At 44.5% G+C, this 72,089-nt stretch overlaps 1 protein-coding gene across 1 annotated transcript; it reads left to right on the top strand.

The window, feature by feature from the left end:
• Positions 1-27,248: 27,248 nt before the first annotated feature.
• npffr2a (neuropeptide FF receptor 2a) lies at positions 27,249-69,764 on the top strand. The gene is made up of 4 exons (XM_015960277.3): positions 27,249-27,458; positions 43,816-44,150; positions 59,444-59,543; positions 63,470-69,764. The coding sequence occupies exons 2-4, from the start codon at positions 43,823-43,825 to the stop codon at positions 64,320-64,322; spliced, it is 1,281 nt and encodes a 426-aa protein (XP_015815763.1). The 5' UTR covers positions 27,249-27,458; positions 43,816-43,822; the 3' UTR covers positions 64,323-69,764.
• Positions 69,765-72,089: the final 2,325 nt, after the last annotated feature.

Raw genomic sequence — 72,089 nt, 5'->3', positions numbered from 1 at the left:
CATTTGTACTAAATATTTAAATGAAATCAGTAAATAAAGATCTAGTGCTGTTTGTGTTCACCCCTCCTATAATATGGATCATCGTCCCAGAGGTAAAGCCTGTTCTTCCTCTCACCTGTAACCGAGGCTAAAGCTAACGTGGATGAAGTTATGTGGAGATTAAATATTTACAGCTTTTCTTTGCTTTCTAGCAAGATAAAAAGACAAAGACTAAGCTGAAGTTTGATTAAAATGATATTAATATGTCACTGAATTTATATTCTGTTAATTAAAAGACACAAGGTAATTATTTGTCTAAGCTATTTGGTGTTTGCAACTTAACCCATTTGTGCCCAAATTTTTTTCAGAGTCGTAATGTATATCATTTTATCAGTTAAGTCCCTCTGAATCATGTTATATCATTTTTTTTCTATTATATACCGCTTTTGGGAAGAAAATGGCATATTTATGACTGGCAACTATTGTTAGAGAAGTAATAATAATATCGTTATAACCAGGGCTGACCCTGGGGCATTATTTTCACTGGGCAAAATTTTTCCTCGCACCCCTGCAAACACTAGCCCCCACCCCCCCCACCCCCACCCCCCACCCCACCCCCACACACACACCTGTAACCTCACCCATGCATCCCACAAACAGGACACTGCTCTGTTATTTTGGCGCACCTCACTGCAGCAATACCTCCCCCAATGGCTGTTCAAGGCCCAGCCCTGATCATAACAAAGTGATAGCCTAATAGTATTGTCACAAAAATAAGAAAGGACTCAGGTTCCCCTGTATGAAATTCAAAACAAGACACAATTTGAACCGTTTCCTTTATTCACTTTTTTAAACCTCAAAATCACAACAAACATGTTTTTTTAGAGCATCTAACACATATTTATGTATATGACATAGTTCCCACACAATCCATCATTTGGTATGGATGTACTACTCAGTGTGGTACTTTTTGAAGCACTCCACATGTAGTGGCACATCACATTTTTTGCATGCAAATGGTGTGCGTGACAGTGCGTCCACCACAGCTCTTGCACCACTTGTACCTGCTACCAATGTTGCTGGACCAGCGATTCAAGCTGTCAAACCTGGTGACATCAGTTATCGCCACCGCCATTGCAGATTTTCTGCCTTGCCTACTTGGCTTTGCTCCATGGCACTGGAGGAGGGTCTGGGCTGTCAGCCTCTGGAATGAGAGGAGATCCATCTGCCCGTTTTTCCAGGACCTAAATCAATGTCAAAACATTCATATTATGCTATTACCCAATCTTCAATATCATCCCTTGTACATTGTCATGCTCGATTTGTAGAACTTTCTGTAAAAGCAATATCACAAGTGAGTTTGTGATGATGGATTTCACCACGGGGGGGGGGGGGGGGGGGGGATGCATAGGTGTGTGTACTGGTTATGTAAGCTCTTGTGTGCAAAGGAAAGTGCACCCCCAGCTGCACATCAACATCTTCATTAGCTTTTCAACTAGCTAGCTATCATTAGACTGTGAGATACAAGCTAATGTTTGCTAGCAAGAAAATGATGTATGGTAACGTAAAAAAATCCTATACACGCAGGCCTTGAATACCTGTGAAGTTATTTAGTTTGGAAAAGTATTCTAAGAGAACTAAAATGAGCCATTGTACATCATTCTAATATTTTAAATAAGTAAATTAGGAGCGATCCTGCAGAGAGTTTTCCTTTAGTTAGCGACATGCTTTGTGCCCACTGGCAACTATTGTTGCCACTCACAGAAATAAGCTCGTTAGGAAAAAATATTTATCTTTGGTGTAACTTTTGGATGGAGGGTTACTCTAGAGACTTGAATGAGTAAATTATTACAAATATATTTTGGGGCAGTTCATCTGAAATGTCTAAAAATGACCTGTTTCCAGGATGATTTGCAGTCGCCATGTCTTCAGCGGGAAGGAGCAGGAAGCAGATGATGTCATATGATAGGAAGCACTTGGAAACAAAATTTTTTTAAACAAAACTTTCGTCTAAGTTGTTTACTAGCAAGTAAGTGGAAAATGTTGGATTAGTAATACTGTAATTTTTTATTGTGAGTCAAAAATGGCAGTGATACACTTTGGCAACAATTGCCAGTGGGGCTAAACGGGTTAAAAATAATTAGTCTTCACACTAAAAAGGTCTGTTAAACTGGGGCTAAATGTACAGGACATGCCTGATAGATGACATCATTTTATTCCATTTTGTAAAAGTTGTATGGAAAAACAAAGTATTTGCATATTGAATGGAAAATCTTCTTGCAGAGAATCATATTTTCTGTGAGCGTGTCCCGATATGAATGATAAGGTTTACATTTCCCATGATGCATTGCACAGCCAAAATGTGTGTGTGTCTGAGGAGCTCTGAAAGCTCCCCTCTGCAGCTTTGCTAACAAGTCCGGAGCGAGAAGCGTGAGTAATGAACAATGATGTCGCCTTTGCTGAGAGCGGAGATCAGATCTGCTCTGACACCTGTGGGAAAGATGCTTAAAATACAGCTGAGTCACCCTCAGCGGTGAACAGTGTGTGCACTCGAGCTGTTTTCTGAGGCCAACCAGGATGATGTCAGTGTTATAAATCAGCCTGTGGAAAATGAGAGTTTCATGTTGGTCCAACTAACAGCTGAGACAAATCAGCATCGGTTGGAGCTGTGAAGACCAGCCTAACTAGCACAATTCATTCCTCAGAAATCTCCATTACACAACAGCACAACAATACCCAGTAACCCTGGAGGCTACTGCAGCTCCATTCATCATCCATTTGCATCCACCTATCCAAGCCCAGACATCCCCCTTCACACGTGAAGCCCAGCCACCAGGCGCTTGCCAACATGCCCCAACTGCAGGCCTGGTTCCAGAGGGGGGCCCTAGTGAACCGCGTCCAGGAGAGGGAACACCGTTTCCATTTGTTTTGTTCATCATAAGGTGTCTATGGGCTTTACCTTGACTGATCCCTCAACTAGGATCTGTTTGCCATGGGTGACCCTACCAGAGGCACAAAGCCTCAGACATCTTAGCTCCTAGGATCATTGGGACACTCAAACACCTCCACCATGGTGAGGTGGCAGCCCAGGGAGGGTTCAACCACTAAAAACAACAAATAAAAATGAAAAACTTAGGTTTCCAGAACTATGCAGCATAAGGGACACAGACATCCAACGTAAATCCAGTATTGCACAAGTACTGAACACACACTGAATACTGAATTGGTGTTATTGTGTACCAGGATAATGCCAGTACCAGTTACACTGAGGAGGTCTACACACTTACAGCAGAGGGGATGAATGACCTTAGTCTGCCTCTGAAGGAGCTGTCCACGGTCTCCTTAGTGGAATAGAGTGGATGGGAGGGGTTTTCCAAGATGGAGCTCATCTTCCCCAGCATCCTCCTTTCACACATCTCAACTGAATCCAGTGGGCAGCCCAGAACCAAGCTAGTTATGTTAGCTAGCTTGTTCAGTCTTGGTCAGAGCTGCCTGCACCCTAACAAACTACAGCAGAGTGGATAACCGAGCCAACAAGGATGATAAAAGGATTTTAACAGATGGGAATTAACTCCAAAGGACCCCAGCCTCCTCAGGAGGTGGAGGCGGCTTTTGCTTTTCCTACACAGTGCATCTGTATAAGATGACTGAAACGTCCTCAAACTTAGAAAAAGATCAGCGCTACACTTTCAAGACCCCACCACCTTTGGTCTGACTCATCTGAAATCTTTAGATTTTGGTTTAATCCTGCAGGTTTCATAAGAAATTGCTTTTTTGATTCCAGTTGAGCTCCAGATGAATGTAGAGCATCATGTGCCTGTAGAAGTGATTTCCATTTAAAGTCGGAGGAGTACATTTTGGGTGGATTAAATAAAAGGGTGAATTCAAGTGAGGAACTTTGCTAAATATAAAACCATCCTCTGATGGGACTTGCTTGGTACAGTGAATAGAGCAGAGCCCCGAGCTCTGTTGTCACTCCTCCTGAAGGCGCGCTGTCTGAAGAATAACCGTTTTGTTTCGGCGAGGACTTGTCATCACAGGATTGTAAGAAACTCAGAAAAAAATAAAGCTGTGATTCAGACTTTCTGTGGGTCTGCTGGAAGAAAAAATAACTTGGATGAGATTGTCCTCAGGAAAGAAAGAGAGGACAAATACTCAAAGCTTTAAAAATACAGAGTCGTTTTTTAGAGTCTCAGCATGCAGCGATTTTTAAAATCTGTTCAAAAATGATTCTGCTTTTGAAAATGTTTAAAATGTAAAAAGTGTAATTTTATATGGCCCTCGTGTTCAAGCATAGCCTGGCAAGCCAGACTAAATAAATGTATTATTTAGTCTGGCCATGCTCCATTGACGGCTCTCGGTTGTGGGGCGGGTTCTACCGTTGTCTTTCAAATGATCTCCGCATTCCACTGGACAATGAATGTGACATTCTCTTGTTTCACTCTGTTGCATCATCCCACCCACCAGGCATATAGAGGGCCCTGATTGGCCCACAAAGCGGATAAAGCTCTGTGATTTGTTCACTAAGCAGATAGAGCACTATTATTGGCCCACCATTATGGACCAATCACAGCTCTTTATGTGTTTGAAACCCCTCTAGAGAGTTGTGATTGGCCAGCCAGAGTCCTGGTAGGAGCTGCTGAGGTTCCAATGGAGCATGCCTAGACCATTCTTTGCAAAGCAAGAATTTGGTCTAGTTCACTAGGCTAGTTCAAGCAAACACCTGTGAAGGACTTCAACACTAATTTATAGTTTTCCGTCAGCTCTGTGAGGGACACACACGTCGTTTTGCTCTCAGACTTCTGCGCCAGCTGGGGAGTGTTGCAAAGCAATTCCCCGCCAGGACAACAGAGGGCGTAGCGCTATTCTGAGGTATCCTGTCACCACTACAGTTACATATCTGTTCCACAATGATGTGTCTACTAATGTGTTTACGTTTTTAATGCATTTCAGACTTTTGAACACAAACTACTTTGTCCCCCGTCCACTTCTTCATGCAATCGGCGCCTCTAACCCAAGTTTCTTTTTCCGTCCACACAGGGCCGTTGCTAGCTATTTTGGTGCCCTAAGCACAAAGTCTTCGTGCCCCCCCCCTCCCCCCCCCCCACACAGAAAAAAACAACACAATCACTGGCATGTGACATGACTAAATTCAAAACTATTTAACCTTTATTAAGAACTAGAGAGGCACAATATACACATTTTATACACAACTAGAAAACTCTGAATATGAAGGGAGGAGGTTAGCATGATGGACTTTTTTTCTTTAAATTATACCATCAGCAGCTGATGTTCCCCTTGGCCTGTAAATGTTTATGAAATATATATCAACATAGAGCAAATACCTAATTTGAAAATAGGTTTGTCTAATTTTTCATATTAAATCTCTGTTACATAGCCTATAGGCCACAAAGGCTATTTAATAATGATATAAATCATGTCCATAGTTAACTCATGATTAATCACAAATAGCCGCTTATTTAAAAATAAAACTTCTTACTTGACCTTGACGGTGTTTTTGTCCTTCCTGTTTTTGTGATATTTATCAAGTATTTGGGTGGACGAATATGATTCATTTGTTTATTTCTGTTTCAAAACAGCACAGATGGGCCTGTCTGACCTCACAGAGGAAACTTCATTTTACTTGAGAAAGATGTTTTAAGATGAACTTATTAAAACTAAAAAATCTTCAAACTCTTCACGGTTTATTTTTAGATGAACAACCTTTAACACTGTTCAGACTTATTTTTTGATACAAGTCACATGAACAGGCTGAATAAAATGATATTTCCCTTTGTTGCATTTAACTATTTCTTCTTTAAAGAAGTGCAGATTCAGAAGAGAATAACTGCATATAGGAAGATGATGACTTGCTACGTTTTTTCTCCAGCAGTGAAAAAGCTCTAAAGCTTCTCTGAGTTTCTCTCCCTCTCAGCCTCTCTCACTCAGCTACTAATGAACGCCCGGTAGGCAGGGCCAGAGTAACACTTTGTTGTGCCCTGGGCAACAATATTCAAGGGCCCCATCATCACGACCCAAGGATCACCATAATATGGTCACATACAGAATATTTTACTGTAATATGCAGTAAATATACTCAATACTTGAATGCCTGACATCACGTAACCCGCTCAGGGTAACCTTCAACCCACCTCGTGTGGACTGACCAATGAGGAGAGGGTCGGGTCTTAACTTGAGGCCCTCTCTTCATTGGTCAGCCTGCATGAGACTGACTCTCAACTGACGTTCAAAGTCGTAGGCAGCGAAGCGTCTTTGTGCAGCGCAAAAGCCCGGGTGGACAGTTTGTTTAATATAGGGTGATCATATTTCCATTTCCAAAAAAGAGGACAGGGGATCTGTGTCTATGGCAACGCCACACAAACCACGTTGGGACCCATTTTTTTGTAAAAACTAAATTAATATCAGATTCTGCCAATAAAAGGGCTCCAAAACAATTCATATGTAAATATTTAGCATATTTATTGCAAAATCAAAATTTTCTGCTTCAGTGCTGCAACAAGGTTTTATTAATAATAAATTATACCTTTTGTTTTACTACAGCATCGGTACACTTCCTGTGCACAGATTATTAAGGATGCTTGTTTCAGCTGTGAGATTAGACGATAGGATCAATGATAAAATAAGTTGTCACACACTCCATGGAAACTTTCAGAGAATCCACAAATACTGGCTTTCAAATAGTTTTGTTACTTTTTACAAGTTTAGAAAAGAAGCAGATGAGACAGCATGTCTGATAATTTAGTTCTTCATCTGATAATATTAGAACATGTCAGTAATGTCTGAGGGGCTTTTACAAACACTGTATAACTAATACTCCTGGAGAGGATATGAAGTACACAGAGGCTTCTGAGGAGTCCAGTTTTGGGGTGGTGGGGGGTGGGGTGCGTGTGTGTGTGTGTGTGTGGGGGGGGGGGGGGTCATTTTGCCTTGGCCCCCAAAATGTCTTGAAACGGCCCTGGGTGTGTGACTGAGTGTTGAAGGTGATCTGAATTGTATCAAATGTATAAATATTACATGTGTATAACTTATTGTTTTATACAGGTAAAAACGTGTCGTGGAGATAAATCTACCTACATTTTACTTTTCAACACTTTGTTTTGTTTTCTTGTTTTTATTTAACTATTTCTTGTCCTGTCTGTCTCTCATCTTCCTGCATCTCCTCTAAACTCTCCAGAAAAACTGCTGCCTGGATTCTTACTTTTTCACCTCATCAGTTACTTTTGAGCAGATCAAAGGGATCTCCTGACCGCAAAGCGGAGAGCGCGTTTCGATGCTGCGTCAGTGAGGTGAAATCACCGCAGCACAGGTGATGAGCTCCACAGTAGCAAAGCGCTTCAGGCACAAATAAGACAGAAAGTAGAGAACATGTGCGGACACGAACGATCGTGTGTTAATTATAGTTTTTTGGTTGCGCCACTTTGAGAATGGACCGTGCGCTGGAAGCAGCAGCCTGGAGCGCTGCGCCACAACAATCAGCGCTGTGCCGCTCTCTGTGCTCTCTGCTCAGAAGAGTCCATAAATGATGTAATATAGGTAGAAAACTTTTTTCCGGCTCCCCTGGATGTGTAGGATATACAGCTTCCCCATAATTCGATCCCTGCTCCTGGATGAAGAGCCGGACATTTTCATCAATACAAGAACCTCCAGTCCGGACAGAGAGTGAAAAGTGGACACGGTCCATCTCCTTTCCTTTTTGTCTTGTTTTCTCTCTGTAAACATGCTGTTAACTTGCTTTGCACATCTAATTGAAATCTGTATTTATCATATATATATATATTATTTTTTCATCAGCTTGCGTTTGGTGCCCCTCCCCCGGCGTGGTGCCCTACGGGCTATGCGTGGTGTGCATGTGCAGAGCGCCGGCGCTGCGTCCACTTGCTGCATATTTTCACTCTCCTTCAGTCGTGGATGCATTCTTCAGTCCGTTCCGTGTCTGCCGCTAGATCTCTCTTATTTTTTGAGGGGGTAAAGGCGGTGCTGTTGACACATTTACAGGAAGCAGCGTCCTGACCAATCCCAAGCTTGCAGTCTTCGTCTCTTTTGACGGATGGTTAAAATTGGGGCGTGTCCTTCGTCCTCTGCGAGCCCGTCATAAAGCTCTTGCGCTGACGCATAATTATGTTGCGTGCCTCCACACCGACGCAGACGGAGAAGTATAAACTAGGCTTCAGTTATGAACACATGAATTCTTAGCTCAATACTTGAAAACTAGCAGTCGTCACAACTTTTGTTTGCTAAGTTAATTTCTGATGGATAAAATTAAATTAAAAATTCTTCAGAGCCTGATGAACAAACCTCAGGACCCTGGTCAGAGACGCATTATTGCAGATGTGCACCACTGCAGCAGCTCAACCAATTATACATCAAATAAGACCCTCAGAGCTCTTCGGGAAACTTCACTGACATTTAGAGGACTTTGGAGCACAACTGGGCCTCCTCTGTGTGCGCTGCTCCCAGATCAGATGAACAATATTCCTCACAAGCTAAAAAGTGTCTAAGGTGCTAAATGGGACGTTGGACACAGCAGCTTTGGACAATTTGTGACATTTTATTTTTCTAATGCAACATGACCTAAACTGTCGTTGCTTTCAATTTGACAGAAATGAAGCTTTATCTGTGTTTATGGTTTACAAGCAGAAAATCAATGACAATGTCTTATGAAATCCTCTTTTTGTCTGATAAATTCTGATGGATTTTGCTACTTTTACAAATTTCCGCCAAATCAGAATTGAAGTTTCAATAAAGGCGAACATCAACCAATATGTGTGGAAGCTGTGTTACAGGGGAAATATCAACACCCTGCCTGCTTAGACACGTCTCACCCTTCAGTCAAAAAGGTAATAAACACGTTCGGCCTCAAGTCAAAGGTCAGACTGTGATTTTTCAAGGTTTGCTTTTTCTTCTGACTCAACTAAATATTGTGACTCATCATAAAGGCCCAACCTGCCTTTTAGGAGCCTCGCTGACGCTTCATCAGTTAAGAGCTGTGTTTGTTTTTGAAAACGTAAATCTAAGCTGCTGTTTCCAGTCAGTGATGCTCTTTCTGAACGATCAAGATTTTGGACAGAGAGGACATCTTGACTCCAAATCTCTGCTGTTTCCTTTCAGCAGACGTTAGTGTAACGTGAGGAAGTGTGGGTTTTCTGTCACAAAGGTGGTGTTGGACTCAGCTGTGTCAAAGCTGGGTCATTGAGAACTTTCACCCACAGATTAAGACCTGAACGCCAGAGAGTCTGGGAGGAAACCATAACATCAGCCACCTGCAGCTTCGTGCCAGAAGATGTTGTTCCCACAGAAGATGTTGTTCCCATAAAAGTAGTCATAACATAACAAGTCTTAAAACTTTGTTTCTTGATTTTAATGTTAAAGTAACCATTATCATTTTGCTCATTATAAATGTTTTAATCAAATGAATGACTATTATGCTTTGGGGTAATTATAAGAGATTTAATGAATCCATAATTAGATAGTGTTGAGAGTGTTTGTTGCTGACCTTCACACACACTCAAGCACACACACCCACACACAGATTCTCACAGTTAAACTCCAAAACACATTTGCTGACGCACACGTTTGCTTTGAGAAGAGAAAGGCTTTTGGTAAGTTTCAGTCTTATGATTTCAGTTCGTGTTGGACAACGAAAGAGAGTGGACCTGAAAACCAAAGGGGGGGCAGAGCCGGTTGGCTCGTTCTTCCCCCCTTTCACGCTGTTTCTGTCAGCCAGACAGAATAGCTGAATCGCAACTTCTAACGCAGACTCATTACAGAGTCTTTTGATTTCTGAGTGAATTAACTTAAGAAAGCGCGTCGACAAAACGTTTTACCATCAACGTGTACCGAGGGCAACTCTGGACCGGTTCGCGGCGCATCTTTGTCTTCTTTGCCAGCCAAGGTGCCCTGGATGAAACATCCTAAGGTGACGTCCCGGGTCCAACAGAGGGTCCGATTTTCGGTGAGGCAAAACACGACAGATAGCGTTTTGATGCATCTTTTCCAACTAAACCTAAGTTTATTCAAACCATCACTTTTCACTCAGACACCTGTTTCTTCCTGAAGCAAAATCAGATGCACACACGCATTCATCTCACCTCATATCACTCTCAATCTTCATTCACCGACAGAAGGTCTATTTGAGCAAGAACAGCATATCAACTGTTAAAGATTGTCCCACAAAGTTGCCAATGTTGATTGTTATTTCCTGTTTGTCAATTTTCAAAATCATTAGTTTAATTTGAAGAATTAAAACTTTTAATTGTCAAACTGGTTTCCTCATTGAACTGAAACACAGACACACAGATATTATCGTCAGTTTATCGATGAAAACAACCTTTGAGTCTTCTTAACAATATAACTGAGTAAAGACAGTTTCTCCTTACAATATAACTGAGCCAGTCAATATTTTCTTTACAAATATGGCTGAGCCAGCCAAATTTCTTTACATTAGTCAGGCAAATATGTCAGAACAGATGTGCATTAGTAGGGCCAGAGACCCTGTTTGTTCACTTGTGTGAGCTTAATTTGCAGCATGAAGCAAAAATAAAATGTAACAAAAAGAGAAAATCTAAAATATGTAAAAAAAAAAAAAGTTAGTCAGGAGAACAAACAAGTAGAGAATAAAACGATTAAAGAGCAAGTAACACCTAAATTCACTTGTTTTTGCTGATAACATGTACAGATGAGTGTCTAATGGTGCTGTACACATGTGTAGTCATTAGTGTGGCAGTTTAGTGCATCTTACATTAAATTTAATATTTCAGCTCAAAACCATAATTCTGTCTCCATCTTCAGGTTAAAACTCTGCTCCACATTCATGTAGAACCAGCTGTGGCTGATGGCTAAAGCCTGAGTCATGCTTCTGCGTCTGCGTCAGTGCGGAGACACGCAACGCCACTATCCGTCCTTGCGGGCCTGCTGGAGAGCTCCACAAGGACGGACGGAGTCGAGCTCTCTTTTCTAAACATCCGTCCGTCAAGACGGAGAACACAAGCTTGTGATTGGTCAGGACGCCGCTGTCGTCTACACCGCCGCCAATTGCGCCCTCAAAAACATGAAGAGAGCCGAGGATAACTAGCGGCAGACACGAAGCAGCATGAAGAATAGCTCGCGAAAAAACTCTAAAAACATGAATGTTTCATTCCCCCGTGACTGGAGGAGTGAAAAGATACGCAGCATTTGTGGACGGAAATGACAGGAAACGTGGGTTTAGAGGTGGCGAGCGCATGAAGAGGTGGAGGACGAGAGACAAATTTGTCTGTGTTAAAAAGTCTCTTATATACAAAAAACACAATATAAACACTAGGGCTGTCGCGGTTGAGGAATTGCCCCTGCGGTGATTCAGGGTGGCTTAATATTGTGGTGTGCGATATTATTGCAGCCCTTTTTTTAATTGCAGTACTATCTAAACATAATGTTTACACATTTAAAAAAGGTTAAAAATTGCCGTGCCTTCTTTTACAACACTTTACTGAATGCAGATCAAAGGGGTAACGTTTGTTTCTCCGACAGTCCGACTGAACTTAAAAACAACAAAATTCAGGAGAAGGTTAAACTTTTAAATGCAAATTTGGCTGCAGCATCTAACAAATGAGAAACAAGTCCCCATTTTGTTTAGTTGTTTAAAATCAAGCATAAAAAATTACATGTACCGGGCGCGCGCGCGCCGGGGGGCGGGCGCACTATCATTTCACTTTCACTTTCACACACACGAATGACGGTGATTTATAGCTCGGTCACGTCCTTGTTACCCACAAGGAAAACCAGCATGTTAACCATATACGGTTTGAGAGAGGATCTGAGAGGGGTGGCAACATTTCCAGCAACACTGAAAACCCTCTCAGATGGTGCGCTCGTTGCACTAACACACACGTACCTGCGTGCGACTCTGGCGAGCAAAGGGAATCTCTCCCGGTTGTTGCTCCACCATGTCAGGGGGGTTCTTTAGGGTGGATGCATTCCTCCTGCAGGTAGCGAGTGAGCTCCAGCTCGGCTCAAACTCTCTTCAGGACGGTTGCAGAAGCAGTGCTTGTCCGGGACTTCAGCAGGTCTCTGAGCGTTTATTATTATTTTTTGCCGCTGGGGGCAGCTCTGTCTCGGCTAAGGACCCTGGCTGCACAGCAGCTGACGTACTGAAAACCAAAGTGCTCCCAAAGGAGCGAAGTAACGTTTCGTTTTGATACCAGTGCAGCCATCCTTCTCAACATGCATCATTGAGTTGAACCAAGTTCAGTAATCGCGGTGGGTTTCTTCATACTGCGATATTTCATTTTTGCGGTTACCGCGACAGCCCTAATAAACACACTATCTTGGACCGATACATGACAGGATACCACAGAACAGCGCTACGCCCTCTGCTGTCCTGGTGGAGAATTGCTTTGCAACACTCCCCAGGAGACGGAGAAGTATGAGGGCAAAACATCTCTGTCCGTGCGTGCGTGTTTCTCCCTGTTGGAGCTGACGGAGAAGCATGAATCAGACTTAAGCTGAAAAAAGTGACGTTGTCAGCAAATGACAACGTGGCTGCACTGCACTGGTCTCCGGGTGAGGCAGCCGGACCTCCACCTGGCTCAGCCGATCACCTGCCGATGTGACACATTAGCGCTCTGAGCCGCTCGCCTCCTTGAAAAAAAAGCCCTCCTCCCCTTTTCATCTCATGATCGCGTTTAACAGTAAATCCTCCAGAACGCTGCAGAATCTGTGTCTGCTCTTCTCCCGAGCGGTAAGTCTACTGTGAGTGTGTGCTTGTGTGCACGCGCTCTTTATCAACCCTCTTATTAGACCAAGAAACTCCGAGGGTTGAGGGGGGTGCTGTCCATCACTGCCTCAGTGTTGCTGTCTCGCTCCGCCAGGCGACGCCTCTTCCAGAAGCGTTTTCCCAACAGGAAGTGTGGATGAAACAGCGTCCCCTAAGAAGAGGGCAAGAATCAGAATCAACGCCAGTGCCCCAGCGTCCTGAAGCATAGAAAATTATCTCCGCAGTACAGCCTGGCCAAGGTTACACACACGAATCACGTACAACAAAAACTGACACAGGCAGACCACGAGAGCTGCCGTTCAAGGCGCTCATAGCCACACGTAACTGTTACGTTTCCACATTACTGAGGACTTCTGGCTTCATCACACAGCCAAGAAACACTGGAGTGTCTGAGATTGTAAAGTATAACTCACACCAGCTTTTATCAGGAAGCCGGTGAGAGCCTCCTGGCCAGCTGCACCGTAACAGCAGCGATAATGCCAGGAAGACCATGTGGTGATAATGGCCAAGAATCACAGAGGTCTCACTTCGCTTCTTTGAGTCAGTTTTTAAGGAGATGACAACAAGGCTTTTAGAAGCTGTTCATTCACCAGGTGCTGAATTTCCATCAACACGGTCCGGACGTGCTTTCATTGTGCATTTACTCCACATCGAAGGAGAAACACGTTTTCTCACTACGCTGCATTTTAAAGTGTTATTTTAAATTTAAAGAGTTAAGCTTGTTTCTTCTGTGATTCTGGCGGCCAGTAGAAAATATGCAGCAACTTTGCTTTAAGTAAACTGAAATAACTCAGTAGTGAGTTTGCAGCTGGATTCTTGGAAACTGCAGCAGGAGCATTTCAGACTGCCGCTTCTTCATTTTCATTTTAATCAATTTCAAGTGGCGTTCAGCAGACTGAAACAGCATTTATTGTGAGCTGAGGGGCAGAAAAAAACAACATATACTCAAAGGAACAAAGCAGAAGGAAGTGAATGATAAGTTTTTGACCTTCCACTCCGCCTCCTCTTGCAGTGTCCTTTCAGCTGATTTAAAGTGGTGATTCAGACTTAGAAGTTCAATGAAAGCTTCTGCAGATGCTTAATGGAGGCTCATGCAAAAGCCCCGGGCAAAGGATTTCATGTGAGAAGTTCAGCATTTTTCTAACCACAGAAAGTAGATCTAAAGATTCTTTGGAAGCTGTTCAAACTGAAATTGTGTCCTTGAACAGAAACGGAGTGAAAGCACAAAGAGACGCTGTGACGCGAACTTCAGCAGAAGCAGGAAAAATTCGATTTTATAAAATCCATCAGTAATGATAGTAAAAGACAAAGAAACCTGAAGGTATTTAAACAATAAATAAATATATTTTGCTTCGTTTTCCCTCAAAATTACAAGTGGGGGTGCGCGATGTGGAAAAAAAAGTATATCACGAGTTTGTTTTTGCATAATCACGATTTTATCACCATTTTTTCTGTGTCGACAATTCAGCCGTTTTGGATGTTATTTACTAGTAAAACACATAAATTAAAAGTTATACCAATACACAGAAAATATGATAAAAGATTACAGAATCCTATAAAAATCTTGAAATTCTAATATCCATCCATTCATCCATCCATCTACAGTTGAGAGCTGGAGATACACGTCTCAAATGTCCCACAGACGCTTTCATTTAATAATGCATGGTGGCGCAGTGGTTAGCACTGTTGCCTCACAGCACGAAGGTCGCAGGTTCGAAACTCGGCTGCAGCCTTTCTGCGTGGAGTTGCGTGTTCTCCCCGTGCATGCGTGGGTTTCCTCCGGGTACTCCGGCTTCTCCCACAGATCACAAAATGCCCTATAGGTTATACATTGTAAGTCGCTTTGGATAAAATTATCTGCTGAATAAATAAACATAATTTATGTAAAATTAAGGTTGCTCATATCCCATCATCCACAATATTACCAGTAATTATTTCTTGTCCAGAGAAAAAAAACCTGTCATGTTAAGGTAAATACATGGTGCATCCTTGTCTCATGCACCCTCCTCTCAGGATTACACCCCTATTACACTCTCTAGCTCTATTTGTGCCTCACGGCTCTCCGTAGAGGTTTCCAGAGGATCCTGGCTCAGTATAAGCAGCCATCCGTCATGACTCACTGGGGTAAAACTTCATGTTGTAAATTTAACAGGGATGCACAGTGGTGCAGTTGGTAGCACCGTGGCCTAAAAAGGTCACAGGTTAGAATCCCAGCTGCAGACTATGTAGAGTTAGCATGTTTTCCCATTGCATGTGTGGGGTTTCTCCGGTTTTCTCCCACAAACCCAAAACACACCTAACAGGTAGGTGAGTGAGTGAGTGAGTGAGTGAGTGAGTGAGTGAGTGAGTGAGTGCCAGTGTGTGGAATCATCCAAAATCAAAAGTCGAACTATCCTTGAGCAGATTGAAACGTTATGGATCACCAGTTCGATGTGTTGAACGGATGTTAAACCTTCTTCAGTCACGCAACCTCAAACTCTTTCATCACCTTTTTAATTCAAACTTTTCACTTTTTCACTTTCTCGAGTCATAAGTGACTCCCATGAGGATTGTTGAGCTTTGTTAAACCCTCTGCAGTAACTTTTAACGGTCTGTATTTCTATAATGCCTTCATAGGGTTCTACAGCCCCCCAAGACGCCTCACAACACAATCAGTCCTTCATTCATTCACACACACATTTACACGCTGATGGTGATGAGCTACGATGCTCTGGGGCGCTGACAGAGGCGAGGCCTGCTGAACACAGGCGCCACCGGTCCCACTGACCACCACCAGCAGGCAAGGCGGCATTCTCTAGTAGGCGCCGGGATCAAACTAGCAACCTTCCGATTACTGGATGACCCGCTCTACAGATGTAAAACTTTTAACCTTAAAGGGACTTTACAGAGTTTTGAATTTTTATGCTCGCGATTGCCCCCTCAGGCCAAAAGCATAACGGCAGCTTTAATAGTAGGCTCGTGCACGAGGCGCGCATACTGTACGTGCACACTCCTTAACGAAAATAACAGCTGAGACAGTCCCCCCCCACCCCCCACCCCCCCCCGTGTGTGTGTGTGTGTGTGTGTGTGTGTGTGGCCCGGAGGACAGAGGACAGGAGAACATGCAGCTAATTAATTAAATAATTTGGTTCTGTACCTTTCTCTTCAGCACAGCCGACAAAGGTTTATGATGGGTCAGTCCTCCTGCATGCTCAGATCATTCCCTTCCCTTGCTTGAAAAATTGTTCCAAAATGAAAGTTGAACCCACATCTTTTTTATCTGTGAATTCAATGCCGTTCGGCGAGTCTCAAATAAAAATTTGGGCATCTTACTGTAAAAAAAATATACCATTAATGTAAAAACAAAACTCTAAATAAACTATGTTCACATCTGGAATCAAACCCAGATCTTCTGCACGGGAGTCCAACGTCTTACTAGGTGAGCTAAAGCACCAGTGATGTTCACAGTATCTGTAACATTGATATCCTTGATGACAGCTGAAACAACGTTCAAAGAACGGTTCGGAGAGAAAATGACTATTTTGTTGCTAATTTGCAGGAAATATCTAGAAGAAAGTTCTACAGAAAGTAGCTAAGGGTCCTCAGAAATGTAGCTAGCTTTGTCACTAGGCGTTAGGAACAGCGACAAAGTGGCACTGCCTCTCTCTCTGCTGCTAAAGCTACGGATAGCAAATGCTACGGGCTATGCCTGAGCGTGAACGCGCATGAAGCAGCCTGCTCGACCCGAGCATCTCTCTTTTTCTGTGATTTTACAGAAAAACAGGCAATCACAGTAAAAATGCCAGGGCTCATTCTACAGGACCAGGGCATTGCAGGAGAATGTATGAAGAAGACATTTATTATTTCTATACATGTTTTGGCTGTCACACTTCCATAATGCCCCTTTAAAACTGCAATAAACTGTCACTAAAGAGTTCAGCTCGGTGTCTTTAGAGTTGTTGTTTTCATAACGAAAGAGTCCGATCCACACATCAGAACAACTTGTTGCCTGTCATTAACCAGGAGCCAGCTGCTCACAACAGCTGCTGTGTTAGAACAGATGTCCACTAACGGTGGTACCATCGGCCCAGAAGAATCAGCCTCCGGAGCGTTTTTATTTCCAGCATCAAGCAGAAACACTCCAGCTCTCCTGCTATCACACTGCTGGAAGCATGTGGAGTCGGACGCTGCATTTGTTGGCTTTAATTTGTGTTATTTACAACAAACAGCCAATTTATTCTCTGGAAGACATTCAGACACCTTTGAAATGGAAATGTCAGTAAACAGAATAATTTTGTAGTTCTGAAACAAACTTCTCCAACAAGTCCTCTCACTCCCCACAGGGCATCCATAAATCATGTGTGGTCCAGATTAAAACAAGCTCGCCTCAGAGAATAATACAGCGTCAGAAGCCAACCACATTGCTGCTGAACGCAAACATTACATTCAGAATAATTGCACTGTCATTCAGAGTGGAATCACTTCCAGACAAACAAGAAAAAGGTGAATTATACATCATCACAGCTACATGTACAACTGTGAGCTCTGAAAAATATCCTCTCCAGTAGAAATGAAAGCCCACAGAAGCCGGGCTGCTCACACTGCTCAAGTCTGCAGCGACTGTTTGATTTAGTCACAGCTTTGTGGGAAAGCATCGTCGCTTGGAGACGGGAGGAGAACGATCTGACCCTCTAGTCAGCGATCTCGGCTCTGACTGAATTTAGCCCAGAGAAACTCTGAGGTCACAAAAGGCGGGCTGTGAGACGTGGTGACACCGAGGTCAGCGTTACCCACAGAACCCATCAGCCAGAAGATAGAAAATAACTTCACGGGCAGTTTAGATGGTCGGCCCCTCAGGCCAAAAGCGTAACGGCAGCTTCAATAGTAGGCTCGTGCACGAGGTGCACATGCTGTACGTGCACACTCCTTAACAAAAATAACAGCTGAGACAGTCCCTTGTGTGTGTGTGTGTGTGTGTGTGTGTGTGTGTGTGTGGCCCAGAGGACAGAGGACAGGAGAACATGCATCTAATTAATTAAATAATGTGGTTCTGTACCTTTCTCTTCAGCACAGCCGACAAAGGTTTAGGATGGGTCAGTCCTCCTGCATGCTCAGATCATTCCCTTCCCTTGCTTGAAAAATTGTTCCAAAATGAAATTTGAACCCACATCTTTTCTATCTGTGAATTCGAGTTCGGCGAGTCTCAAATAAAAATTTGGGCATCTTACTGTAAAAAAAAAATATATTATTAATGTAAAAAAGAAACTCTACATAAATTATGATTACACCCGAAATCAAGCCCAGGTCTCCCGCATGATAGTCCAACATCTTACCAGGTGAGCTAAAGTGCCAGCAATATACTTTTAATCTGTAACATTTATATCCTTGATGACAGCTGAAACAACGTTCAAAGAACGGTTCGGAGTGAAAATGGCTATTTTGTTTCTAATTTGCAGGAAATATCTAGAAGAAAGTTCTACAGAAAGTAGCTAAGGGTCCTCAGAAATGTAGCTAGCTTTGTCACTAGGCGTTAGGAACAGCGACAAAGATTAAAGCTACGGATAGCAAATGCTACGGGCTATGCCTGAGCGTGAACGCGCATGAAGCAGCCTGCTCGACCCGAGCATCTCTCTTTTTCTGTGATTTTACAGAAAAACAGGCAATCACAGTAAAAATGCCAGGGCTCATCCTACAGGACCAGGGCATTGCAGGAGAATGTATGAAGACGACATTTATTATTTCTATACATGTTTTGGCTGTCACACTTCCATAATACCCCTTTAAATAAACACTAATCGTTCTCGTCATAACTGAAATTGTATTTATTACATTTTTAAGTATATTTATTTTAAAATCTCGCTGCTAAAACAACTCCGCTCTACGACCTGCAGCAGTCAGAACAGTTTTGTAAGTGTTTATGCACAAAACAGTAAAACAAATCTAAACTGACATTTTAGAAGCTTTTTCTCTCCAGATTGTTTTTCTTTAAAACAACAGAAGAAAGTACCACCTGCAGCTGTGAGTGCTTCGTGAAACCCAGCTGCATTTTTAGGAGGCTGTGATCTAGCTTCCAGGATCCGGGACATGAAAATGCTTTTTCCTTCTGTCGGCGAGTTGAGGTCGATCGATCTTCGTCTTTCTGATGACGACTGCGAGAAGCTCAGAGGTCTCCCATCTAATGAGTGACTAGTTTCTGCACAGATTCAGTACCACACTTTAATTTTTAAAAATCTAAGTACAAAACAAGCTCCTTTTCTGATGGAAGGCGCTGTGCAAAAGCCAGTCAGCTCTAAACGTTTGAAGTAGTTTCATCTCCACCAGCGTGTGAATGGGTGAATGACTGGTGTGTTGGAAAGCGTTTAGGTTTATTTATATTACTCAACTCTGAATGAGTTTGGCAGCAAAAGGCTCTCAGAAGATGAATCGTCGTGTAGAACAGTCAACAGAAAAATCTGGTTTCAGTTGTTTACACTCGTTCTCTTTGTTGTCTTCTAAAAGTCAGAGTCGAGCTGCTGCTCGGTGGTTGGAGGAGATATTAGATTTTCTCACACAGTGAATAAAGACGACACTTCTCCCAGGTTTAGAGTGTTTTTTTTCCTCTGTGTTTACTCTTATTTTGGGCCCAGCGTTTGTTCTTTTTCCTGTATTTAATCCCTTTCTACTTTTTGAGTTCAAACCTAAAACACCTTGATCAGAGGACTGAATCCAAGTGATGAATCGGCACTGATGAATCTCAGAGATATTCAGGAGAACTATCAATTAAGAACACTTTTCAATTTTATAGAACTGAAAACCAGCTGATCAGAGGCGAGATGTCAGCATATCAGTAAAGGATATGAGTCACTGGACCTCAGGGACCTGCTGGGGTGTAGGGACTGAGAAGATCACCACTGTAAGATGGTGCTTGTCCATGTAAGGCCCTATAGACCAGAACCAGGATCTTGAAATGAACCCTGAAGTTGACTGGCAGCCAGTGAAGCTGGAGGAGAAGTGGGGTGATGTGGGTGTGTTTGGAGGACTTGGTCAGAAGCCGAGCACAGGCATTCTGAACCACCTGTAGACGGTTCAGGGAGGTTCTGCTCAGACACGTGAAAAGAGAGTTACAGTAGTCTAAGCGTGAGGAGATGAAGGTGTGGAGAACTGTCTCAAGTTCAGAGCGGGACAGAATGGGACTCAGCTTAGCAATTTTCCTGAGATGGAAGAAGGAAGAGCGAACAAGAGAACTGACATGAGAATCCAGGGTGAGAGCTGGGTCAAAGGTCACGCCAAGATTCCTGATGGAAGGTTTGGTGTGAGAAGCAAGCTGACCAAGAGAGTCTCTGACTTTGGGAACCAGCTCGTCTGGGGCACAGATGAGGATCTCAGTCTTATCTTCATTCATCTGTAGAAAGCTCCCAGCCATCCAGGTTTTGATAGAGTCTAAGCAGGTGTGTAACAGCTGCAGCTTAGGCATCTCATGGGGCTTAAAGGAGATGTACAGTTGGATGTCATCTGCATAAAGATGGTAGGAGATTCCTTTGAAGGAGCTCAGGGTGTGCTGAAGAGGAAGGGGATAGAGGAAGAAGATTAGGGGTCCCAGCACAGAACCTTGTGGGACACCATGGGTGAGAGAGGTGGTGGAGGACCTAAACTTGGAGAAGGCCACAGAGAAGGAGCGCTCAGACAGATGATGTAGCTGGATGAAGTTTCCTGGTGGCGTTTCTTAGCTTTGGTTTTAGATAATTAGCTCTCTCTTTTTTTAATCTGTGTCTTTTATTGTTTGAATTTTTCTGTGAGTCCTCTCAGGGTTGGCCTAAGTTTTGGTTTTCGGTGTGTTGTAGACTCCTTCAGAACTCTGGTGTGATCCCTGGTAGCCCTGCGATGGACTGGCTCTCTGTCCAGGGTGTACCCCGCCTACTTGCCCGTTGACTGCTGGAGATAGGCACATTCATACTCACATGCATGAACATTCACACACACACACACACGCGCACACACACACACACACACACACACACACACACACACACACACACACACACGCACACGCACATTCACTCACACACACATGCATGCACACGCACACACACACACACACACACACACACACACACACATTCACTCACGCACGCACACACATGCATGCACATTCACACACGCGTGCGCACGTGCACACACACACACATGCATGCACATTCACACACACACACATGTACACATTCACGCACGCACGCATATTCAGATCTGGTTAGTGAATCCTGGCCTGAGTCCAACATGACCTGAGAAGGAGCTGGGCTTTGTGTCAAGAACCCAGAACACCAGTACCGAGAGCTGGTAGCCAGTATATCAGGAAGAGAAATGATTACGTCTCCATGGTAACAAGAAGGCAGCCTGCCTTTGTGAGTCTGTAGTTCTGTTAAAGCGTGGCTTTTATTCCACGCAGCAGATGCAGCACACCAACAGGCATGTTTTATTGACTCATAACCATTCGGGAAAATGTTTAGAGAAAAGTTTCCTAGCAGCATTTCCCGTCCGGTCACCGTGTTCTGGATCAACGCTGCTGTTCATGAGTCATAACTACCAGATAATTTCTCATTCAAATATTCTACTCCTACTGGCTTTCAGGTGAACGAGCTCGCCAGAGCAGCGCCATCAGGGTTTAATTTAGTTTTTGTCACCTAAAAATGTTGTTTTTCATAAAATGATTTAATTTATTTAGACATTTCTACAAATAGTGTTTAGTTTGAAGTTTAGTCTTATCCATCAGATCATGAAATGTAAACAATGTAGAGAAATGAACTAAAATCAAACTCCTGTAGTAAAATGTAGAAATGTCCAAGCTGCTTGCAGGGGCTCATTTGGTCTCCATGGTAACTACATGCAAGCATTTGTTCCTTCTATAGGACGGCATAATGAAAGGGATCTTGTTTGTGAAGCAACATCGTTAACAATAATCTTGTATATCAAGACAGATCTAAGAATGGCCTCAGTTTGGAGAAAAGGAGATTAGCACTGCTGGACATTATCAGGTCATGTGAAAAACCCAACAGGAGTTTATCTTGATGCTTTTTTATTATTCTCTTTATGATGCCATGAGTTTTACATTTCCTGTTTATGCCGACAGATTTCTTCAGAAATTCCAGCTGGACATCCTGCTGTAGCTCTGCAGCAAATAGTCTGAATCTAATGTTAATGATGATCATCCATCATGCTTCACAACCGTATAAATGTTTTTGTTGTCGTGTTGATTTCAGTTGGGCTTTGGGTTCTCAGAAATGACATGTTCATTATCCAACAAGCACCCTGTAGACATTTCTCCTAAAGCCCTTCGGCAGCATGGCCACGAACTGTCAGGAGTCTGAAGTGTAAATGATCACCACCGCTGCGTTTGTTCACATAAAATATACAATTCTGAATTCGATTAAAGGCTCAAAAACACAGAGCGAAGCTTTCATTTCCAGTTTAGAGGAGGAAGCCGGAATATTTGGTTTAAACGTTCAATAAAGGCTTTGAATCGATCTGCCCGGCTGTTTAAATTCAACAAACTCTTTTTTTTCTGGGAACAAAGAGTGTGTGTGTGTGTGTGTGTGTGTGTGTGTGTGTGTGTGTGTGTGTGTGTGTGTGTGTGCGTGTGCGCGCACGAGGTTAAAGGTCAGAGGGCTTCTTCTTAGCCGTGTCACTTCCACAGCAGCGAGAGGATGCTGATCTCAGCTTCACCCCCGGCCTGGGGGGACTGAATCAGTCGTGGACATGTACAAGAAATTCCTAGAGCTAGGCTTGAGGGATGCTTTCCCTGATGTGGACATTTGCCTTCGCATGTATCTGACATTACCGATTGCAAACTGTTCAGGCGTTGAAATGAGTAAAAACACATCAGAGAGCAACAGCATCAGGAAAAAAACTGAATGCCTTTGCTCTGTTGGCAATTGAAAATGAATTCACAACTGCACTGGATTTTCAAGACATCATCGAGGACTTCACCACATCAAAACTCAGGAGAAAGCATCTGTAAGTTTTTCTGAATAAGTTGTAATGAAGTCAATACGAGGGTAAAATGGATTAAATACATTGCTTAAGAGCCACTTATTCTATTCTCATTACTTTGTGACCAATAGCTGTAATACTCTATTATTAGAGAATATCACCTTGCTTGGTCTTAGGATGATTAATTAGAAGGTTCTTGGATTCTTTTAATTATTAAGGGATCGTCACACTTTGCTTTGATTGAAGAACCAGTCAGGGTTTGCAAACAAATAAGAATTTATTTTACAAACAATTTTACGCCTTGACAAATGGTTTAAACTATTATTTACTGTGAGTGGATGTGAACTAAGAGATGGGTGTCTGGAACTAGGTGTGAATACAGTATTTCAGAGTCAAACTCTCCGCATCTCAGAGAGAGGTGAGTTCTGGATAATAAAAGAATTTGGTTTGCACCTGAGCTGTAAGCTGTTCTTATCAAACTGCAAACAGACGCTATCTCACTGTGTTCTACGTACCCAAGTGTAGGCGCCCTTGCGGATCCGAGATGTCAGGAGGTTGGAGACCCCGGGTACAGAAGTCTGTAAACTAACTCCTAGTACGACCAGGTCGGCCCAGGATCGCTCCAGGTAACACAGGTGGACTGGATGAAACCAAGCGTCTCAAAACAACTCTGAAGGAGTGTCGCAAAATCAGCTTTGTTCTGCAGGAAAAGTCTCTTGTTGTCCTCAGCTTTGCAGGTGCAAAAGCTTAAGGTTTTGACAGTGTGTCAAAATCCTTTGATAGCTCAGCTAAAGCTACCGGTCTTAAAGCTTTGCTCTCCAACCCTCGTTCTGTTGGAGGTTCGAACTTGTCTCCGGGTGGAAGCAGAGAGGCTGGATTTACAGCCTGCTGTTTATCTATGACCAAAATTATCAAGAATGCTCAGAATGCACACTCTGTGATGCAGAGCTGCTGAGTCTGCGAAACAAGGTTAGTTTATGTGTGATGCTTCTTAATTCAACCTTACTTCTTGTCTGGTGTGAGTGATCTAATCCAGTAAACATACTTGGCATCATTGAACAGATTTGTGAAACATTTAATCATTTATGGCAATATTTAGTGATTATTAATTGTAAGATCTTCTTTTCTTCAAGGATTATTCTGAAATATAAAATGATTACTTATATTATGAAATCTTCTTTTCTTCTGGGAATAAAAGTTTATTTTAGGAGTTCTCTTGTGAGGATCCTTGGGGAAAGAATGCTACCGTTCATCTTTATTATCTGATGAAGCTTCAGTTCAGCTGATGAAGTCATCTGATTAAAGAGCCTGTGTGCAGACATTCCATCTCCTGTCAGGGTGAGATACTGCAGAACGTGTGTGGCCAGGGTTATTTGCTCTGGACGTGCATATGAATGGTGGGATCTCAAAATCAGTCCATTTGGTGACGTTACAAAGTAAAGTGAATATGAAAATCAAATGTAAGATGCATACCGTATAAATTAAACGTATAACATAGTGCTATACTTTCTACTTTAATGAAATGAAATATGAGAAACAAACCGAGTATATTCACATCTGAAACAGCTGTCTTATGTATACATTTTATTATTTCAGCACAAGATTGTGATGCCATCAAGACGTGTTTCTGCTGCGACTGAGGCCTGTGATGCTGGAAGGCTGAAGATTATCTCAGAGTGGAGCATGGTAAATGGTTTCCTTGGTAAGTGTTGCTGGTTTCATTAATATTTTTCCAAATATTTTCAATAATGTTCAAATAGCTGCATAAAATGCAGCCTGCCTAGTGTAATCCGTTTATTTAATCTGGCTCTGTCCCCGGATGTCATCACTAGAGACCACAGAGCTAACTGCTAATGAATTCTTTTCACGTTATTATTTTAATGGAACTTTAGAGTTTTCGTCTCCATCGGGAGCTTTCAACGTGAAGATGAAGGTTTTCTGGCAGTGACCCGGGGCTCGCTTTGGGTGAAACTTTAACAAATGAAATCAAACACCATGATCACCAGGTCTCTTCCTTTGGTGTGGGGGGAGTTCTTTCTGCCAGAAAACGTCCTGAGGGATCAGGTGAACATGAAAAGAAGGTAAAGCAACCACTTTATCCTAAATCTGTCACTCACACACAACAATAAGAGTCTGCCTTCATGAATCAACTAAAAACGTCAGATAAAAAGTCAAATCTGCTGAAAAAAGGAGTGTTGGGTAATTTTATTTAGTCAATCCAGGATTACCTCAAAGAAACTCCAACACACACAAGGGGGTTAGAGATATTAGGTTTTGGGTTATCAATACCAATAATAATCAACAACCAGACTTTGCAAAATCGGAGAGAAAGAAGATACACACCAGTGGCTGTCTGTTTGGTCTCTCGACGAGTAGATGCTCGCAAAAAGGGTTTATTCAAAAGTACATAGCACACACACACATTAAAGATAAACACCTCCCCCCACCCCCCCTCACAGAAAGCAAACTTTCCTAGGTTCTTGGTATAACAGAGAAACGCTCCGTCTGGACTTCACTAGGGAGCTTTTGTGATAACAGAACTGCACTTACAAGGTTGAACCTCCCTGCCGGAGGCACAGAATAATAACAAAATATGAACATGGAATGAACCTTCGTTTGAATTAAAAAACACCAGATGGTACCCAGACAAATCATTTCCATACATTCAATACTGTATTTATCCAACAAGGAGTATTCCTTCTTCTTACTCTTTTGTAAACTAGGAGTTGATGCTTTACTGTTTGGAGTAACAAACTGAACGCATTGAGCCAAAAAAGCGTGAAGGATCTGAATGTGGAAGCATCACATCAGCCATTTTGATCAGGTTAACACTGACATGGAGCTCTCGTCCCGGCTCCCTGGTGGATTTATGTAGTCTCCGTGTCTCCCGTCTCTTCCTGTAATCTCCGGCTGTCTCTGTGATGATCCTATCGGGCCTCTGCGAGGCTCAGATCATCTGTTGCAGAACTCCTGGCTCTGTCCGTGCTAGAAACTTGTTGCTGTTCTGCCTTCAGAACCGTTTTGAATCTTAAAGACTTTTTTCAGTTGATTTGTCCAGTAATTCATCCACCTGCACGGCCTAAAGAGGTCATAGCAAATCCTTTATTGTACCACATCAGGGACATTTTGGCTTCTTGCACAATAATGTTTTATTCAGTTCACTTGGACCTGATTGTGTAAATATACATTTATTTAGTTTGGTTTTATGGAAAAGCTGCTTTTTTCTTTAAGGTTCTTTAGGGATGAGATTCCCTCCGGGGTCTCGGGAGGACACCGGGACCTTTTGTCTCAAGTTTAATTTCATTTCATTTTGAGCTCATATTTTGTGGCTCTGCCAGTAGGTTCCCAGGTAGCTGGAGTCACTGAGAAGATGTCAACGTGAAACAACCTTTCTGAGATGAAATTAGCTGAAGAAGCGTCATCTCAGCTTAGAGTGGGATCATCTCTTAGTGAGCTGTGGAGAGCTTCTCCCTGCTGAAAGAATTATTTTAGTCTGTCACTACAATAAAAACAGGCATGAAAGGTAAAGCTTAGTGTGTGTGTGTGTGTGTGTGTGTGTGTGTGTGTGTGTGTGTGTGTGTGTGTGTGTGTGTGTGTGTGTGTGTGAATGTGTGTGCGTGAATGTGTGTGCGTGTGCGTGCGTGTGTGTGTACTCGTCTATACATCAAAGTGAGGTCCAATGACAATTACCCTCAAACGGAGGACTTTAGCAGCAAAGTGAGGACAGTGCAGGTCCTCGCTTTGGTACAAAGTTAGAGTTCTACTGGTTATTAGGGTCAGGCACAATCCAGTCACTAAAATGAATGTAAGTCAACAACGGCCCTCACAACACATACTAGACGAGAATGCGTGTGTGTGTGTGTGTGTGTGTGTGTGTGTGTGTGTGTGTGTGTGTGTGTGTGTGTGTATGAATGTGTGTGTGTGTGCGTGCATGTGTGTGTGTACTCGTTTATACATCAAAGTGAGGTCCAATGACAATTACCCTCAAACTGAGGACTTTAGCAGCAAAGTGAGGACAGTGCAGGTCCTCGCTTTGATACAAAGTTAGAGTTCTACTCGTTATTAGGGTCAGGCACAATCCAGTCACTAAAATGAATATAAGTCAACAACGGCCCTCACAACACATACTAGACGAGAATGTGTGTGTGTGTGTGTGTGTGTGTGTGTGTGTGTGTGTGTGTGTGTGTGTGTGTGTGTGTGTACACATCTCTCTATCCAAACCTCTTGTCTAATTGAGTCCCTCAGACTCAGAATATCATGATTTAACTCCTTGTTTTGTTTTTCTTCAGGAGGAATTTGTCTTTATGTTATCTGACCATCAGCATCCTTATCTGGGTTCGGCGTCAATGAGACCAAGTGCGATACCAGCATTAGAGGTGTGTGTGTGTGTGTGTGTGTGTGTGTGTGTGTGTGTGTGTGTGTGTGTGTGTGTGTGTGTGTGTGTGTGTGTGTGTGTGTGTGTGTGTGTGTGTGTGTGTGTGTGTGTGTGGTCATTCACCCAAAGCTTGTTAATCCCTCCCTCCCACCACTGACGTCATTACAGCAGCTACGGACGGTTCCGACTGGAAATCCTTCAGTTGCGCTTGGAGCAGCAGGCTGTGCGCAGCCAGAGCCACGTGAGGCGCTTCCCGGCAAGGCGCACGGAAACGGACTGATGCTGAAACGGACTACGACCAGCGGTGTGCCTGGAGCCTAATCCTCTATGAGGAAAGTGGAGACAGTTGACTTTTCCCCCTGATGTCCGCCTGACTGGACCCCTAACCGGGTAAGAAAAGTTGAAATAGACGAACCCTCTCGCTGGTTCTGTTTGGTCCAAACAAACGTCCCTTCTGCCGTTTGTTCCTTTAAAACTAAATAGAATCAAGTTGGACTGTAGCTGCATCCGGTCAGCGCTCCATCACGCTAATTGCGCTCTTCGCGCGCCGATGCACAGCCATACAGGCGCATCTTTGTCCAGGGGTGGTCAGTCAAGCGCAGGCAGTCCCTTCAGGTCTCCGCGCACACTACAATAGCGCAATTAGAGGAGGGAAGTTCAGAGCGCTGCGGAGGTTTAAACAGCTCAACGGGCAAAGTTCAGGCGCGCTGTGTTGGCACCGCGCGCACACGCACGATAGTTTTTCTCATGATCTCCGAGATGAGCGCATCAACCAGACCCTTAAACCTAAAATATAGAAATAAATAAAAAGTCACCTGAATCTGGTTTCTCCTCCTCTGCTACAACAGATGCATTATCCTGCTCTATTTTATTCACGTGCAACAAAACGTGTAAATACAGGATAGTTAAGGACATCATTAGCAGGTTATTCTGTTTCCAACTCATCCCAGATGATTCTGACTGCTCTGCTGCGTTACACAGCCGGTTAATTAGCCCGGGGTAATGTGATGGATGACATGCGGTCATGAAAAGCCTGTTGATGACGGAAGGAGACTTCCCAGCTGGTCAGATTAAACTCATTACTCCTCCTCTGACTGACGCCTCCTGCAGCACCTCCGCCTTCATCGTGGCGCATAATTAATCCAACATTAATCTGCTAATGAAATTACCCCAAATCAAGAGGCAAATTGAGTTTAGTCATGCAGGTTGAAAAGGCAGCATTAAGTTTGACAAATGAAAAATTAACAACCGTCGTTTATCCAAATAATCTCGATGACCTAAATTAAAGCAGGAGTTCTCCTGCAGCAGCCGGTGCTCCTGCGATGACCTGAACAGTCCTCCTGCTGCTGCTTCAGGATCTTCCTTTGCTACAAACAACCTCTTAAATCTGAGTTATTGGGATTTTTATGCCTGATAAAGTGAGCAGCCTTTAAAAGCTCCTTCTAAATAATGGTGTAAACTTTTAATTTGACAGGATGATGAGGATTATTTATATAATCTAGACACTCCAGTAATTTGTGATGGTCAAATAGCTGCAGAGGAAATCATTTTCATTTTATAACTTGCAGTGATTTTTAAATTTCCTGACTGGACAGATTTTGAAGTCATATTATTGTCTACTGTTTCTCAGTTTTACATCCATTTTCTCCTCTCACCAGATTACATTGCTATATTTTACATTATAGAGAGGAAAAGCCTGTTTTTTTCTCTGCAGCAGAGCAGAAAAACTCAGATCTGCACCTATTGTCAGCAAACGGACCGAAACACAGCAGGGACAGGAATATCTTCACTGAATCACACGCCGCTGGATTCCTAATAATCCGGCTGTGTCCTCGTCACGGCTCCATTCTCACATTTGCTTTTCCAATTCAAGTCTCCGCGAGACAATCTTGAAATTTTGTTTCCAACTCAAAGGTCTCGTCGCAATCGGAGCATCGGTTCGGCTTCAGAAATCAGCTGCTCCGGCGTGTAAACATCTCTCCTGTTGCCATGTTTAAGTCCCAGAATTACAAGAAGGAATAACTTTAGAACAGAATCCTAATCAATACGGAACAAGCTGGATGATTGTTGTTAAGCAGAAAAGGATCAGAGCTGCTCCAGCCTTCATGAAAGCCTGCACAAACACACGGAAGCACCCAGCATCACTTAAGGTCAACAACCTTTTATCATTCTAATTTTTAATCTTCTTCTGATAAACATCCGATAAAAGTCATGGCTCCATAAAGCTCTTAGAGCAGAAACCACCAAGGACTCGTTTTTCACTTTCATGTTTTATGTTGGAGAATTCCTAAAGCTGGGGTGGGAGGAGCTTTTTCCCGGACTTTTTTGCCACGTTGCTTGAAACGCTCTTCACGTACTGATGCCTACAGATGGCCGATATACCAGAAAACTGAAGTGCATCTTCATTACTGATGTCACTTCCCCATGTCGCTGTATCAGGCGTTTAAAAAGTGAGAAGATGTGTAGCTCTGTGACGCTTTCCTTTACGATGCTGCGCTACAAACTGGAGTAACGTGACTCCACCCCATTCAGTCTGGAAAGACTGAGGAAAGAAAGAATGATTCAAGCGTTGAAGCAGTGGGCAGGGGCCAGTGGTTGGCGGCCATAACCCCATCTAAAATGGTGGCTGAGGGATTTGTGACCAAACCTGCCACAGCTCCGTTAGCCACTGAATGGGTAGTCATCGCCCGTTTATCGCTACTGAACTGAACTTGTTCATAGATCCTGACAGTAATTTGAGGCAATATTGCCTGGCCCTACTGTTGGTAGACAATAGACCAGTTAAAAATTAACACTTTATCACCTCTGAAACATGCAACACTGGAAAAATCTCCTGCGATCAATGCGACTGTCCCGTTCTTAATGACTGGGTCCTGATTCGTCTGACCACCCCTCCCCTCGGCTCGTACCCCTCTTTGTGCACGAATCGAGCATTCTCCTTTTTGAATAATTAGGCGGAAAGCAAAGCAAGAGTCAAGCTAGCTAGTAGAGCCAAGCTAGCTATGCTAGCTAGCACACTTAAGTGTTACACAGTGACGTAGCTGAGTTACATCAGGAATTATTGCAGAACAGGTGCCAGTAATGAGTGGAATGTTTAAAAATGTATTTCAAAATACTATAGGGCAAGAAGAAAGTAGGTGAAGCACAAAAGAAGAGCAGAGTTTCAGAAGAATGATGCTTTGACCGAAAAGACAGGAAAGGATGCAAAACGCAGCCATCGTGGCTCCATTTCTACTTGATCTGTACGATGTGTTGTTGATGTGGTTAGACTGACCGGGCTCCTGCTTCCTGGAGGCGTGGCTTTTTTGGGGGGTTGTTGTTTGCAGAAGGACCTGTTGCTGTGTTTTTCCAAACTGTAGCTTCGTGGAACAGCTTTTCCAGGAACTCCATTCCAGTCCTTCATGGCTTTTATCTACTCTGTTTTCCTCGATGATGAATGGACAGAGTAGCATCGTTAGCTTTGTGCCCACATGATGCAGCCAGTTGGTTTGTACCTCAACAGCAAATGAGCACAGATTAAAGTTTTAGAAATTGTCCAATTTAAGCTGTAATTAGGTCCACATTTAAGCCATTGTTCCCTCAACAACAGCCATGCCGTTATAGTTGGAGCAGCGGAGAATGAGTGCATTTAACTACCTGTTAACGAGTCTGATTAAGGGCAGAGCCTGCACACGTCTCATCCTGGTATCCATTCGGCTCTATTGATTCATCTCAGTGATGGAGATGGAAAGCAGCGTTCAATTTAATGTGATTTAACTCTTTGTCAGGGATGGTTTGACACGTTTCAGCCCAATGTCAGGATTTGGATCAGCAGCCTGACAGAAGGTCAGAAAGTGACGGGAGGTGGTTAAATCTTCCAGCAGAGCACAGATGGACGGGCAGATTTGAAATTTTCCCATTATTCTCGAACGCTGCAGCATGAGCAACGATTAACAGGAACAGACGTTATGATTCAGAGGGACTGGCTGACATACACAATTGCTGCAGCTGCACTTATCTGACATAGATCGTTACAATTTCACAGCTACTGATATAATCGTCACTCTTTTTGTGTTACTGGACTGAAAGGAAAGAGCCCAATATGGAGCACTTAAACAGCTGATAAACAGCTGACGAGGGCTGGCATTTAAAGATTTATGTGGTCTACTTGTAACCAACAGCTGCTGCCTCATTTCAAAGGATGTTCCTGCTTGTGCTTTATTTACAATTAGGGCATTTTATGATGCTCAAGCAGGAAATCATTGTGATATATTTATTTAGGGTCCTAAATGAGATCCTTTTAATCCTGTTAATAAAGGTTATGGCTGTCATTATTATGGTTTGGGACCGCACTCAATGGTTGTGCCATTTGTGCTGTTATTTATGGCACACACTAAAACCCTGCTGCCAGAAACCCAGCAGACCAAATCTGGAGTTTTACTGGTTTCCTATGGGAGCTACTGGTTTCCTATAGGAGCTATGGAGTTACATGTGTGCCAACGTGTGTTTCATGATTTACTGAGAAAAGAACAAACTATTTAGCTTCCATATCATGAAAAAAAAGTTTTTCATTTTCAACTCAGGCTTTCCCAGCAGCATTTCTTACCAGTCCTGCAGTGCAGTGGATGATGTAGCCTCATGGGTTTGGCCCCCCCTTGTTGCTTCGTGTTTTGGGCTGGAGCTCTGCCGATCGAAAGCTTTAGCTTCATGTGCAAACCTGCCCTAGAGTGGAATTTAATGTAAATGTTTGGGTTTTTTGTGTTTCTACAACGGTGGAGCAATCATTCTAAATGTGGAAATTAAGCATTTTCATGAAATGGTTTTATTTTTGCTAAAGTTGTTCTAATTGAATAGCAGCACCCCATTTACTATCAGTTTTGTTCAATTTCTTGTACCTTTTTTGCTACTACTACTTTTAAACATCTAAATTATTCTTATAACATTCTAACTGTCTCCTGTCAGAAGGAGCTTCAATTCCCACCTCCCAGGAGGAGCAATGTGGTTTTCATCCTGGCCATGGAACACTGGACCAGCTCTATACCCTTAGGGGGATCCTGGAGGGTGCGTAGGAATTTGCCCAACCAGTCTACATGTGTTTCGTAAATTTGGAGAAGGCGTTTGACCGGGTCCCTCGGGGGGCCCTGTGGGGGGGTACTCCAGGAGTATGGGGTACCAGACCCTCTGATACGGGCTGTTAGGTCCCTGTATGACTGGTGTCAGAGCTTGGTCTGCATAGCCGGCAGTAAGTCGGGCTCATTCCCAGTGAGAGTTGGACTCCGCAAAGGCTGCCCTTTGTCACCGACTCTGTTCATAACCTTTATGGACAGGATTTCTAGGTGCAGCCAAGGTGTGGAGGGCATCCGTTTTGGTGGCCTGAGGATCAGGTCTCTGCTTTTTGCAGATGATGTGGTCCTGTTGGCTTCATCAGGACGTGATCTTCAGCTTTCGCTGGAGCGGTTCACAGCCGAGTGTGAAGCAGCTGGGATGAGAATCAGCTCCTCTAAATCTGAGACCATGGTCTTGATTCAGAAAAGGGTAGAAAGCCTTCTCCGGGTCAGGGATGAGGTTCTTCCCCAAGTGGAGGAGTGAAAGTATCTTGGGGTCTTGTTCACATGTGAGGGAATACTGGAGCGGGAGATCGATAGGCAGATTGGTGCTGCATCTGCAGTGATGCGGGCATTATACCGGTCTGTTGTGGTGAAGAGAGAGCTGAGTCAGAAGGCGACGCTCTCGATTTACCGGTCGAGCTACGTTCCTACCCTCACTTATGGTCATGAGCTTTGGGTAGTGACCGAAAGAACGAGATTGCGGGTACCAGCGGCCGTAATGAGTTTTCTCCAAAGAGTGGCTGGGCTCTCCCTTAGAGATAGTGTGAGAAGCTCAGTCATTCAGGAGGGGTTCGGAGTAGACCTGCTGCTCCTCCACATCGAGAGGAGCCAGTTGAGGTGGCTCAGGCATCTGGTCAGGATACCTCCTGGACGCCTCCCTGGTGAGGTTTCCAGGCACGTCCAACCGGGAGGAGACCTAAAGGTAGACCCAGGACATGGTGGAGGGACCATGTCTCTCACCTGGCCAGGGAACGCCTTGGGATTCCCCCGGAGGAGCTGGCCCAAGTGGCTGGGGAGAGAGAAGTCTGAGCCTCTCGCCTTAGGCTACTGCCCCCGCGACCCGACTCTGGATAAGCGGATGAAAATGGATGGATGGATGGATGGATGGATGGATGGACATTCTAACTGTATGTTAGAAGAAATACAGTCTCACCAGAATATGACTTTTTAGACATTAAATTTATGACATTGAATTTTTATTCTCTGAAATTGATTATTTTTACTTCGAATACACCAAATAAAAATTCTACAGCAACAGTTCAACAGCTGAGGCAACCTCCTGGTGATCAAAGCCAAGGCAATCATCACTTGATTGATACAACACCATGCTGGGGTCAAATGATCTGAAAAGAATAAATAGTATGGCTAAAAGCCACTTGACTCGATCAAGTGACGATCTTCTCTGCTTGGGTCACCAGGAGGTCACCTCAGTTGTTGAATTTTTGATGTTGAACCTTTGGAGTGGAAATTCTGCAGTTGAATTTTTATGGATACAAATTTTTGGTGTCTTTTAAGTAAAAAAACAATAAAATAGTGTATGAAAAATTCAAATGCTAAATTTCACAATTAAAATTCATTGTCTAAAAAGGTCATTCAGGGAGGACTGGATTTCTTCCATAGACTTGCTGCCTCAAATAAATTCAGTTTAGTTAATTTCGTTTAATCTCTTTTGTACTCAGAGAAATTTCCTCAAACGTGCACAATCCGAACTCAAACAATACAAATAAAATACAATATTATAGGTCATCAGAAATAACAGACTGGTTGCTTGAATTAGAGTGGTGAGTATTTATTTGCTAAATTTAGGATAAATTAGCTTAAAAATGACACAACAATGCAACCTGTGTTTTTGGCATTGGTTTCAGACTGACTGCAGCCAAACACTATTGGAGAAGGATCTAGATCTTATTGGAGAAGGGTCCAGATGCCTTCCTTATTGGAGAAGGGTCCAGACACTGTTGGAGAAGGGTCTAGACCTTATTGGAGAAGGGTCCAGACACCAAAGGAGAAGGATCCAGACACTATTGGAGAAGGGTCCATACAGTTAAGGGAGAAGGGTCCATACACAAAGGGAGAAGGGTCCATACACTATTGGAGAAGGGTCCTGACGCTATTGGCGACGGGTCCAGGCACTGTTAGCGAAGGGTCCATACACTATTGGAGAAGGGTCCAGACCCTATTGGAGAAGGGTCCATACACTAAGGAAGAAGGGTCCAGACACTACTGGAGAAGGGTCCATACACTAAGGGAAAATGGTCCAGACACTATTGGAGAAGGGTCCAGACACTAAGGGAGAAGGGTCCAGACACTAAGGGAGAAGGGTCCAGACACTATTGGAGAAGGGTCCAGACACTATTGGAGAAGGGTCCAGACACTATTGGGGAAGGGTCCAGACACTAAGGGGGAAGGGTCCAGACACTAAGGGGGAAGGGTCCAGACACTAAGGGGGAAGAGTCCAGACGCTAAGGGAGAAGGGCCCAGACACTATTGGAGAAGGTTCCCAGACACTATTGGAGAGGGGCCCAGACACTATTGGAAAAGGGCCCAGGCACTAAGGGAGAAGAGTCCATACACTATTGGAGAAGGGTCCATACACTAAGGGAGAAGGGTCCATACACTAAGGGAGAAGGGTCCACACACTAAGGGAAAAGGGTCCACACACTATTGGAGAAGGGTCCAGACACTATTGGAGAAGGGTCCAGACACTATTGAAGAAGGGTCCAGACACTATTGAAGAAGGGTCCAGACACTATTGAAGAAGGGTCCAGACACTATTGGAGATGGGTCCAGACACTAAGGGAGAAGGGTCCAGACACTAAGGGAGAAGGGTCCAGACACTGAGGGAGAAGGGTCCAGACACTAAGGGAGAAGGGTCCAGACACTAAGGGAGAAGGGTCCAGACACTAAGGGAGAAGGGTCCAGACACTAAGGGAGAAGGGTCCATACACTTAGGGAGAAGGGTCCATACACTATTGGAGAAGGGTCCAGACATTATTGGAGAAGGGTCCAGACATTATTGGAGAAGGGTCCAGACACTATTGGAGAAGGGTCCAGACACTATTGGAGATGGGTCCAGACACTATTGGAGAAGGGTCCAGACACTACTGGAGAGGGGCCCAGACACTACTGGAGAGGGGCCCAGACACTACTGGAGAAAGGCCCAGGCACTAAGGGAGAAAGGCCCAGGCACTAAGGGAGAAAGGCCCAGGCACTAAGGGAGAAGGGCCCAGACACTACTGGAGAGGGGCCCAGACACTACTGGAGAAAGGCCCAGGCACTAAGGGAGAAAGGCCCAGGCACTAAGGGAGAAAGGCCCAGGCACTAAGGGAGAAGGGCCCAGACACTACTGGAGAGGGGCCCAGACACTACTGGAGAAATGCCCAGGCACTACTGGAGAAAGGCCCAGGCACTACTGGAGAAAGGCCCAGGCACTAAGGGAGAAGTGCCCAGACACTACTGGAGAAAGGCCCAGGCACTAAGGGAGAAAGGCCCAGGCACTAAGGGAGAAGGACCCAGACACTACTGGAGAAAGGCCCAGGCACTAAGGGAGAAGGGTCCAGACACTATTGGAGAAGGGTCCAGACACTATTGGAGAAGGATCCAGACACTATTGGAGAAGGGTCCAGACACTATTGGAGAAGGATCCAGACACTATTGGAGAAGGGTCCATACACTTAGGGAGAAGGGTCCATACACTTAGGGAGAAGGGTCCATACACTTAGGGAGAAGGGTCCATACACTATTGGAGAAGGGTCCAGACACTATTGGAGATGGGTCCAGACCCTATTGGAGAAGGGTCCAGACACTATTGTAGAAGTGTCCAGACACTATTGGAAATGTGTCCAGACACTATTGGAGAAGTGTCCATGCACTATTGGAGATGGGTCCAGACACTAAGGGAGAAGGGTCCAGACTAGGGATGGGTACCTTTGACATTTGAATCGATCCGGTACTAATTCCCGGTACCTACGAGTCGATACCGGTACTTAACGGTACCAATTTTCGATACTTTTGAGTGTTTATTATTTTAATTCTCTTTTATAATTAAATATATATTTTTCTCAATATATAACCATATTTGATAAATATCACGATAAATAACATACAAGTTTGCATTTTAACATCGTCCTTGTAGTTTTATAAGCTGATAGTTAAACTGAAGCAAACATCTTTACTGTGAACTAAATTTACTGTGTATCTTCATTCCTTTTGCCGTCCTTTTTCATTTGATTTTTCCTACTGGGAAGTTAGAATTTCCGAGGAGAAAGCGAACGCACCATTAGCTGATAACAATGGTGGCAATGGAAGCTAACATATCAAGCTAACGTTATCTTTAACAGTTTATTTAGCTGCTGGAGCAGATTAAAACGATGATGCCTCAAACTTAGATCGTTGTCACTGGTTTTACCTTCACCCAATCACCCGTCGCATTTAGTAAAGTAAAGCCAAACTTTAGAGCGCGTTCATGTTCTTCTAGTCGGAAATTCGGAGTTCCGAGGAGAAAGCGAACGCACCATTAGCGAAACGGAAGCTAACAAATCAAGGTAACGTTATCTTAAACATTTTATTTACCTACTGGAGCAGATTAAGATGAGGATGTCTCTCTTAGATCGTTGTCTGTCGCTAGTTTCATCACCCAGTTACCCATCACATTTAGTGAAGTGGACCCAAGCTTTAGCGTGCGTTCTTTCTACCATGCTTGCTCTGTTTACAACGGGCTCGCAGGGACCGGCGACATAACGCTCTTGCGCATGCGCAACTGTCTTGGCAGTACCGAAACGAGGCACCGTTTGAAATGACGTGAATCGGTGTTCGGTCGGTTCTATGGAATTCGGTCGGTACCTTAAAAAGTACCGAATTCGGTACTCATCCCTAGTCCAGACCCTATTGGAGAAGGGTCCAAACACTATTGCACACGAACGGTGTTGTCATGTCAAGTAAAAAAACAAACACCAAATCGAAGTGAAACTTCAGCATAGGCTTGTTAAGCGGGAGGAGGAGAAGTCACTCCAACTATTGTTTGTTAAGCGGGAGGAGGAGAAGTCACTCCAACTATTGGTTGTTTCCATGTCTGAAACTAGAACTATTTTCATTTCAGATAGGCAGAACATCAGTCTTGTGCTGCAAACCCAATACACATGAATGGGAAATGTGACATTTGTCTTAAGAATAATTATATTTAAGAAATCTCAAGTGTTCATTATGGATAATAATAATGTTATGGTGATATCTGGAATATAAAAATGAACTTTGAAAAAACCTGTTGGTATCTGTGGTTTTAGTATGCCTTGTAATAATACTATTAAGACTGGGATAAATTAAATGGTTGCTTAGTTAAAACAGGGATATAACAAAGAGGCGTGGTTGTTATTAAATGTTAAAATGGTTAATTAAATTAAAATTCAGTCCATCACCACCTGCTGATGTTCTTAAGAACAATCGTGCACCCCCCCCCCCCCCCACACACACACACACACACATTTTTTCTGCTTCTGACGCCCATGGTTTTTGGCACAAATGTAACTCCATAATTTATGTTTTGCATTGTTATAGTTTGACAGAAAAACTAGTTGGTGTGAAGAATGTCTGTTTGGTTTTATTAGTGGAAATCAGTTTAACATCTGCAGTAGATACATCATAGATGCTGCCTTTTGTTTTGTTGTGGATTTTAGTTATCAATAAAGCTCACAAGGGCTTTGATCACACGTACACGAAACACAAAGCAAACACCAGTCAAAGCAAAATCACTAAAATATTGATTTGTTTCGCATTTTAAAAATAGGTCCTGTCCTGGATTTCTGTTAGATGTTATTTGGATTTATTCTGGCTTCATCGAATGCGCCGAGATATGGGTCATCCTCCTGGTGGTCGTTATTCATCTAAAACCAATGTGTTCCTGTTATATTTGTAAGCAACAAGATAAAACGTCAATAGTTACTGACATTCAGGGTGACTAAATGGGTTTATTAGTGTGAAGATGAAAACCTCAGCATGATCATCGGGTTCATTTTTGAAGATCAATCAATCAAAGCTTTATTTATAAAGCGCCTTCCGCAACCCTGACAGGAAGCCCAAAGCGCTGAACATGGTACAGTTGTAAGTAATTATACTGAGTAAATCAACAATAAAAGAAATTCAAATTACAAAATACAAATGACAAAATACAAAATGGAAATAACAAGATAGATGAAACATTCCGGTAAAATACCGGACCAATTTGTCATGGGAGACCCTACCAGGGGCACAAAGTGCCCCAGACAACATTGCTCCTAGGATCATTAGGGCACTCAAACTCCTCCACCAAGATAAGGTGACGGTTCAAGGAGGAGATGCATTAAGGAGGAGATGAAGAAATGTTTTATTTAGCACCTTTCAAGATAAAAACCACAAGGCACCTTCCATATGAAGCAGAGGCCTTCTAACTTAAAAAAATTATTATAGTACTTTTTTGGTCGATACTAAGTATGTTTGTCCAAAATCCTTCTCACGTAAGGCAATTGCAGCAGTTTTAACCTGGACGGCTTCAGTAACTTCCATTTCAAGGATCTTTAAAGATCAACCGTTCTATCTGCTTTGACTGCCAGGGCAGGACATAGTCATGTCACAGTAATTGACTTCATGATAATGGCTCGTGGAAGGAAGTGATTCCTGAAAACGGACAATGACAGAAGATGGGAATGCCAATTTTTAGTCATGTCTGGAGTGTTTATAGAGGCAGTAGAGAGCCGCATGGCAGCACAAAACGTAAGATGAACATAATAAGTCCCCTGCACAATTAAAATAATCAGATAGTTTGGAAAGGACAAATAGGATGATACATTGATGCATTTTGGCTTTTAGACATAAGTTCATTTTGTAAGTTAAGACAAAAAAATAACAATCTCATTATCGAATTGTTCTGCTCTTTTATCTCTCTGGGGTTGAATGACTGATCTGCTAATGAGATCAGCCAGTTTTAATTAAATCACTGTTTTCCCAGAAAGTAATAAAAAATTAATGTCATCTGGGATTCTTGTCATTTATTAGCACAGAATCAGGAATGTTTGTTGATCAGAAACAGTTCATTACCTCTCAAGTTAATACCATAAAACAAAGCCTGTTCACCAAAGAAAGGTCTCGTTTTTACAGCATTTAAAATGATTCTTCCTCGTTCTCTCCTGACATGAGGCTGCTGCCTTCTGACACGTTGGATCTGAGCGACAGGATCCACTAAATGCCTTTGTCATCCATCTCCGCCAACACTTTGTGGGAGCTTTGGCAGGAGTTACAACTGGAAACTAATAATAGTTTTACAGCAGAGAAACGTGTCAGAAGCCTCATCTGATTTCATAAAACTTTAGTGAATAGTGGATGGAAATGGAAATGATGTCACATAATGTAGACTCACTGCAACAATAAGAAACTTCCAGTTCCAGATGCTCTGTTGACCATTTATTATAATGAAATAATGCATCTCCTCCTTGAACCGTCACCTTATCTTGGTGGAGAAGTTTGAGTGCCCTAATGATCCTAGGAGCAATGTTGTCTGGGGCACTTTGTGCCCCTGGTAGGGTCTCCCTTGACAAATTGGTCTTAAGTGAAGGGTGAGACAAAGAACGGTTCAGATGATCTTTCATGGATGTACAATAAAAGAGTCAGAGTACCCGACCCAGAGGGTTACCGGGTCCCACCCTGGAGCCAGGCCCTGGGGTTGGGGCACGTGAGCGAGTGCCTGGTGGTCGGGCTTTCACCCATGGGACCCGGCCGGGCCCAGCCCGAACCGGATACATGGGCTCATCCAACTGTGGACCCACCACCCGCAGGAGGAACATGAAGGGTCCAGCGCAGTGCGGATCGGGTGGCAGACCGAGACTGGAGCCTTGGCGGTCCGATCCCCGGACAAGGAAACTGGATTTTGGGACATGGAATGTCACCTTGCTGGCAGGGAAGGAGCAGGAGCTTGTGGCAGAGGTTGAGTGGTACCGGCTAGATGTAGTCGGACTCACCTCGACATATAGCATTGGCTCTGGAACCCAAGTCCTTAAGAGGGGTCGGACACTCTCCTCTGCTGGAGTTGCTCCGGGTGAGAGGCGGAGGGCTGGGGTTGGCTTTTTGTTAGTCCCAAGACTCTCTGCCTGTGTGTTGGGGTTTACCCCGGGGGACGAGAGGGTAGCTTCCCTGCGCCTTTGGGTTGGGGAACAGGTCCTGACTGTTGTTTGTGCTCATGGGCCAAATATTAGTTCAGAGTACCCAGCCTTTTTGGAGTCCCTGGGACGAGTGCTAGATAGTGCTCCATCAGGGGACTCCATTGTCCTGCTGGGGGACTTCAATGCTCACGTGGGCAATAACAGCATGACCTGGAGGGGTGTGATTGGGAGGAACGACCCGCCTGATCTGAACTTGAGTGGTGTTTCATTATTGGACTTCTGTGCAAGCCGCAGTTTGGCCACGACAAACACCATGTTCGAACATAAGGATGCCCACCGGTACACTTGGTACCAGGGCAGCCTAGGTCGCAGGTTGATGATAGACTTTGTAGTCGTATCATCTGACCTGCGGCCGTATGTTTTGGAAACACCTGAGTGAAGAGAGGAGCGGAGCTGTCATCTGATCACCACCTGGTGGTGAGTTGGATCAGATGGCAGGGGAAGATGCCGCGTAGACCTGGCAGACCCAAACGTATAGTGAGGGTCTGCTGGAAACGCCTGGCAGAAGAACCTGTCAAGACGGTCGTCAACCCAAGAGCAGTGGGGGACATTGACTCTGAGTGGGTCTTGTTCCACTCTGTGATTGTTGAGGCGGCTGTTGCTAGCTGTGGTCGCAAGGTGGCTGGTGCCAGTCGTGATGGCAACCCCTGTATCCACTGGTGGACACCAGAGGTTTGGGGAGCCGTCAGGCTGAAGAAGGAAGCCTACAGGGCATGGCTGGTCTGTGGGTCTCCGGAGGCAGCAGACAGGAACCGGATAGTCAAGCGGGGTGCAGCAGTGGCAGTTGCCGAGGCAAAATCTCGGGCGTGGGAGGAGTTTGGTGAGGCCATGGAGAAAGACTATCGATCGGCTCCAAAGAGGTTCTGGCAAACTGTCCAGCGCCTCAGGAGAGGAAGGCAGCAACTCGCTCACACTGTTTACAGTGGGGAAGGGGAGCTGCTGACGTAAACTGGGGCTATAGTCGGACGGTGGAAGGGATACTTTGAGGAGCTCCTCAATCCCACCTACGCGCATTCCGAGGAGGAACCAGAGCCGGGAGACCTGGGGATGGACTGTCCAATCTCGGGAGCAGAAGTTGCTGAGGTAGTCAAACAACTCCACAGCGGCGGAGCCCCGGGGGCGGATGAGATTCGTCCTGGGTATCTCAAGGCTATGGATGCTGTAGGGCTGTCGTGGTTGATACGTCTCTGCAACATTGTGTGGTCATCGGGGGCGGTTCCTGTGGAGTGGCAGACCGGGGTGGTGGTCCCCATCTTTAAGAAGGGTGACCTGAGGGTGTGTTCCAACTATAGGGGGATCACACACCTCAGCCTCCCTGGAAAGGTCTACTCCAAGGTACTGGAGAGGAGAGTCCGATCGATAGTTGAATCTCAGATTGAGGAGGAGCAATGTGGTTTTCGTCCTGGCAGTGAAACTGTGGACCATCTCTACACCCTTGCAAGGGTGATGGAGTTTGCCCAACCAATCCACATGTGTTTTGTGGATTTGGAGAAGGCTTATGACTGTGTCCCCATGGGCGCCCTGTGGGATACGCTCCAGGAGTATGGGGTGGGTGGCTTTCTGTTAAGGGCCATTCAGTCCCTTTAACAGAGGAGCGGGAGTTTGGTCCACATAGCCGGTAGTAAGTCGGATCTGTTCTCGGTGAGGGTTGGACTCCGCCAGGGCTGCCCTTTGTCACCAGTTCTGCTCATTACCTATATGGACAGAATTTCTAGGCGCAGCCGTGGTGTGGAGTGTGTCGAGTTTGGTGGCAGGAGAATCTCGTCTCTGCTTTCTGCGGATGATGTGGTCCTCCTAGCTTCATCCAGCTCTGACCTTCAGCTCTTGCTGGGTAGGTTCGTGGCCGAGTGTGAGGCAGCTGGGAAGAGGATCAGCACCTCCAAATCTGAGACCATGGTTCTTGACCGGAAAAGGGTGGCTTTCCAACTCCGGGTCGGGAGAGAGGTCCTACCTCAGGTGGAGGAGTTTAAGTATCTTGAGGTCTTGTTCACGAGTGAGGGTAGGAGGGATCGGGAGATCGACAGGCAGATTGGTTCGTAGTCTGCAGTGTTGCGGACGCTGAGCCGATCTGTCGTGGTGAAGAGGGAGCTGAGCCAGAAAGCCAGGCTCTCGATTTTCCGGTCGATCTACGTCCCAATCCTCACCTATGGTCATGAGCTTTGGGTAATGACCGAAAGAACGAGATCGCGGATACAAGCGGCCGAAATGAGTTTCCTCCGCAGGGTGGCCGGGCTCAGCCTTAGAGATAGGGTGAGAAGCTCAGACATTTGGGAGGGACTCGGAGTAGAACTGCTGCTCCTCTGGACCGAAAGGAGTCAGTTGAGGTGGTTTGGGCATCTGGTCAGGATACCTCCTGGACGCCTCCCTGGGGAGGTGTTTTGGGCATGTCCTACCAGCAGAGGTCCCCAGGTTGACCCAGGACACGTTGGAGAGGTTACATCTCCAATCTGGTCTGGGAACGCCTTGGGGTCCTGCCGGAGGAGCTGGTGGAGGTGGCCGGGGAGAGGATGGTCTGGAGCTCCCTAGTTGGGATGCTGCCCCTGCGACCCGGACCCGGATAAGCGGAGGAAGACGACGATGACGATATAATGCATCTATTGATAAAAAGAAAAACGATTGTGTGTGTGGTCATGTCAGGAGGATGTTTACACCACCAAGTCTCTGATTAACACCCAATAATGCAAACAAACAATTAGCAACTAATGACCGAAAACCATCAGAATAAACATGGTTGAATAATAATGCGCACTGTCAGAAGGTTACATTATTTCTCAGTTATTTAAAATCCACTTTAGGTGATAAATGCAGTTTAATCTTCCTGCTGACCCACCAGGGCAGAAAATATCGAGATAAAATATGAATTTATTCTAAGCTGATAGTGTCCAACTCACATTCGATGGCTGAAACCAGATATTCTCTTAAGTGTGAGCTTCCTGCAGCGAGCAGAGTTCATGGGAAACATTACTTTATTCGACAACCTACCCTGTTAAAACTGCAAATGCGTTTACTTGTTGGAATTTCCCTTCCCAATATGGCCGACCTGCTGCTGCATGGGATGAGGCCATCAACATGGGGTCTAAATGCTTGTGTTTGAGTTCCTCTCTGCAGGTGAAACAACCAGAAACTGCCCCCAACACCAAAAGAAGAGTGTGAAATCTAAATGCTTGGTGCATTACACCTCATGTTTCCCAGAATAACTAGTGGAGGCAGCTTTGAACAATTTATTTCTAATAAAAGCAGGAGGGAGGATGGAAACCTTTATATAACATAATGCTAATTATACTAAATAAAATCAACAGTGAGATTGGACACTTCCCAAATTAAAACATGTGCTGTACGTTTATGAACATAAGGAATGTAGTTTGGCAGAAAATCTGTTCATTCTTAGATTTTTTTCAAGGATTTTTAAAAATCGTTTTGCACCGTGTCCTGTGTCATGGATTTGGGCTGATCTGATTGGCTCTCTCTCTACAGGTTTAAAATGAACCAGGAACTTGAGACCAACTCCACGCTGCTCTATGACAACTGGACGTTCTACAACTCCTCTGTGGAGTTGGTTGTACCAAGGAACATCACCACCTACGTTGGATTTTACCTGCATCAGCCCACCACGGCGGCCATCTTCATCGTCTCCTACCTGCTGATCTTTCTGGTGTGCATGGTGGGAAATGGGGTGGTGTGCTTCATCGTGCTGAGGAGTAAAAACATGCGAACAGTCACTAACTTGTTCATCCTGAACCTGGCTGTAAGCGACCTGCTGGTGGGGATTTTCTGCATGCCCACCACACTCCTGGACAACATCATCACAGGTGAGCAGGAGCATTTGTGATGCTGCTCAGGTGAAGAGTTGTTAGAATGCTGACTCAGCTTTAAAACTAACATTCTTGCTACTTATTACAAATATTTATTTTTAGATATCTTTACGTGTTGAAGATTTAGAGCGTAGGTCTGTTTTATGCGCTGTCCATGGTCCTGATCACTGAAAACCAATCAGGAACTTAAGTGTGGTTGTTGCGTTTGCCTGAGTGTCCGTCATATCAGGGAATCAGCCTTTTTAACAGTAAAATCCTGAAACATCTGAAAACAGAAGGCTAAATGTGTCTGAGCACGTTCAGGAACTAAGTGGGCAGACTGCTTCCCTGTTGCTGAAAGCAGGAGGTTCTATTTTTATGTGTTTGAGAAACTGGGCCCTTTGATTTCCATCAGTAAAAAAATAAGGATAGAATGTAGAAAATTATTAAAAAACTGTTTGTGTGGATTCACATGTTTTGTTTTCAAGCTGCAGATATTCATCAACAACGGGGTAAAGGTTAGGGATGAGCGGGCTACTCGTTTCAGACGAGTATCTGGTACGGATAAAGCGTCTTGATGAATACGAGCATGAAACGAGTAATCCTCATTGGGTAACTGACTGTCACATCTCTCTCTCTCTCTCTCTCTCTCTCTCTCTCTCTCTCTCTCTCTCTCTCTCTCTCTCTCTCTCTCTCTCTCTCTCTCTCTCTCTCTCTCTCTCTCTCTCTCTCTCTCTCTCTCTCTCTCTCTCTCTCTCTCTCTCTCTCTCTCTCTCTCTCTCTCTCTCTCTCTCTCTCTCTCTCTCTCTCTCTCTCTCTCTCTCTCTCTCTCTCTCTCTCTCTCTCTCTCTCTCTCTCTCTCTCTCTCTCTCTCTCTCTCTCTCTCTCTCTCTCTCTCTCTCTCTCTCTCTCTCTCTCTCTCTCTCTCTCTCTCTCTCTCTCTCTCTCTCTCTCTCTCTCTCTCTCTCTCTGGTTAGACCACGCCCACTCCGAGTCACACACTTTGGTCACTACTCAAAGCTCATGATCATAGGTGAGGGTAGGAACGTAGCTCGACCGGTAAATCGAGAGCTTCGCCTTCTGACTCAGCTCTATCTTCACCACGACAGACCGGTACAACGCCCGCATCACTGCAGATGCAGCACCAATCTGCCTATCGATCTCACGCTCCAGTTTTCCCTCACTCGTGAAGAAGACCCCGAGATACTTAAACCCCTCCACTTGGGGCAGGACCTCATCCCTGACCCGGAGAAGGCTTTCTAACCTTTTCTGAATCAAGACCATGGTCTCAGATTTAGAGGAGCTGATTCTCATCCCAGCTGCTTCACACTCGGCTGTGAACCGCTCCAGCGAAAGCTGAAGATCACGTTCTGATGAAGCCAACAGGACCCCATCATCTGCAAAAAGCAGAGACCTGATCCTCAGGCCACCAAAACGGATGCCCTCCACACCTTATCTGCGCCTAGAAATCCTGTCCATTAAGGTTATGAACAGATTCGGTGACAAAGGGCAGCCTTGGCAGAGTCCAACTCTCACTGGGAAAGAGCCCGACTTACTGCCGGCAATGCAAGCCAAGCTCTTACACCGGTCATACAGGGACCTAACAGCCCGTATCAGAGGGCCTGGTACCCCATACTCCTGGAGTACCCCCCACAGGGCCCCCCGAGGGACGCGGTCAAGCGCCTTCTTCAAATCCACAAAACACATGTAGACTGGTTCGGCAAATTCCCACGCACCCTCCAGGATCCCCCTAAGGGTATAGAGCTGGTCCAGTGTTCCACGGCCAGAACGAAAACCCCATTGCTCCTCCTGAATCTGAGGTTCAACAATCCGACGGACCCTCCTCTCCACAACCCCTGAATAGACCTTACCAGGAAGGCTCAGGATTGTGATCCCCTGTAGTTGGAGCACACCCTGCGGTCCCCCTTTTTAAATAAGGGAACCACCACCCGGGTCTGCCAGTCCAGTGGGACTGCCCCCGATGTCCACGCGATATTGCAGAGCCGTGTCAGCCAACACAGCCCCACAACATCCAGAGCCTTAAGGAACTCCGGGCGGATCTCATCCACCCCTGGAGCCTTGCCACAGAGGAGCTTTTAACCACCTCAGTGACCTCAGCACCAGAGATTTGAGAGGCCAACCCAAAGTCCGCAGACTCTGCTTCCTCACTGGAAGACGTATCTGTGGGATTGAGGAGGTCTTTGAAGTATTCTGCCCACCAATCCACAACGTCCTGAGTAGAGGTCAGCAGCACACCATCCCCACAATAGATAGTGTTGGTAGCGCACTGCTTTAACCCCCTGAGGCGCCGGATGGTGGACCAGAATCTCCTCGAAGCCATACGGAAGTCTTGCTCCGTGGTCTCACCGAACTCCTCCCATGCCTGGGTTTTTGCCTCGGTGACCACCCGAGCCACGTTCCGCTTGGACTGCCGGTGCCCATCAGCTGCCTCTGGAGTCCCACAGGCTCCAACACACCTGATTTCAATTAGCAGGTGATTAACAGGCTTCTGCAGAGCTTGATGAGCTGTGATTCAACCACTGAATCAGAAGTGTTGGCACAAAGACATGCAGGATACCGGCCCTCGAGGACCAGGGTTCCACACTCCTGATTTAGATGGTTGAACAGATACAGATAGTGGTGTACTCGCTCATCCCTAGGAAATGTGCTTTAACGTTTGAAGCCCGCTTTAACTTCAGTGTTATTCATGTTTGGTTTAATCATCATTTGTTGCCTTCCAGTTCTTCCAACTGATGTTGGACAAAAGTCTGGGTGGGTTTTCAATTCCTCGATTTTGGGTTAGGAGGCTGACTAATTAATGTGTAAATATAAAAAATTCATGAAACGATATTTGCGTCTCCCTAAAACGTGCTACCGCGGCTGTGTTCAAACCTAAGTCCCAGCTGAATATTTGAATAAAAATGACAAAATCCATCAGCGACTGGAGGCAGATTCCTGAATTTGATCATGAAATCCAAAGTCTGGCCTGTAGAGCAGGAGCAGTTCTGCTGCTGCGCCGCAGCAGGAGCTGCAGGACGGCGGGCCTCTGACAGCCAGATGATTAAAGCGGTAAAGCCTCACAGCTGCTCAACCTCTGGGTTGTTACGGGTCTTCCCCGCTTACACCAGGGACTTTTACACACCGGGCTTACTTTGCCTGATATCTGGCTCTAGATGTCACAAACCTAACAAGATCTCAGAAAAAGATCTCTCTGACCAAAAAGCTATGAAGTCATGAAAACCAATGAAACTGGTGTGTAAGCTGTGATCAGGAAGCCTGTGGTAGAAAATAACCGAGTCATTGTGAAAAAGTGTTGTTGATCATTTTAAACTCCTTGCTACATTTATGACCTGGTCTTAAAGGCTTAGCCCTCTAAAAGGATCTCCACAGGAGCAGACGGTGTGAAAACCAACCAAACTGGCATGGGATTACAAACATTTTTAACAGTGATTTCTGAGGAATTCCAGCTGGCTGCAGTTCTTCGAATGAATAAATCCCTTCGTCCACGACGTAATCCTGAAACCCAGGACAGCTTGCAGCTACAGAAGCAAACAGTGACATCTTATTAGCTTTGCAGGAGAGCACAGCACTTTACATTATGTCAGGAAGCTTACATCTCTCTGAACATGCAGCCAGTAAACATCTGTCGCAGGGTTGTGTGTGTGTGTGTGTGTGTGTGTGTGTGTGTGTGTGTGTGTGTGTGTGTGTGTGTGTGTGTGTGTGTGTGTGTGTGTGTGTGTGTGTTTGTGTGTTACGCACACTTTAATATCAAGTTAGATTATAAACTGACGCTGGAAGCATCACCCGTAAATATAAACCTAAGTCATTGGTTTTCCAGCTTGACAGACAAATTCACAAAGATGCTTTCATTATTTAGTTCAAAAATATCTTTTCAGCTGATTTCAAGATAAATAAAATGCATGCAAAGATGTTGTTTGTGTGACATTTAAACTATGGTGTTGTTAAAAGTACAAAAGGATTCGATGTAGCTAAATGCTCGTTATTAATGGTAAAATGTGTTCGTTGTGTGCAGCTAAAAGCTAAAGCTCTGGCGATACAGTTCAGACCCGTCGATGGTGACCACAAAGCCCATTTGCTGCAATCTGAGCTTTTAAATGCATCTTGTACTTGGCTCCTGAGCTAATGCTAATAACATGCTAATGCTAATAAAGATGCGTAGCCCCGTTAATTTGGTGAGTTTATAACCACGACACATTTAATCCCTTCAGAAAAATAAATCCTAAATAAAAATCAGTATGAAGGCTTGTTTGTGTTCTTGTTAAAGAAAACGAATAGCATTAGCAGGAAGTATAAGCGAGACAAATGAAAATGGTAATCCAGCCTGGTGTACGAACAATTTTAGTTCAGAACATATTTCAGTAAAAGGAATTAGGAGTTTTTGGAGGAACATTTAAATGTTTCAGGTTTTTATTTTGAAAGATTAAAGGAAGTTCCTTGAGATAAATCTCAGGTCATCTCCAACTGACTGAACAGAATATCACAGGCTGTTATTTTGTAGTTTACTTAGTAAAAACTTCCCAGACGCTTCAGTTAGAAAAATTAAAATCAGCACAAAAGCAGTCGGGTTAAGGAGCGAAGCGAGGTTCACTTCCTGTCTCGTATCTGTTTCTCCCAACATTTGGACCTGAATCTTGACACCAAACTAAAATAAATAACCATTTTATTATTTACGTGTCTACTATTGCAGAAGAGCAGCTGCGGTTTCTTCACCCTGAGAGAAATGTGAAGGCTTAGGCCCTGTCCACACGTAGCCGGGGATCTGCCAAAACGTAGATATTTTTCTGTTTTGGCCTGCCAACCACACGAAAACTGAGTTTTTTCACACAAAAACGGATCTTTTTAAAAACTCCGGCCAAAGTGAAGATCTGTGTTTTCTCCGTTTTGGGTGTCTGCGTGTGGACGGACAAAACCGGAGTTTTAAGGTCCGCAACGTCACTTTCCGCGACAAAAAAATGCTGACATCACGTGTGCGACCTGTGTTTACACTAGCCGACAGCATGGATGCCCTCAGAGCTGCACTCGCTTTATCAATCGTCCAAGCGCTTTCTGCTTGTTTGTTTTTGCAAGCGGAATTACTGCTCCTTGCGGAAGACCACAGACGAAGGACGAGGTTAAGAACGGGGGAAGTACTGCCGCCTACAGGTCTGGCATGTCCTTAACAACGTATTTATCCGGGTACGTGTGGACAGTTTTTTTTTAAAACAAGGTGGTGTGGATGCAAGTTTTTGGAGGGGCGGACATTCATTTTTAAAAAAACCCGGCTACGTGTGGACTAGGCCTTAATTTGCTTTACATGCTGCAGTGCTTCCACCGCTAGGGGGCGGAGTCATGACCACAAGGAGCAGTTTGAGGCGGGGCTTCTCCCTCTGGTGTTGGTGGGCTTGTTGATTGCCCTTCATTTGTGCTCGGTGACGTTAAACACGAAACTCGGTGACGTTCCAGTTTAACGTCACTGATATTAGAACATAACTCAGAGGCATCTGCGTCCCAAAGGAGGGGGAGGAGAAGGTTCTGGACTTTAGTTCTGCTTTTGACTCGCGGGCAGCCTCGTGGGATTGACCACGTCAAAATAACTCCTGCTGCAGGCGGGTAAAAGATATTTTAGGTAAGCAGCAATGAGAATGACTCACATTCCTGGAAATTTGTCCATTTTGCACTGAAACAATGTTTAATGAAGTCACTCAGGATTCGAGTCTGAGCTCCTGAAAGCTGCAAACGTCCTGAAGTCGGTTAAAAGAAGCAGCTCAGCTTGTGTGGAGATTACAAAAATGGCATGAAGGTAAAAGGCTTCTTTAATCTGCTAACTGATCTTTACGTTTCTGTGGAGCTTGACTGAGGTGCCTGCAGACAGATCCGAAGGCTCATGAATCATTGATGGGATCTCATCGAGAGATTCCAGAACACACACCGTGTTTACGTTGTCCTGACAAGGAGGAACTGGGAAGAGTGACTTTGGGGAAACAAGCGCTTCACGTTTCTCTGTTTGCTAAAAGATAACGGAGCAGCTGCAGGTTTCTCACAGCTGCATGAAAACAGCAGGAAATGGTTCAATTAGGGTTTTAAAGAGCAAGTCACCCCCTACCAGAGTATTACTTCATTCCCACTTCCTGTTAGAAAAATGCAACAAATGCTGTTGCCTTGCAGACCGAGAGGGTGGAGCCGCTAACAAATACACACACTCACGACATTGTGACATCATAATGTACCATCTAACATCATAGCGTACCTCTTAGCCAATAGCGACGGCAGATTTAAATTCAAATGCAGTGCTGAGTTTTTACCTGACGACGGTGCAACATTGACAGTTTTAGGCAGAGTATTTAAATTTTAAGTAAGATGCACTAAAGTGCCGAATTAGTGACTACACGTGTCTGCAGCACGATTAGACACTCATTTATATAGTTTATCAGCAAAAAAATTTTTGATTTGGAGTGACTTTCTCTTTAAGGTTTTGAAAATAAAGATGCACCTAACCCCCCCCCCCCCCCCCCCCGGTGATTGGACTTGGACAAAAGCAACGGTTAGCTTTAAGAGTGCAGTTGTGGAAGTGCTGGAGGTGTTGAACGCTGCTGATGATGATGTGTGCACTTACAAATGTAACCCTCCCTCACCCTGAGGTGGTGCTCACTCCTCATCCCTGCCACGTGGACCTCAAGGGACAAACCATCAATCCTGCTCAATGGTCAACTTTCCTGGCGGGGTTACACCCATTAGGACAGTGGGAGGGTTAAACTTTTACACAGAAGCACTCAGAGAGAATAAATATTCATTCAGACACGATGCTCTGTCATGCCACTTCATTCCTTTGACTTTTCTGTTTGATGTTAAAAAAATGAATCAGCTTCACACAAACAATCAGCAGATGTCTGATTTCCTAAAGTAGGGATGCAGATGACTCTTGTGGGAGTGAAAGTAATTAAATGTTGTTGAACCACGTTTGCCTCTGAACTTTTAACAAAACTAATTAAACATTGTACGTTTTTAGTTTTAGGACCTGGATCAGTGTTTTAAAGGGAGTTTATGGAGCTTTGAATTTTTATGCTCGCGATTGCCCCCTCAGGCCAAAAGCGTAATGGCAGCTTCAATAGTAGGCTCGTGCACGAGGCGCGGATGCTGTATGTGCACACTCCTTAATGAAAATAACAGCTGAGACAGTCCCATGTGTGTGTGTGTGTGTGTGTGTGTGTGTGTGTGTGGTGGGGGGGGGGGGGGGGGGACAGAGCAGGAGAACATGCAGCTAATTAATTAAATAATTTGGTTCTGTACCTTTCTCTTCAGCACAGCCGATAAAGGTTTATGATGGGTCAGTCCTCCTGCATGCTCAGATCATTCCCTTCCCTTGCTTGAAAAATTGTTCCAAAATGAAAGTTGAACCCACATCTTTTTTATCTGTGAATTCAATGCCGTTCGGCGAGTCTCAAATAAAAATTTGGGCATCTTACTGTAAAAAAATATACCATTAATGTAAAAAATAAACTAAATGAACTATGTTCACATCCAGAATCAAACCCAGGACTTCTGAATGGGAGTCAGACATCTTACAAGGTGAGCTACACTCTAGTAATATCCACAGTATCTAACATTTATATCCTTGATGACAGCTGAAACAACGTTCAAAGAACGGTTCGGAGTGAAAACGGCTATTTTGTTGCTAATTTGCAGGAAATATCTAGAAGAAAGTTCTACAGAAAGTAGCTAAGGGTCCTCAGAAATGTAGCTAGCTTTGTCACTAGGCGTTAGGAACAGCGACAAAGTGGCACTGCCTCGCTCTCTGCTGCTAAAGCTACTGATAGCAAATGCTACGGGCTATGCCTGAGCGTGAACGCGCATGAAGCAGCCTGCTCGACCCGAGCATCTCTCTTTTTCTGTGGTTTTACAGAAAAACAGGCAATCACAGTAAAAATGCCAGGGCTCATTCTACAGGACCAGGGCATTGCAGGAGAACGTATGAAGAAGACATTTATTATTTCTATTCATGTTTTGGCTGTCACACTTCCATAATGCCCCTTTATGGCTTCTCCATGGAGAAAGAGCGAGCTAAAGGGCATTAACGTGTCACACTCAGAAGTGAATAAACATCTGATGCGTTTCTAACAGCGGAGCACTCAAACGTGTCAAATGTTCCTGTAAACATGAAAGCTCTGCTTTGCGGCTTTAAGCTATAATTTCATTCACATCAAACTCAGCAGGAGTCTGTTCAAGGTGCTTCAGGTGCAGAAACGGTCACAGCAGAGAAAGTTTTTAGCATAAAACACCTTTTTAAGGATCCTGCCTTTTTGTGGCTGGATTCAGGGCGGCGCTGCGGCGTTCAGCAAACACTCGTTTAAAACAGTCAATAAAGTTTGTGACATTAAACATTCAAAAATGGAGTGGAAGCTGGTAAAGGGCTTCATCTGCCACCTCTGTTACTCCAAAACAATCCAAACATTTAAAAGGTTTCATTCGGTGTGAAGAAGGTGGTCTGAACATCTCACAGCAGAAGGGTTGTTTTGGTTCTGTACGGAAAAACTTTTGTGTTTGAGCTTGAAAAGCAACGTTCAAAGGTTCCCTTTTCACTGAAAGAAGCAATTAGCCGGGTTTAGAGACTAAAAACCACCTTTTGTGCAACACTGAACATAATTTATGACTCATGAAAACACTTTCAGATGAAATGAAACGCTCTCACAGGCCTCTGAGATGTTCTACCGCTGGATTGAACTGAAATCTGACGACCTGCTGAGCATCAGAAAACGGACGTTTAAGGAGTAAAATGCGGCACGGTTCGGTGACTGTTGATACAGCTCAGCATCAGACGAGCGACGACTCACACACAAGTTAAAGGTAAACTGTACGCATACGTTCATAGGGGTCTCTAGTAGGAATGAATGCCCAAGTCGTTCTCTGGGGGGAAAAAAAGCTCTGGTGCGCCTGTTTGAGGACACAGAAGTCTGCTGGAGGAGAGAGTAGCTTCAGACTGCAGGATGTGGAGTGTTATTTCCTGATATTTGGACATCTCACCTCTGATTGGCTGACTATTGGCATTGCTAGTTCAACGTTAGCCACTAGCCTGCTTCACCAGATATTAAAGTAAAACAACAACCACTTTCTGCTCATTCTAATGGCATCCGTTCTTTCCTAAACACTGCTGCTCTTTGCCGGCCAGGGCCGAGTTACGAATGCTGGCACAGACATCCAGGGTTTCCCCAGAAAACCCGCTTAGCCCGGCGGACTGTGAGAGAGGCGGGGGTGGATGCTGGGTCTGGTGGGGGCCAGGCTTACACTGCACTGGGCGAAACCCTGGCTTTGGCAACCCAGCGGCCCCAGATATGATTAGCCCTGGAACCAGGAAGTATGGAGGCAGGACAGATTGTATACAGTAACTATGACCCAATCCCACCATTAGCGCTGTGCCCTACCGCAGCGTGTTACGACAGTTTCACCCACTATAGTAACACGCTTATTAAGCATGCTTTATTTTAATCAGGTGATAGTACTCAAAAGTACAGAACTGTAGTATAATTGTTGTATACAGTGTTTGTCATGATTCTGTGAATGAAGTAAAAAATGGGAGAAATGTCTTGTTTACAGTATAATAACAATATCTTACAAGCCAACTGTCGGGTAAACAATCAACAATAACTTCCAGAAGTAGCGCGTCTCTTCAGGTGAACAGCCGATGACGTAGTAGTCGGCCTGCATTTCCCCAAAGTAGCTCGTATCGACGAGTAGCACGGATGGTCGGAACACCGGGATGCTGGTCACGGTCCGTGCTACTTTTTAAGAATCTAACTAATTTCCAACAATTATTTGGCAACATTTACATCCATTGCTGTTCACGTTAAAGCTCAGTGTAAAACATTCAGAGCATGAATAAATACCACTACCACCGCCTTCTTCTCAAAATTCACACAGAGCAATGGATTGTGGGTAATGCCCTTCGCCGAAGTCCCCATCGATGCAGACTTTGGCAAAGTGCGGAGCAAGGGTGCAAAAGGGGCGTGGTCAACCAGTACTTGAGAATCGGGACACCCTACACACGCGCACCCCTGGATGGGAATGCGCAACTGAAGGATACAAGGGTGGAAGTGTGAGTATGGGGATGGGCCAACGCTCCGCTTTAGAAGAAACACCGAACCCCCGATCCGTCTGAAGGGAAACCTGCTTCGGTGTACGCTTCCTTCCAGCATGGCCGACAGTAGATCATTCTGTGATTTTTTTTTTTACTATAGAATTATTTTTTATTGCACCTGAAAGTAAAAACATCCAATCTTGGTACGAGGTAAGCGCGCCAAACAAAGACAGCAGTGACCGCATTTGGGAATATTTGTTAAGCAAAGAGGGACGAGGCAAAAAGAAAAGGATTGTTTCCTACTAAACTAAAAAAGTCGGTTTTGATGGCAGGAGGAAATCGTGCCGACAGAACGTCTCGTAGCTCAGAGCAAAGTGAAAATTAGGGATGTCTCAATCAGGTTTTTTTGCCGTCGAGTCCGAGTCAGTTGATTTTGAGAATCTGCCGATACCGAGTCCCGATCCGATACTTTTGATACATAAAAAACAAGAAAAGGAACAAACAGTTCCAGAATGTTCCTTATTTTTTATTTAATTACCTTTTTATTACATTTTTTAACAACAGATCACTTCTGCGTGGTAGCTTGGACAATCAATAATAAATAACAGAAATTCTTCACTTTTGGACTTTATTACAAATATAAAAAGTCTAATATAAAAACAGATAGCACTTCAACTTAAAATACCTGGAAGGGGTCTACTTCGCCTCGGCCCCCAAAATGCTTAGATACGCCCCTGGGCATGGGAAGGAGTTTTGAAGATGAACTGAATTGTGTCAGCTATATAAATAATACATGATTGCTTTATACAGGTACAAACGTGTAGTGGGATAAATAAATCTACCTGCATTTTATTTTTTTAAGAACTTTGTTTTTTATTTTCCTCTCTTCTTGTCCTGCCTGTCTCTGATCTTCCTGCATCTCCCAGTCCTCCAGAAAAACGCCTGCCTGCCTCCTTTTTCACCTCAAGTTACTTTTTAACTAGCAGGTCAAATCGATCTATTGACCGCAATCAAAGCGGAGCGTGCGCCGCACTGCGCCAGCGACGAGCGCTGCAGCGCGAGCGCGTCCACACGTCATGCTCAAATACAGACAGAACTTACCAGAGAGAACATGAACGGACACGAATGATTCTGTGTTAATTATATATTTTTTGGTGACGCCACCTTGGAAACATAGAAAATGTGACTGCGGCCGTGTGCAGAACGCAGCTGGGGTTCATGAATAATCAGCGGTCTGCCTGCCGCTCTGCAGCTCTGCTCAAAAGAACCACGCTGAGTCCATATAAATAATATAATAAAGGTAGAAACTGGATCTCTTTTGTGCTCCTTCTGGGTGTGTAAGTTGAGGGCATCAGGGGAGCCTGACGACCTTTAGGAGAACCAAGTTGCTCTCCTGTAATTTGAACCCAGTATCCGGATCGGGGCTTGGATCGGGAAGTAAAGCCCGAGCCCCAGATCAGTCTGAAACCACGTGATCGGGCCGATTTCCGATCATGTGATCGGATCGTGACATCCCTAGTGAAAATCACTGAAATTACACCGGCAGTGAAAAAAGGGGGAAAGCACCTCAAGAATCTGGCAGCTATAGAAGGCAAACGACTTGTTTGTGTCACGAAGATGCAAAATCGAGCTCGCTCAGCTGCAAGTAAATAAATCTGTCAGAAAAAACGAAGTGCTCATCAGCAAGCTCACAGCTCTCCATCACAAGAGTTACTGGTGACAGCCGAGCTCGGCGTGCTGCTTTTTACAGGCCGAGTGACACCAAGACAGATTCAGAGGCTTCCAAGTCATCCAGGAAATAAAAAGGATTTACGCCTCATTTTGTTGTTAGCTGTCAAATCAGCTCCACTTCCATCATCGTCAATCAAGCTGTCGCCTCTGAAAGCAGAGGTCCCTCTGAGTGTACTCGCCAGGAATCCAGACCTGGAGCACATCTCTATTCCTCTGGCGTGTCACTTGTGTATCGACAGGGATTTGTGTAATGAGCTCCAGCCTGCTGCTGTCTGCCACGTCTCAACTCAGGCCGTGTCAGCGTGAAGGGAAGAGATGTGCATCTCCATCGCCGGGGCACAAATCAGAGCACATGCAACACCCCCCCCCACCCCCCCACCCCCCATCTGAATGAAACATCTGCAAAGGAGAATCCATAGGATTTAGTCAGTGACTCACTGAGGTTCTACAGGTTATTTAGATGGTTTCTCCACATTTCCATCACCGCTAAATCAATAAAATGAGAATAATTGTTTCTAGTGATGCAGAAAAACTGGTCCTTGTATTTATTAGCTGTAGAACTGATTACAGTAGTGCCGTTTTATCTCTAAAACATCACCATGAACACCAAGCTGCCTCTGGAGTCCTGAGAGGCTCCTTCAGCAGGTGCTTCATCCATGAAGATTCATCGTCTCTGTAGCGACGCTTAATAGAAGGCAAAAGTCAGTCCAGTCCGAGCAACATCTCATTTAAGACAGCTACTCATCTTCTATAAGAACACTTTGGTCCAAGTAGGCAGAGCTGCATCTAGCTTTACCCTCAGATTCATCTCAGCATCCTTCTCTAAAGGGGCCAGAGGCATGAGGTCACTTCCCTCAGCCGTACTGCGTTGGTTGCCCAGACTTAAGGTCATAACCTTCGTCTCGCTCTCATGAACATTAAGATTTATTATGACACAGAAATTATCTATTAGATGTTGAACTCTGCCACCAATAGTAGAGGTATATAGATCTGGTAATCATCAGCATAGAGATGACAAATAATGCGTCTTCTAAAAATAGTCCTCGGGGGCAGCATGGAGATGGAATAAAGTAAAGATCCAAGGATGGAGCCCTGAGAAACCCCTAGTTTAGGCCTACATTGGAGGATGACGAGTCCCCCATCCTAACACAGACTCAGATGGATGAGCCAACCCCATGATCCCGACCCGGTTCTCCAAACGCTTGGTTAAAAATCCGTGATCCAGCAATAAAAGGATGACATCATCAACTGAGAAACTATTTTGTCCTGAAGCAGAAGTGGTGTGCACGTACGTCCGTTTTAAAGTCTTAAGCTGAGTCGTGTTTGAAAAGATGCTATTTAAAAATTTAACACTGACTTAAATTACAACAAACGGGAGAAAAGGCGTTAAAATCACTCTTTATTTACAGCACTGACATTTACAGAAGTCCAATTCATCGTGATTCTAACTTAAAAGTACAAAAGTCTTGTGATTCAATTCAAATCGAAAATACTTTATTAATCCCAGAGGGAAATTGATTGTTGTAGTAGCTCAGAATAATAATAATAATCACGTCATCAAAGAGTTGTTGCATATTACGATGGCTGTTGGCAGGAAGGATCTCCAGTAGCGGTCAGTGTTGCAGCCAAACTGAAGAAGCCTCTGACTGAAGACACTCTTCTGTTGTCGGACAGTCTTGTGAAGAGAATGCTCAGGGTTGTCCAAAATCTTCTTGATTCTCTGGAGAATCCTTGTTTGCATTATCTCCTCCAGTGGTTCCACAGTCGTCCCCAGAACAGAACCAGCCTTTTTTATTAGGCTGTTGAGCCTCTTCAGGTCCCTGCTTCTGATGCTGCTACCCCAACAGACGATGGCTGAAGAGATTACACTCTCAACTCCCCATTCCCTCTCAGGAGTTTACATTTACTTTATATTGAAGATATTCCTTTTTGAAAAGCGTTTCTTACCAAACAGAAAGGAACAGTAATAACAGGATAAAGAGAACAGTCTAATGCTCACACTGGAGACGACCGGGGAAGCAGCTGAGACTGATTATTCCGACTTTTCCCCGATCAGATGCCCACACTCGGGCTCCAAACGCTCTGATAAACGACCGCTGATGAACTCAAATCCCTTCAGCTCTTCCTTTGCATTTCAGTGTTTGTGGGCGTGAATTGTTTGAAGCCGCCTCGACTCGTGTGGACGTGTGCAAACATTCCAATTATAAAGGCAGTGATGGTTTCAGTCCTGCCACGATGAACGCTGAACGCCGCCCTGCTGACTGGGCGGTCTCTGGAGGGGAGGTTAAATCAAACCCAACTCAGAGAATTCCTCGTTATTTATTTTATTTATATTTTTATTAATATTGATCCATTTCACACTGTTAATAACGATCATATTTAACCTGTTTCTGCACCAATAAGACAGTAAATGAGTTTGAGTCTGTGTTTTAAGCTGCCTTGAACTTACAAATAGGATTCAGTCCCGGACCTTTATGGTATTTTCTAATGTTTTTAATGTGATAAAAGCAATTTACTTAATGAGTTTAAGTCACAAGGCTGCGCAGTGGTGCAGTGGTTAGAGCTGTTGCCTTGTAGAAAGAAGGTCCTGGGTTCGATTCCCATGGACCGGCTCTCTGTCCAGGGTGGCATTTCATTAACCCAATAAAGGGTCATTTTAGCACATGCTGGCTCAAGAAAAGGATTTAAAAACAGGAAAAAGTTGCTAATTGAATCTGTAATAATCCCCCCCCCCCACACACACACACACACACTGCTTAATGCATGAAGTAACGATGTACATTAGATGATTTGTGTTGAGTTTGCTGAGTTTTATGCAGATTTCTTTAAAAGAGTAATTAGTATTAATATTTTTATTGCTGATGAATTTAATTTTTTAATATTAAATATTTGCTTGTCAGCAGATTTTGTGTGATGTTTTTAAAAAACTTTAAAACTTTGTTTTCAAAACCTGTGTTTAGGCAGCAAATCCAGTTTCAACACATGAACAAATGATCAAAAATTCCCTTTTCCTGGAAAGAGTTTCTTCCTAAACCAGCATCTCAAACTCCCATCAGACCCCTTCTGACACCAAAGCTCATCAGGATTAGTTCCTTTACCTGTCATATCCAGTGCTGCCCCCTGTTGGACGTTCGGTGTGTAGCACGGGGCTGGTTCATTCCTTTGTCAGCTTGGTACCTAATAAAACGGACGGAGGCGTAGTAACGGAACGATGATGACCTCGTATTTCAGGTATTGAAGGGTTAAGTGGACTCCCTCTCCTGGCAGCCTTTCATGTGATTCAGAGAAAACACTTTTCCCATCAGATCTTCTTTCATCCAGACTAAATCATGTCAGGAATAAAATGAAACATCAGAAGGAAATGATGTAGTCACAGAATGGATGGCTCCAGATGTGATCCACCAGCCCGTTTGGTCCCCGGCTCAGACCCTGGAGCCAGGAGAACTCTGGTTATCCGTCTGAACTCGTTTTCGCCGCAGTGAATAAAGTGAATCCTTCTGTGTGTCAACAGGATGGCCGTTTGGAAGCCTGGTCTGCAAAATGAGCGGCATGGTTCAAGGGATTTCGGTTTCGGCGTCCGTCTTCACTCTGGTGGCCATTGCTGTCGACAGGTAACGTTTACATACATAACATTACATAATATTCTAAGTTTCCAGTATGAATGTGGAAGCAACATGTTTGTTCATGTTTCGTAGGATAAGAGGCTAAAAATGCTCCGGGTGGTAGTTAAAGAGTTAAACAAACTCAACAGATTTGCCGTGAATTAGTTTTTATTTGTAGTTTAGATGTGTGCAGATGTGTGCAGATGTGTGCAGAAGTCTGCAGATGTGTGCAGAAGTCTGCAGATATGCGCAGATGTGCGCAGATGTGCGCAGATGTGCGCAGATGTGCGCAGATGTGTGCAGATGTGCGCAGAAGTGCACAGATGTGTGCAGATGTTTGCTCATTTTTATTGGAGCTTCTGTTAGGGCCGTATTTAAAGGAAAACACTGAAACTAAACCCAGTATTAGTTCATAGCTACAGAATACTAATCTATTTTTATTGGTATTTGGTATTTTAGTGGCACAAGATACATAAGAACATTAAAAAACGAGTGTTGCCGTTTTAAACAAACAGAAAATGTTCCTATCCAGAAACAAGAACAGCCTTTGTGTTTAAAGTTATTCTGCCTTCCCCTATATGGTTTTAGAAATAAAATCATCTTTATTTTACATTAAAGTTTCCTATTGAAGCTGTGGTTCATAGGCTAACTTCAACAAGGGGAGGAGATTCAAAAATTTTAACTGCTATAGCTCCGCCCCTGCTCCATGCTGAATGACCTGTATTTGTATAGCGCCTTCTTAGGGTTCTAAACCCCCCAAAGCGCTTTACAACACAACCAGTCATTCACACATTCACACGCGGGTGGGGATGAGCTGCGATGACAGAGGCGAGGCTGCCGAACGCTGGCGCCACTGGTCCATCTCATGGATATGCATTCCCGTCGGTCGCTTTAGGCTTGCACAGATGATTGGTTCGGGGTTATGGAAACATAAACGATGAAATATCAGCTACTTTATAGAGAACAGGGTCACACAGTCACATTTAAGCATCTTTTTAAGTCACTTTAAAAAAATGTTTGAGTTCTGTTCCCCAGCTTTAATGATGTTAAAATGAAGCTAAAAGCAAAAACACTAAATCAGAGAAACAATACACTCGTTTACTCATTTACGGTTGTTTTTTTCTAGACGTAGTCCAAATTCTTGTGATGAAAGAGCTAACGATTCAAACCTCTTGGATCCAAGAACTGTTTCCATCTCCTGAGTGATTCTGACCTGCTTTCAGCCAAACGCAACAGGATGTTTTAGCTCTGGATTCATTTAGGTCCTCCTGAACAACAGCAGCGCTGCTCTGTAACTTCTGATCGGTGAGAAAAGCAACAGCGTGCACAAACGGAGAAACTCCTCTGCTTATTCACACAAAGAACTAAAACCGGGGCTGTAATTTAGTTTTTTTTTTTTTTACTGATGCGTTGCTGAGAAACGGACAAGTGACTGTGGAGCTCCAGAGAAATAATAAACCTGCAGAATCAAACTGTCAGAGAAGAGCGGCAGGAATCAGAAAAAGAACAAACATCCAGTAATATCAGGGGTTTTAATGGAGACGAGAGGCTGGCAGGAGCTCTCCTGTTAGAGACGTGGCGTCCAGAAATGTCACTCATTATTTAGAAGTCCCCACTGGACGTCTCCGCCTCTGCAAAGGACACGTGGAGTATGAACAATTCCACTCCCGCAATCCAAAGTCCCCTCAGCAACCTGACTAGAGACGTTCAGAGCTAGAGTGGTGAAGATGATGGTGTTCGTCGGTCTGGAGCAGTTAGAAACGGCTTTAGTCGTCTGCTGCAGAGTTTTACTTCACCTGTTATTTCCTGTGATTTACGGAGAGGAGATAAATCAGCCGTGGTGTGGAGTGTGTCGAGTTTGGTTGCAGGAGAATCTCCTCTCTGCTTTTTGCGGATGATGAGGTCCTCCTAGCTTCATCCAGCTCTGACCTTCAGCTCTTGCTGGGTAGGTTCACGGCCGAGTGTGAAGCGGCTGGGATGAGGATCAGTACCTCCAAATCTGAGACCATGGTTCTCGACCGGAAAAGGGTGGCTTGCCAACTCCGGGTCGGGGGAGAGGTCCTACCTCAAGTGGAGGAGTTTAAGTATCTCGGGGTCTTGTTCACGAGTGAGGGTAGGAGGGATCGGGAGATCGACAGGTGGATTGGTTCGGCGTCTGCAGTGATGCGGACACTGAACCGATCTGTCGTGGTGAAGAGGGAGCTGAGCCAGAAAGCCAGGCTCTCGATTTACCGGTCGATCTACGTCCCAATCCTCACCTATGGTCATGAGCTTTGGGTAATGACCGAAAGAACGAGATCGCGGATACAAGCGGCCGAAATGAGTTTCCTCCGTAGGGTGGCCGGGCTCAGCCTTAGAGATAGGGTGAGGAGCTCGGACATTCGGGAGGGACTCGGAGTAGAACCGCTGCTCCTCCGGATCAAAAGGAGTCAGTTGAGGTGGTTTGTAGCCTGGCAAGCCAGATTAAATAAATGTATTATTTAGTCTGGCCACGCTCCATTGACGGCTCTCGGTTGTGGGGCGGGTTCTACCGTTGTCTTTCAAATGATCTCCGCATTCCACTGGACAATGAATGTGACATCCTCTTGTTTCACTCTGTTGCATCATCCCACCCACCAGGCATATAGAGTGCCCTGATTGGCCCACAAAGCGGATAAAGCTCTGTGATGTGTTCACTAAGCAGATAGAGCACTATGATTGGCCCACCATTATGGACCAATCACAGCTCTTTATGTGTTTGAAACCCCTCTAGAGAGCTGTGATTGGCTAGCCAGAGTCCTGGTAGGAGCTGCTGAGGTTCCAATGGAGCATGCCTAGACCAAACTTTGCAAAGCAAGAATATGGTCTAGTTCACTAGGCTAGGTGGTTTGGGCATCTGGTCAGGATGCCTCCTGGACGCCTCCCTGGGGAGGTGTTTCGGGCATGTCCTGCCGGCAGAAGGCCCCCGGGTCGACCCAGGACACGTTGGAGAGGTTACATCTCCAATCTGGTCCGGGAACGCCTTGGGGTCCTGCCGGAGGAGCTGGTGGAGGTGGCCGGGGAGAGGACGGTCTGGAGCTCCCTAGTTGGGATGCTGCCCCTGCGACCCGGACCCGGATAAGCGGAGGAAGACGACGACGATGAAGACAAATGAACTTCGCTTATCTGGATTTTTATTTGGAGAAGCATCAGCACAGAGACAAGATCGAGAAAAGAGTAAAAACACAAAGAAAATGTAGAAATTAACAAACCTGCAGTTAAACTTTGCAACATGAGGTCAAAACAGAAATGCTTTAAATGACTAAGAAACACAAACCTGTTGGGTTTGCAGGGTTCTGTAAACAAAAACACCCCAGGTCTTCTTCTAGGAGTCGACTTTGATTCATCTGTGTTATTATTTTGTTCCTTTTTGATGCTTAAAATCTAAAGCGGTCCACTCGACCTTTGTTTATACTTTTGACAAATCCAGACATAAAAGTATACAAAACTCTATGAGGGCAATGAAAAGGGCAACGGCGTCAGCCGTCCTGCTGAAACTAAAGCCAGAGAATAAAAATCGGTCTTCAGCCTCGATTTAAAATCCTTTACGGAAGAGAGTCTTAATGACCATCTGAAGCTGAATCCAGAAGTTTTCCTCTCCAGGGGCAGTAACAACGTGTCAGAACGAGGAACACGTGAGGAACATCTGGCCGTAGCATATCAGATAGGTTAGCTGGAGCTAAACCAGTCAAAGATTCTTAAGCACATATCCTAAAAGTCAGGTGGTCGAGGTCAGGGTGGCATGCTCAAAGCTCCGCCCACCATCTAAAACCTCGCAGCAGAATTTGGGACGAGTTGAAGATGAGATGATGCCCTTCGACACATCGAGTGGCGCTGCCGTGATCGAGGCATGATGTCATAAATGCACCACAACAGTTTCATTTAGCATTTTAACTCCGCCTCCTTTAACTCTGCAGGTTCAGATGCATCGTCTACCCCTTCAAGCAGAAGCTGACCATCTCCACGGCAACGCTGATCATAGTGGTCATCTGGGTTCTGGCTGTCTCCATCATGTGTCCCTCTGGAGTGATGCTGCAGGTGACCAAGGAGCACAGCATCCGGGTTTTACTGGGATACGACAACAAAACCAGTTCTTTTTACTGGTGCCGGGAGAACTGGCCAAACCAGGACATGAGGAAGATCTACACCACCGTCCTGTTTGCAAACATCTACCTGGCCCCCCTCTCCCTCATCGTCATCATGTACGCCCGGATTGGCATCACGCTTTTTAAAACCACCGTTCCGACGGGGGGAAAGCCGGGTCCTGACAACCGCCACAGCGTGTCGAAGAAGAAGCAGAGGGTGATAAAAATGCTGCTGGTCGTTGCCCTGCTCTTCGTCCTGTCCTGGCTGCCTCTGTGGACCCTCATGATGCTGAGCGACTACGCCCACCTGACCGAGCAGCAGCAGAGGATCATCAACATCTACATCTACCCCTTCGCCCACTGGCTCGCCTTCTTCAACAGCAGCATCAACCCCATCATCTACGGCTTCTTCAACGAGAACTTCCGGAGAGGTTTTCAGGCCGTGTTTAAGTTCAGCCTGTGTGCCGCCGACGGCCAGCGGAGGAAAAGCTACTCTCACAGGCTGCAGGGAAACTCCGTGCTCCCGGCCAACAACATTCCCAGCTCCCTGGAGCCCATTTCTCTGGACAACCTGGATAAAAACGTCTCCAGGCGACTCAACCACATTACTGGGCGGGACCTGGTCATGGAGGGCCTGGAAAAGGGATCCTGCAGCAGCGGCGATGTGACCGCCGTGTCGATCTGAGGGACAGGGATGGTAAACTCTGCTGTGCCTGAACAACACACCTCAACAGGTTTAGGTTCTTCGTCACATTTAAAGCCTCGATAACGGAGTTTGGATTGTAGCCAACGAGGTCTTCACTGGGATCGTCGGTTCTGGTCCCAGAAACTTCACTTTGGAGCAAAATGGAACACATACCTGCCGAGCTCATTTCCACAGTCTGATTACAGTTGTGACTGAACTCCACGTCTGTGAGTCAGATGGTAAAGCGATTTAACCCTCTCAGGCTCAATGAAGTTTTGATTAAAGGACGAACAACTAAGTCCTTCAGGGGTGCATGAGATACGTATGTGGAGTGACCAGGTAGGTAGGTTTTAACCTGCCTGCCTCCAGAGGGTTAAAAAGGAAAAACGAGTCAGACTTGGCTGAATCAAAAGAAACTGATTTGATGATTTCATGTTTTTTTAAGATTCACTTCAGCCTTTCGGTCACTTAGGTCCTCATTCCTCCTCAGATGCATGAATGGTTCAGAGTTTTACTGATATATTCTAAACTTTGTTACCACGAGTCGCTCCTGGGACGTAAAAAAGTAGAAAAAACCGGCATTTTCAAGTCAAATTATTTTATTATATTTTGTTAAACCTTGATCGGAATATCCAATGGTAAATGGTGAATGGCCTGTATTTGATATAGCGCCTTCTAGAGTCCTGGAACCCCCCAAGGCGCTTTACAACACAATCAGTCATTCACCCATGCTTTCGTTCTTTTTTAAACACAGAAACAGTTTTGTTTACCTGTTTGTAGCTACGGTTTCGCCGACAGCTGCCGGCTTCTTCAGGCTGACGCTGATGGTGGCGCGTCACTTCCTTCTCTGTTTATCTGCGGGCAGCAGAGGACGTTGTCGCCCTCTACTGCCCGCTCTCCCCTCTCCGACGATGCAGTCCCAAACCGTAGCTACAAACAGGTAAACAAAACTGTTTCTGTGTTTAAAAAAGAACGAAAGCATGGATTTACAAAGACACAGCAAGAACACACCTAAGAAGTCATTCACCCATTCACACACACATTCACACACTGGTGGGGATGAGCTACGATGTAGCCACAGCTGCCCTGGGGCGCACTGACAGAGGCGAGGCTGCCGAGCACAGGCGCCACCGGTCCCTCCGACCACCACCAGCAGGCAAGGTGAGTTAAGAGTCTTGCCCAAGGACACAACGACAGCGACAGACTGAGCGGGACTCGAACCTGCAACCTTCCAATCACGGGGCGAGCATTTAACTCCTGTGCCACCGTCGCCCCAAAGCATCCAAAGCGACCCCACAGGTTGTGCAGTAGAAGCAAAGCATGATGGGAACATCCTTTCATCAGCTAATTACTTCCAACAACACAACACACTGATCTTTTTTTTCCCACTGAAACCACAAAAAGTGTTTTTTTTTTTAAATTTAAGGTGCAGTATGTAAGAATATAGTGAGAATTTTACAGTCATTAAATCCTAAAAGAGTCGGATGTTTCAGCCATGCTGGAAGGAAGGTTCTACTGAAACATGTTTCATACCCACCTGGCTTCCGGATTGTCAGTTTTTCTCCTTTCAAAACAAAGGAAGGAGGGACGTAACGACAGTTTACCATCAGTGAGCGTGGGTTGCAATTAGACGGCAGCCGACAAAAAAACGCCAGCGTTGTTTGAAGTGGTTGCAGTAACCACATTTCTACATAATGCACATTTAAATGGGCATAAATGAGTCACGCTCCTCCAAATAATGAATAAATGTCCTCAAAACCCCCAAATAAATGATCAAACAACCAGATTCAGTGACCAAACTTCACTTTCACACATTTAACTAAACATCACATTCTAGCAGAACAGCAGCTCTGCAGGCAATGCCTGAACCATTAATGGTCTTTGTTGCTCAGCTTAAAAACGTTTGCGCTGCAGACGAAGCTAACGGCGTTTTATTTTCATTCTGAAATCTGCTCTGCAAACAGAGAAGTGTAAATACTCTCAATTATTACCGACATCCTCTGAGCATGTTTTGATTATGGAGTTTTTATTTTTTTATATCTGTATAAACTCAACTCAATCTTTATTTATACAGCGCTTCACAGGTACAAAGTAACACCAAAGCGCTGTACAGGAAATTCAAGAGGCTAGTCAACTAATTAAAATAAATTATTTAAAAGTAGGGCTGGGACTTGATTAACATTTTTAATCTAATTATAGGCATTGTAATTAATTAATCTAAATTAATCGCATTTTAATCATTCAGGAAAATGTGCTCTCAAAGCAAAATAAAATTATGAGACAGAAAAGCAAACATTAGACATGGTTATTACTGTAAACTAAAGCTTCTAATAAAAAATACTTTGCAATTATTCAAATGTCACTGTGTGATATGAAACAAGACCCAAATCAACTAAAATTTATAATTACTAAAAGAAAACACCTGCAAAGGGTTCCTGAGCCTTTAAATAGTCTCTGTCTAGTTGAATGACTGAAATAAATTTGACTTTGCACCAGATTCTAATTTTTCCAGTTTCACTTGTTTGTATAATTGGGAGTTTTTATTAGCATTTCTACTCATAATGTAGTAAAAACACATAAATAATAATCCTTCAAAATGACAGTAGAACAGGCACAAATATGATCTAGGACTTAAATGTACTAACTATTAACACCAGAGCAGGCGTGGCATATTCTGAGAATGATCAGGAACACTAACTGGTTCCAGTTGGATGACTGGAGGATGATGGGATGATAAAAGATCATGGCGAGGAAATAATGATCTGACGAACAGGTGAGCGGACCTTTCTTACATGGGAAGTCCTGATGTCACGTTAAGAAGGGGATGCTGCAGACCCGCAGATTCACGCCTGCTGCAGTGAATCTGGTGTGATCTCCAGCCTGATCACAACTTCCTCGTTCCTCGCTGCCCCTGATGCACTTAAGCATCCGCCCCTTAGCTGATCACAGCTTCAACACACCTAGCTGCTTAATGATAGTAATGCATGTGATGTTTAGACAGAGACTCGTCTCCGAAACATATAATTCCCCGACAGAATTGTTTAGAAAATCATCAGAAAAGTTTCAGAGTGTTTCTGTTTTAACTTAAACTTCTGTTTTCAACTTTAAGACACGTTGTCTGTGATTGTTTACAGAGTAGTGAGAACACGGAGCGTTCTCCCAGCGGCAGCCAGGTGCCTCTCGTTTGTCTGACTACCTTCATAAACTACTGTTAGGGCACAGAATTATTCTGTCTGGTGCTTTCAGCGCTGCACAGATGTTACATAAATGTTAAAAATATAGCTTACCGCTACTTTTGTAAAGTTTCCGGTGCCACCGGGAAGCCGCAGCAGAGATGATCTCTGAAAAATGTCCGCGACACAGACTCCGTTGTTGTCTGCAATTTTTGTTTTTTCAAGTTAAGAGGTGGGCGTGTTTCCTAAATCCTGCATCAGTCCAAGCAAGGCAACCTCTTTCTGTTTTTATTCCGTTTTAGTAGCCATTAGCACTGTGCATTGTTGTGTGCGTCAATGATATTCAGTCTACGAGGAAGTCGTGCAATGACAAAGGTTCCGCCGTGCTCGAAATGCAAGCTGCGATTAAATGTGTGAATTTTTTTTACGCGTCATTTTTTCTAATTAATTAATCATAATTAACACGTTAAGGTCCCGGTCCTATTTAAAACAGAGTAAAAGAAATGAGTACACACTAAAACAAGCTGTTTAAAAATTACAATAGGAAGGAAAGGCCAAGTCATAAAAACATCAGCATAAACTTTCAAAACTGCCACTAAAGTGGAAGCCCTCACAGAGAAAACGACCTGCCTCGCGTCTTTAAAGATGTTCTGGGCACAGAGAGCAGCAGACTCTGAGCCAAGTGCCCATGCCGGGGTTAATGGTCATAACAGACTGCAAGTAAGACGGAGCTGAACCGTTCGATGATTTAAAAATCAATCAAGAGATCTTAAAACAAACTCTAAACTTAACAGGCAGCCAATGCAGGTCATCCAGGACCGGAGTTACGTGGTCAAACTTCCTTTTATCCAATAGAAATTTGGCATTCGCGTTTTGCACAAGTTGTAACCTCACTAAGATGACTTTCTTCATTCCGTATAAAACCAAGTTCCAATAATCAATGCAGGTTGTAATAAAAGCATGAACTACTGCCTCCAGATCATGTCGTGTCAGGAATGGTTTCACTTTTGCCAAACGTAAAAGAGGAGGAGACAACTCCGTTTACATGTGCATCAAACCCTAACGCAGCATCAATTTTTATCCCAACGCTAACAACTGATGCCTTTACCTGGGAACTGAATGCTCCAAAGTGAAGTGGCGCCAATACAGCCACTTGGCCCAAATATAATTGCCTGTCTTTTCTTCATTGAGGCACAAAATAAATTTGTATGTTGAAGCAAAGAAACCACTAAAACGAGCTGGATATTAGCCCTCCAGGACCAGAATTGAATATCTCTGCTGTGCAAGAAGGCATAAAATAATACCACCTTAAACATCTGTAGTCCGATGATGCCACCTTAAACATCTGTGGTCCGATGATGCCACCTTAAACATCTGTGGCCCGATGATGCCACCTTAAACATCTGTGGCCCGATGATGCCACCTTAACATCATCCCTAACCCTAACCCTGGTGTTCATAGCGTTTATGAATCCACACTTCAGACATTTTACGCAGAAATGTTCTGTTAGCTGTGGTTCTTAAATATTTATATTGGCCCAAATGAAAACATCTGTATCAGTCATAACACATAAATAATAATAATAATCATCAGCAGCTTCATTAACACAAATATTTACTCAAACTGATAAAACACTTTGGAGGATTTGATGAATCATGAAGATGAAAAAAGTGAAGATCAGAGAGACAGACAGACAGACGGACAGAGACAGACAGACAGAGACAGGCAGAGAGACAGACAGAGACAGAGAGAGAGAGACAGACAGACAGAGACAGGCAGACAGAGAGAGAGAGAGAGAGAGACAGAGAGAGAGAGAGAGACAGACAGACAGAGACAGGCAGACAGAGAGAGAGAGAGAGAGAGAGAGAGAGAGACAGACAGAGAGACAGAGAGAGAGAGACAGACAGACGGACAGACAGAGAAAGAGAGACAGACAGAGACACAGAGAGAGAGAGAGAGAGAGACAGACAGACAGAGACAGGCAGACAGAGAAAGAGACAGACAGAGACAGAGAGAGAGAGAGAGACAGACAGACAGAGACAGGCAGACAGAGAGAGAGAGAGAGAGAGAGAGAGAGAGAGAGAGACAGACAGAGAGACAGAGAGAGAGAGACAGACAGACGGACAGACAGAGAAAGAGAGACAGACAGAGACACAGAGAGAGAGAGAGAGAGAGACAAAGAGACAGACAAAAGAGAGAGAGAGAGAGAGAGAGAGAGAGAGAGAGAGAGAGAGAGAGAGAGAGAGACAGAGAGAGAGAGACAGACAGACGGACAGACAGAGAAAGAGAGACAGACAGAGACACAGAGAGAGAGAGAGACAAAGAGACAGACAAGAGAGAGAGAGAGAGAGAGAGAGACAGACAGACAAGAGAGAGAGAGAGACAGACAGAGAGACAGAGAGAGAGAGAGAGAGACAAAGAGACAGACAAGAGAGAGAGAGAGAGAGAGAGAGAGAGACAGACAGAGACAGAGAAATAAACAGACAGACAAAGAGAGAGAGAGAAAGACAGACAGACAGAGACAGAGAAATAAACAGACAGACAGAGAAAGAGAGAGAGAGACAGACAGACAGACAGACATAGAGAGAAAGAGAAAGAGAGAGACAGGCAGACAGACAGAGAGGGAGAGAGAGACAGGCAGACAGACATAGAGAGGGAGAGAGAGACAAAGAGACGGACAGAGAAAGAGAGAGAGAGACAAAGAGAGACAGACAGAGAGAGAGAGAGAAAGCGACAGAGAGAGAGAGAGACAGGCAGACAGACAGAGACAGAGAAATAAACAGACAGACAGAGAAAGAGAGAGAGAGAGACAGGCAAAGAGACAGACAGACAGACAGACAGAGAGAGAGAGAGAGAGACTAAGAGACAGACAGAGAGAGAAAGAGAGAGAGAGAAAGAGAGAGAGACAGACAGACAGACAGAGAAAGAGAGAGAGACAGGCAAAGAGACAGACAGACAGACAGACAGACAGACAGACAGAGAGAGAGAGAGAGACAGACATAGAGAGAGAGAGAGAGAGAGAGAGACAGACAGACATAGAGAGAGAGAGAGCCGTTTCCCTCGGCGACCAGAGAGAAGAGAGTGTGTGAGTAACCTCTCAGAGTCCGCATGTTTGGCAGACATGGAGCTACGTTCAATGCAACATTAATATTTAGCAGTAGCACATTTTCAGTGAGCTGCTGACAAATGCAAACAGAACTGTGGGCATTGTTCTCTGTGCAGGACGAGAAAATAAACGCAAGGTCGGATTTCTGCAGCTTAAGGTCATCAGAACAAAAACGGCGCCAGGCAGGAAGCGGGTCTGGATTTCTGCTTCATGTTCAACTCTGCTCTTTAAATCGAGTCACAAAAACTCATCAACGCCTTTTATCCGTCATCCCGGTCGGTGATGGCACGTGCAGCCGGAGGGTGAGTGTGTAACCTTGATTTTCGTCTCACGAGCTCACACGTCCTCGCTTCAACGGTGACCTGCTAGACGACCGCCTGGAATCATCCTGCCTGTCCGACCAACTCCGGTCACACAGTTCATCGCTCAAAACTTTACTCATGAAGCGCTTTTCACACATTAAGATTAAAGATAAAAAATTACCTTATGCTCCCCCCCCCCCACACACACACACACGACCTGACAGGTGTGTGCCTGAAACGACCTGATCTGGTGAATCCCAGCTCATTTCATTATTATCCTACAGACTTAGAAACCACTTCATTCCCGGACTTTAAGCAGCGTAACAGCCACATTTTTCTGAAACTCTAACAGGAAAACAAATGTAATACTAATTATATTTGTTCAGCTGCTCCTCTGTTATATTTCATGTTTGATAATAAAATACAAACTTCGTGTTGCTGTAAAGTTACCTGGCGTGGTTCTCACCTGTGCGACAGAACCCAGACCGTGACAGAATGTAAAGACTTGATATCTTTGGTGCCTGTGGTGAAAACGGAGCCTTTTACAGCCGCTGATGGTTCACTGTGAACGTCTCTTTCTGGACCGCCTCGTGCCGTTCTGTCCGGTTGCTTTTTGCATGCAGGTGCTCTGAAGCGTGTGACATTTACGTACCTGAACCTGTTTTTAAAATGCTGCTGAAGGACAGGGTGGGAATAAGTGGTGTCCTGGTTAATTGTGAAGGGCTACTCAACACGGCGTCTCTCACCTCTGGAAGTTTAGGGTATTTGCATCATTTCAGGCTGCCAAATGAAAGCTGCGTGTGTTTTTCTTTGCATGTAATTAGAAAAAGTAGATGTTAAATTACTAGAATGTTTCTACTGATGTGGCTCAGGGGGAAAAGTCAACTTCTACGTAAAAATAAGACCTAAAAACATTTAAATCTGAAGTCTTTAGATCAGAACTTTGTGTGAAAACCTGCAATCAGAGGTGGGAAACCAGACTAAACCTGCTCTCTGAGAGCGGTTCTGCCTTACCGAATGAGGATTATTGTTGAGAGTCGCCGGGACGTTCTCCAGGTGCTCAAAGCGACGGGTGTTTGCGTTTCTTCCTGCCAGCAGTTGTGTGTTTAGGTCCAACCGTGTGTTTTTTTTTTTTTTTTTTGCTGTAACAGCGAAGCGTGACTGAACGAGCGCGGTGGCATCTGCT

The sequence above is a fragment of the Nothobranchius furzeri genome, chromosome 10, assembly GCF_043380555.1.
Source record: "Nothobranchius furzeri strain GRZ-AD chromosome 10, NfurGRZ-RIMD1, whole genome shotgun sequence".
Classification (NCBI taxonomy): Eukaryota; Metazoa; Chordata; class Actinopteri; order Cyprinodontiformes; family Nothobranchiidae; genus Nothobranchius; species Nothobranchius furzeri.
Note: the sequence above shows the minus strand (reverse complement) of the source record. Positions and strands in the feature narration are given on the sequence as shown.

Coding starts and splice junctions, on each gene's coding strand:
- npffr2a (XM_015960277.3), top strand. CDS start 43,823: ATGAACCAGGAACTTGAGACCAACTCCACGCTGCTCTATGACAACTGG. Junction 44,151..59,443: donor CCTGGACAACATCATCACAG/GTGAGCAGGAGC, acceptor GTGTGTCAACAG/GATGGCCGTTTGGAAGCCTG. Junction 59,544..63,469: donor GTGGCCATTGCTGTCGACAG/GTAACGTTTACA, acceptor TTAACTCTGCAG/GTTCAGATGCATCGTCTACC.